At 54.0% G+C, this 70,008-nt stretch overlaps 1 protein-coding gene across 1 annotated transcript; it reads right to left on the bottom strand.

The window, feature by feature from the left end:
* Window positions 1–42,528: 42,528 nt before the first annotated feature.
* Window positions 42,529–66,068, bottom strand: TMEM132E (transmembrane protein 132E). The gene is made up of 9 exons (XM_041423037.1): window positions 65,996–66,068; window positions 54,050–54,950; window positions 52,767–52,907; window positions 49,026–49,218; window positions 48,707–48,850; window positions 45,135–45,340; window positions 44,275–44,554; window positions 44,006–44,197; window positions 42,529–43,557 (listed from the first exon to the last, which is right to left on the bottom strand). Exons 1-9 carry the CDS (start codon window positions 66,066–66,068, stop codon window positions 42,529–42,531), a joined length of 3,159 nt encoding a protein of 1,052 aa, XP_041278971.1.
* Between the last annotated feature and the right edge of the window lie 3,940 nt (window positions 66,069–70,008).

Below are 70,008 nucleotides of genomic sequence, written 5' to 3'. Positions count from 1 at the left end.
AAATTGTGGCAGCTTTAAAATGAAAGTCAGAGTTTCCAAAAGTGCTTTTAACCAGCACTTATTTCTGCAGCAATATAACTGTCAGCAAGGGCTTAATTCATTAGCACCAGAACAAAATGAAGACCCTGTAAATTTGAAGTCCAATTTAATTTCTCACAGAAAGAGCCTTTTTTTAATCTTCCTTTCCCTTTGCTCTCTCTCCCTGCCCAACGAAGGAGGATTTCCATCACTTAGAGTTGCTCTGGGCCTCCTACAAATGGGATTTTCTCAGCCTGGTGGGCTGTGGAGAGGAGGTAGCCCTGAGGAAGGCCAGCACTGCTTGGAGAGTTCAGGATGCAAATCCACTGGGATCAGCTGGATGGGGAGGGACACAAAGGCTCAGAGGGGACACACACCTTGCCCCGGGTTGGGTTCATGGCAAGGACCTGAGTGCTCAAACCCTCACCTCTGCCCAGCCCCAGGGCCATCAGTGATGTCCCAAAAGAGTTTGTAGGGCCTGTTGGTCACAGCTGAGTTAAAATCCCCCGGGTTTGGGGCTCTGCTGCTGGAAGATCACGGCTCGAGAGTGAGGGAGAGGACTCCCGGGAAAGCAGGTCCTGGCAGGGAGATGGAGGTGGCCACAGGTGGAGCTGGGGCTCCTGGGGACCGCCACCTTTGGGGTCTCTGCCTATAAACCATCCCCTGAGTTCCCTGTCCCCTCTCTCTGCCACCTGCTGCCCCTCACTTTGTCACCAAGGAGAGGGAGCAGTGGCACAGCCCAGCCCTGGTGCCACCCAGGTGGCTGCACAGGAGCTTGGGGCATATGTGTGTGTGTGTGTGTGTGTGTGTATGTGCCTCTCCCAGAGCTACAGAAACCCAGCAACAGCATCTTCCTGCCCTAAAATATGAGATAGAGAAATGGGGGAAGGGACCTGATGCAGCTGGAGGAGCCAAAACCCGTGGTCTCCATGGAGTCTTTGTTTATACTCCTCTCATTTCCCTGTCTTCATTATTTTCCCTTTTTACTTTTTGTAATTTTTGTGTGTGTGTGTGTGTGTGTGTGTGTGTGTCTGTGGGGGTTTTTTTGTGGCTTTTTTTTTTGTGTGTGTATGTGGTTTTGTTGTTGGTTTTTTGTTTGTTTTTGTTTTTTGGTTTTTTGGTTTTTTTTTTTGAAAGAGTATTTTTAGCACAGAGGGAAGAGAGCAGTGCTGGTTCTCTGGATGCAGTGTGCTCAGGAGCAGAGGGTGCAGGTGCTTCTCACACTGTGCTCCCTGGAAAAACACCTCTGTACCTCTGTCTGGAGTCCTGTCCTGGGCTTTCCATCCTCCTCCTCCTCCACAGCCCAGACCCCACCCTGGCTCTCCAGCCCCATCCTCAACTCCTGGCACCGCTCTCAGCAGTGAGCGGTGGAGGATGAGCCCTTGTCTAGGTGGGTCAGGAGCTAAAGGAAGCACTGATGTGCAGTGGATGTGTCACCACCCTCCCCTGGCTTTTCTGTCCCCTCCCTGTGCTCAGGAATTTCATTAATTACACCAGGACACCCTGCAAATCACTCTGGGCATCACCTCAAAATCTCCTCACTCCTTCCCCAAAATCCCGGGAGCAAAGGGAACCCCTCCAGAGCAGCATTCCCAGCTCAGGTGCTCCTACACCATTCCCACATTTAATTAAAGACCCCAAACTCCTGCCAGGAATGACTCGCAGGGAGCTCCCGGAGTTCATCTGGAACACTGAATTGCCGGCTGCTGTGACCTGCGGGTAATTAACGGGCGGCGCGTAATTAGCAGCGACAATTGGAGCGCTCCCCATGGAGCCTTGGGGACGTTGTGTCGTGGAGGGGACAGGTGCGCAGGGCTTGTGGGATGGCCCAGGGAGCTCCCACCTGCTTTTTTTCCAGCCCTCTGCATGGAAATGTGGGAAAAATGTGAGGGGCTGCACTTTCTGATTGTGTTTGCTGGGATCTGCCCAGCCCAGCCAAAACATCCCCTTCCACCTCCAGCTCTTCCACCCCGGCAGTCAAACATTCACTAGAATATTTAGGTGTAATTAAGAAATGTAATTTCAGCTTTTATATTCTAGTGAAATATTCATTTTCAGATAGCATAAAGGTTGAGACTACATCCATCAAGAATTAAGGGGGTGAAAAAAAGGATAAAGCCTGAAATAAAGTGTTTCCTCCCCTGTACGACTCTGGGTGGGGGGGAGGTGAAAGGAGGGATTTGTCACAGGGGAGGGAGGACTCTTGGGAAGCACCTGGGTATTCCCAGTGCCAGGAGAGAATGGGAACTCACTGGAGAGCTCCTTTTCCTTAAGCACAAAAAACTCGTGGGCAGGGGGAGCCAGAGCCAAACAGGCTCTTCCAAAATAAACCAAGCTTCAAACAACACCCCTTGCAAACAGTCTGGAGGAGAAATTCCTCGTATTTCAGGACCTCGAGGCAGGGAAGTCCTCTGGCTGGATTTTGGGGTCCTCCTGGAGGAAGCAGAGTTCCCCAAGAGTCTGGGTCTGAGAAGAAAGGTTTGGTCTCCTTCCCATGCAGCAGAGCCAGGGATGTTTGAGCCCAGATTTCTCCCACTTGCCAGGGGTTGGCTGCAATCTGGGATACAGAATGTCCAGGAAAAGGCCACCCTGGATCTCTGCTTGGAACACGCCACTGTTTCTCTTCCCCACCTCCAGCATGCCCAGTGCCACACTGGGGGTTACTGGGAGCGCCTGGCCCATGGTCAGTGCAGGCTCCCAGGGGCTGGAGTGACCCCCAGACGTGTCCTGGAGCTGCCTCAGTGACCAGCCCCAGCTTGAACAGTGTTGTGGGTGAGCTGGGGACCAGGGCCACCCTCTGGCCCTCGTGGAAGATTTTCATGAAGCAGCATTCTCCAAAAATCACCTGGTGGAGAGCAGTGGAGAGGGAAGAGCAATGATTGCAGCCCTTAGGGCAATGCAGGACATCTCTGGGATGAACCTGGGACAGTGAATTCCTCCAAGATGGGCTTAGTGGATTGTTGGGGATTTGGGTGTGGAATAGAATCAAAAGCTGAATGTTTGAGTGTTGTTCTAATTACAGCCAGGCTCCTTTGAAGGAACAGAGAGGCCTCAGCCATCAATAACATCGCTGGAGGAGAAAATTGAAGGGATATCTGCCCAATTAAATAACCTACGGGGCTGGAATTGAGAATCAATGTGCCATGAACCATGAGGGATGGGCTGCAGAAGCCGAGCACTCCGTCCACCTCTGCAGCCTCAGATCTCACCAAGGACAGGACGGGAATTCTGCCACTGTTGCTTGTCCAGGAGATGGACAGAGAAGGGCTTGGCACTGTCCTGTGGGGTCTGGATCTTCAGAGCCTTGGGCTGCTCAGGTGGGGGACATGGGCACAAGTGGAGCAGGGATGGATCCGTGTTCCCAGGGAGCACCCAGGAGCTGCCTGTGGGTGCCAAACTCCTGGTGGTTTTCTGGATGTCTTCCCTTTTTGGGAGGCCTGGAGAAGTGGAAGGGAATTTGCTGAGTATTTGAAGGGCTGGGCTTGTTGAACATGAGAGGGATGGGGATGCGGTGGCTGCTGGGGACACAGGGCTGCAGCTGGAGAACATCAGATTTGTCATAAAAGGGTGGGGAATTGGAGCAGGATTTTGGGGGAAGAACTGTGGATCTATTTTTCCCTCCTTGAAGAAAACCAAGGCTTGATCTCTGATGTTTGCGTGGGTTTTGCAGGACCCAAGGCAGAGGAGGCCCTCTGTCTCTGCGGAAGTCTTTTTCCATCATCTGGGCACGTTTCCAGCTGGGATTAAGGGTAGGAGACATCTGCTCTGTGTTTCTCCTTCCTCCTCCTCCTCCCACCTTGCCCAAGGTGAGCCCCACTGTGGCACAGGGGCCACAAAGCCAAGCCCACCCTGTGCTGGGATAGTAGGAGCTGGGCATGGCCAAATCCTGCTCTGCCACTTTAAATTTTTATAAAGGAGAAATTAATTTTGTCTTTGCCTAAGTACCTGTCACGTTCAATTACTGAGGCTGATAGTGAAAATGACGAAGCAGCCAGGTCATTAGGCAAATTTTAATTAGAGACTCAGCTGCCCTTTACTAATAAGATGCTGCAACTCTTTCCTGGTGTTCCCGCTTTCCATCCATGGGGTCTTTCCAAGCCTACACAAGGATGTTGTTCCTCTTCTCAGCACCCTTGGGGGTTCCCACATTGAGGAAGAGCTTGGGATGAGATGAGGGATGCAGGGGATGGTGGCCAATGGCTCAGTGTCCAGGTGGAGATTGGTGACAACCCAGACGTCTGGGCTGGGACAAGTAATGTGTGGTGTCCTCACCAGTGTCACAGATGGATTGAGGGCACCCTCAGCAGGTTTGGAGCTGACACCAGGCCAAGCAGAGCATTCCACATGCCTCAGGGGTGGGGACATTCCACAGGGACCTGGACTAGCCCAAAAAATGGGTCCTCATGAGGTCCAACAAGGCCAAGAGAGGAAAAATCCAGGAGCAGCCCTTGGAGAGGGGGAAAACAAGATGGAGGAGGAGAAGAACAGGCTCTTTCTTCCTCTCCTGGCTGATGACAGGATCAAACCTCCTCATGATGTCCCCAAGCCTCTGTGCCCTGCAGGAACCAGGTTTTGTGGGGGCAATCTCACCAGGGATCCACCATCGAGCTGCCCATCCCAGTCACTCCACCGCTGCCAAAGATCCCACAAATGCCATCCTGACCCATTTCTATTTGTTCTCCCTGTCCATGGGATGTGGCTGGAGCTAGGCAGGGATGCAGGAAGGGAATCTGTGCCTGGATCCTGTTTTTGGGGGGGTTGGGGACAGAATCCTGTGGTCCAGACTGTGATAGATGAGAAATGTGATGGTTGACTCCCACAATTAAAAGGCAAATATCATGTATATATGTTAAGAGACGTTTTATAGGTTTATAGTTATGTTTTACCCCCCTTGTGTTGTTATTATGGGGTGGCCTGGGTTTGGGACATTTGGGAGGGTCAGCTGGTTACTATGGCAGTAGTAACTGACCTCCAATCAAGATTTAAGGAAGTGATTTCCTCCACTGGACAGTGAAGAAGGAGTTGATGGACAGAACTTTGGGAGGGGCTAAAGGGTTAAAAGTGAAACCTCCATTGTGTGGGTGAGCACATAGTGGGAAAAATCCTCTGCTCCCAGCACCATAATATTTTCTCTATCCACTCTTCTGTTGTATTTTTTATAAGATTTTAATAAACCTCTTAAATTTTTTTGTACGTGAATATCATTTCTCTCAAGCCTAAACTTTCTCTGTGGTGCCTTCACCACGCTGATTTTATCATTCCCATCACTTGCCCATCCCCATGGATCTCCACACTGCTCGGGAATCCCCAGCAGGAGCAGCTTTATTGACAGGAAAGGCGGTTTTCTCATCATGAAAACTTCCTGCAGGAAAGTGGTGCCTTCAATCAAATCCCGCGCAGGAGGGTGAAGGGAAGGGAAAATTCTGTCACGGAGCTTTTTGGCAAAGTGAAAACATCCCTGTTTCCACACATCTGGAAGGGAAAGCTTCAATTTTGCACCACAAAGTGATTTTCACGCTGACATTTCTTTTATTCCATATAATCAGGCAGGTCTAAATATTAGAGTTTCGCTGCCAGAAGGAAACATTTTGAGTGGCATTTCCCTGCCTTTCCCACCTTCCCTTTTCCTTGCTTTTCCTCCCTTTAGGTGTTTGGGAAGAGTGAAGTTTTTCTCAGGCACTAAAAATTTTGCTGCCTCTTTGCCTGGGAGAATTTTAAGCCTCTTTGCCCCCCAAAAAGCTACAAAATCTCATCTTTGCCTGATTCTTCCCATCTTTCTGCACTCCACAGCTGGAATTTCTCCAGCTTTTCCCTCTTTGGATGTTCAGCCTAAAACTCGGTGGTTTCGACCAGCAACCAGGAGAGAAGAGATTTAGAAAGAAGATTATGCAAAGAAGTAGTAGCCCTTTTTTTTTCCCCCCTTTCTCCTCATCTTGTGCAAATTACCCTATTATTCTGCTCCCTTAGGATGCCTGAGTGTCCTTATTTCTTCTTTTGAGCTAAAGTCATCCATGCATTAAATTAGTTCTCTGCCTAGAAATAGCTTGATTACTTTCTCCAAGCCACACTTAATGGGAGGCTCCTGGAGAGTTTTAAAAATAAAAACCGGGCAAAAAAAAAAGGGTAAAAGGGAAGGAAAAGGAAGAGCAGGGGTAGGATGCAGCCTCCTGGAGCAAATAGAGGAGAGATTTGCCTTGAGTGGGAGGTGTCCTGGAGGGATCCATCTCCATCCTGGTGCTCATGGAATGGCTGGGGCTGAATTTGGAGCTTAGTAAAGTCCTGGCTGTTGTCCCTCCCACAGCTGTGGGTGAATAATAGGAGTTTCTCTCATGGTTTGCTTGAATTTTGATTTCTGATTTTTGATTTCTGATGTGGTTGCTGTGATGGAAGGGAAAGAAGGGAGAGCTTGGTGGGACACCCCATCCCAGAGCTGAGCGTGGGACAACTGCAAACACTGGCAGAGCTTGGGAAGGGCCAGGATCCCTCAGGATCCCTGGTTTTCTTCCCTACAATCAGCCTGCCCCCCATGCAAGGCTACCAAGGTGCAGAAAGGAGCAGATTTGGATAATAAACCTCAATTCTCCCAATGTTTTTGCTGTAATAACACTACAGGAGCCAGCACAAATTTCATTCTAGGAAGGTCTGGGACCACAAAACTCCCTTCAAGCCTCCCAAATTCCTTGCCTCTTCCTGCAGCCCATTCCCTCCTTGCTGGGGCACCCAAGATCCTCATCCCTGCTCTACCCACAAGTCTCAGCAGATCCCTCACATTCCTCATTTTTCCCTCAGATCTCTCGTTATCTCCCTCATACCCCTCATTATCTACTTCATACCCCTCATTTTTCCCTCACATCCCTCTTTATTTCCCTCAGATCTCTCATTGTCTCCCTCATACCCCTCATTGTTTCCCTCACACCCCTCCTTATCTTGTTCCCATCCCTCTTTTTTTCCCTCACATCCCTCATTTTTTCCCTCAGATCCCTCATTTTCCCCTCATACCCCTTATTACCTCCCTCACACCCCTCATTATCTACTTCATACCCATCATTATCTCCCTTATACCCCTCACTTTTTCCCTCACATCCCTCCTTATTTCCCTCAGACTCCTCACTTTTCCCCTCACATCCCTCACTTTTCCCCTCACATCCCTCATTATTTCCCTCACATCCCTCTCTATTTCCCTCATACCCCTCATTATTTCCCTCACATCCCTCATTATTTCCCTCAGATTTCTCCTTATCTCCCTCACACCCCTCCTTATCTCACTCCCGTCGCTCGGTTCACCCCGGGACGAGCAGGAACGGTGAAGCTCAAGGTGAAGCCCACCGTCCTGGGAGCCTCCAGCTCAATTCCAGCGGCTCTCCCTCTCTCCAGGCTCCCCGCTGGCCATCGGCACCATCCCTGACTTTCTCTCCCCGCAGGAACTCTCCCTTTAACCGCGGCTTGCCTCAGCCTCCCTTCCTGGGGCTCTTTTCCAAGCAGGCCGAGCCCATCTCCTGAGGGGGCCGCCAATATCAGACAATGCCTCAGAAATGTCCTGCGCCCATTCCTTTGTGCGGCCCTGACATTTGCGCTGCATTTGGGAGGGGGCTTGCTTATTTTCCCCCCTTAATTCCCTGCCCTGACATTTGCGCTGCCTTTGGGAGTGGGGTTGCTTTTCTCCCCCCTTAATTCCCTGCCTGTCGGGCAAGGTGGCTGTTCCCAGCTGTTTGCAGGAGTGCTGGGAGCTGTTCCTGCTCACTCAGGGCCAATTATCCCTCCTTTCCCGCTGCGTTTTGCTGTATCCGTCCCAGAACCACATCTTTCCTCTCCTTCCCAGCTTTTCTTCCCACTGGCTCCTCCAAAATCCCTCTCACCAAGTGCTGGAAGGAATTTGAGGAGCACCAGCAGATCTACAGGGAAGGTGTTAGGCTGCTGCCCTCTCCCAAGACATTCCCTGCATCCCAGTGTTATAGATATATATTATAATATTGGCTTTTCGCAAATATTAAAATAAATGCTATATGTATGATGTTAAATTAACTTTACTCTATAAAAAGATCGTTTTTATTTCTGTTGTTAATTAAACCTAGATGTAGTAGTAAAATAGTTGATACAGATATACTTTTGTTAAAATACTTAGTTGAAATAATATCCAAAAAACATATACTAAAAGACCCTTACTACTGTTATATCAACACTTACCATTAGTAGAAAATATAGACCAAAGCCCATAACTAGAAGTGATGATAAGAATGGACTAAGACCACAACCAAAGAATATGCACACCCTAAAAAACCCAAAGAAGAGCCATACTAAACAGTTCTTAGAAGATGTAAACTAGTTTAAAGAATAGTTTAAATATGCAACAAGCTAATGCAATAAAAAGAGTATATAAAGAGTGGTTTCAAAATACTTGGCTGAGTACCAAGGTGCACCCAGCTGTATATCTTTATTGTCTTTGTCTCCTATTGTCCTTTATTAAACTTTTTAAGTTTTTACAAGAAAGTAAACCATGTTTTTCACAGCAGTGATGCTCCTACTCCTCTCTGGGATCAAACTAGTTGTCCCAGTAGCTGGAGCCATCCCTCCTTCCCACTGAGAGAATAATTTGTGATTTGAATCATACAAGCAATCAATTCCTGTTCTGGAGATTCCTTTCCCTGCTCCCACCATGACAAATGGAACAGAGGCTGCCATGGAATTATTATTCCAGAGGAATGGGAGGGGAGGTTTTTCCACTGGGCAGGACAGGGAGAGGGTCCTCACTGTATCCACAGGGGATCCTGGGGGAGATGGAGCAGCAATGGATGATTTGGGTGTCCCCAAAACCAGAAAAAGTGTCCCCAGCCAGCAGTGGGGACAAAACAGGAGTCTTGCTCTCCCTCCACTTCCAGGCTCTCCCTGCCTTTTCCAGGCCAGTGGGAAATGAAATTTCCCCCTCTGTGAAGCTTTCCAGATGTTTAGAAGGGACCAGCTGAGCTTGAGGCCTTTTCCATGGGCTCCGTGGGAGAAGAGCCACATCTGGAGGGGGTTTTGCATCATCCAGGCTGCTTTTCCATGGGAATTCCCATTCTGAGCATCCCTCCTGGAGTTAAAGTTCCCCAGATCACTTTTTCCAAGGGGCAGAGGAGCTCTTGGCCATGGGTGGGGAGGTGGCAGGGTGACATCTCCAACATGGGAAACACCAGCAGGGAAAATGTCCTCAGGCCCTTCCCAGCCCCTTCCCTGATTGCTGGAGGAGAGACAAAAATGCTCCAGGAAAATCCTGTCCGTGCTGAGAGAGGCTTTTCTTCTTTTAATTAAACAGAAAATGTCTCCCTCCAAAGTCATTAATTACTAATGACACAATTAGAGCCCTCAGTAGAGAGGGGAAGGAGGGATATCACAAAAAAGAAACAAAAAAGAGACAAAACAAACTCAACACCCCTAAAAAAGCCCACTGGCAATCAGAGACGTTTGAAGCTTGGGAGAAATTAAGGAAATTGTTTGATTTGAAGTTACTTCTCATTCCTGCTGGGCCCACACAGAATGGGATGGAAACCACTTTCCCACTGCTTCCCAGAGCAGGGAGAGAGGTCTCTGTCTCATGGAATGTGATTTTCCTGCTTGGAGCAGATCCTGAGGCATGTCAGGGTCCTGAAAACCTGGATTTAACTCCATAATCCAAATATTCACCCTTTTCCACACCTCCCTTGCCATCTCTCACAGCCTCAGCCCTGCTTTTCTCTCCCCAGCCATCCCATATTCCCAGCCAAGGAATCAGCTCTTCCCTCCTGCCCCATCCCAAGCTCTGCTGGTCCCAGGGATGGAGCAGAGCTGAGGACAAGCAGGGACAACTCATTCCTGAATTTGAATCTCCTTGGCTTCCAAAGGCCAACTTCAACTGCTTGAGGACTCTCTGAAAAACAGATTAAGGGTGTGGGAAGGTGGGAGGGGCCAGCAGAGCTTCTTATTCCTGCCAGCTTTAACTCCAGAATCTCACACTGGAATGGCTTTGGGAGCAGAGGGAGAAGAGGCTGGATTAGGCAAAAAGAGCAAATTCCAGCCTCTGTTTTGGGGGTGAAATCAATCTTTGAGCTTGAGGTGGGGTGGGAACAGCTCTGGAAGTGGCAGAGGAACGGGTGAAGAACACCTTGTGGGGGATCTCCAGGTTTTCTCCCTTCTTTTCCATGCTGGACATCCCTTGGGAAGTGACGGTCCCAAAGCTGGGCTTTGTATGTCTGGAAGGGATGAGGACCTCGGCTGTCCCTCTCCTCTGGGGCCCACAAGGTTTCTGTAGGTCCTGCTTTAATTCCCCTGGCACTGATGATTTCACTGTATCCTAAAAGTGAGGTTTTCCAGAGGGATGGCTCCCACCCCCACAATGGCTCTGTCTCACCCCTCTCCCACCCCAAAACTTCCCAGCCCCAAGATCAGAAAATAAGGAAGGAGGAAGGTCCATCCTTGCTGTTACTGCCCTTCAGGCCACCAGACCCTGCTGGGCACCACTCTCCTTCCATCAGGAGGCTGTAAAGTTCTTGCAGAATTCCCAGCGCAAAGCCAAGGCCTTTTCCCTGTGCCACAGCACCCTCAGGCAGCAGAATTTTCTCAGCATCAGTCGTGGATGGGCCAGTGAAGGTCTCTGAGTCCTGTCTTCTACTGGGATATCCTCTCACATCAATTTCCACCTACTTTTTATCAGGGATGTGCAAAAAAAAGCAAGGAAAGGCAAAAAATGGGAAGAAAAATCCAAGATTTTTGACTATTCAGTCCCCAGGGGAGTGGAGAGGGAGAAAAGCTCTTAATCCGTGGTTTTGTCTTCGAGCAATTATGTGCAAATGAGTTAATCACAGGGTCACAGGAGCCAGAACCATTAATTAATCCCCAGCATGAGCTGGAAAGATGAATTCTTTGCTGCAGTAAACAAATGTGAGGAACGTGGTGAGGAATCAGCTCCCACTGGATGATCCCAGAGCTCCCTGGAATGCTTGGTTTGCCTCCCCCGCCAGGCCACAGAGCAGCCCTTTGCATCCCTGCTAAATGTCAGGAACAGCTTTCCTGGAAAATCCCTGTGTTTGGGAAAGGGGAGCAAGGGAATCAGCACAAATCCAGATGTTCAGTCACCCCTGGAAGAGGTCTGAGTGCTGCTTCCTCCTGGTGTTCCCAACGTTTGGAGCAGGGATAGGACACTGAATACCATAAAATCACAGATCAATCCAGCACGTCTCCAATAAAAGGGCTCTGAAACCAGCATAGAAAAAGGAAACTTTATTGTAAATCCTAGAAAAATACAATATTTTCTATTTTTTAATCTTTTTTTCCTTTTTTTTTTTTTTTTTTTTTTTTTTGGTACTTCCTCTCATTTCCCCACATTTTTAGCAGTTGGAAAGGGTAAGAAACCTCCTGAAATTCTTGAGGTAAATTCTTCCTCTAAACCCAAACCACCCCAATTAAAAAAAAAAAAAATCTGATTTGCTTTAGGCTGTGTAAGCTGTCTGCAGACAATGAAATGAGTTTAAACCCTCTATTTATTCAGCTAAATGGAATAGGAATAATGGAAACTATCCCAAATTCCTCCTGGACTGGGCAAGGCAGGATGAAACTCCCCTGGCTGGGTCTCAGCACCTCCCTGCTCTGCATCCCTTTATCACTCTCTTGTTCTCCCTGGATCTGTGGGCTCATCCCAAGGGAGAGACCCCCAGCTCCTCATGGAGATGCTCAGCATGGGGACTACGATCCCAAAAAGCAATTGAGGGAACCTGGGAAGGACATTCCCTTCCAAATCAGTGAGGAAAGGGAGGGGTTTTACACACTTTCCCCAAAACCCCATAATTTTAGGGCTCATCCACCCTATTTTTTTTTTCATCTCAGACAATTAAAACAAATAAATCCATTTAAAAGGAACTCAAAATTCTCACTTCAAAGCAATCCAAAGGGAGCTGAGTGTCCTGAAGTGAAACTTATTTGTTTGAAAGCAAGAGAATGAAACATCCCAGCTCCTTTCAGACACATTCCTGGGCTGTCCCTTCGCTGGGTGTCACCAGTGATGGGGTCTGATATTGGAATAAGGGACTCTGACACGGGTTAATTCCACAATTCCAAGTTGTTGCTGCCGTTGCTGCTGCTGCTTGCATCCAGGATAAACAACCCAGTGATAAATGTGGAGCCCAAAAACCACCCTGGGTGTTGCCCCAGGAGCTCAAGGCGTGACACTTAAATCCCCACCCACATCTTCATCTTCAACCCAAATAAATTCCTTGGAGCAGCAAAAATCTTTTTTAGGGATAGGGAGCAAAAATTAACTCCAGACACCAACCAGTGATGAGAGATGCATCCATTCATGTGCTCAACCCATTTCCTGGAGAGCAGGGGCGTTTTCCTGGGATTTCTCCTCTCATTTCTGGGATCCCTGACCTTTACAGACTTGGCCAAGTCTCCCAAGGCCCAGCATTGTTTGTTCTCCCACTCCTGCCTCCCTGCTCCTACTGATCCCTCTCTTCCCAGCCCTGATAACCTTTGTGAAGAATACTTTGGGAGCTTTGTCAACCACAGGGAAAGGTGTCCCATGGCCCTGGAGGTGAAGGGAGGGATCAGGATGAGGAATCTCCCTGTGAAATTGGATATTTTGCATCAGAACCGGCTGTGCTGGAGGATCAGATGGGAAGAGCTGGGCTGGGAGAAGCAGGGAAGTGTGAGCTGGGAAGAAGCTGCTGGTGACATTTTGGGACAAGTGAATCGTGGCCCCAGTCCCAGTGGTCAGAGAGCAAAAGCTGCTGGTGCCACTGGGAACAAAATTACTGCTTTGCTTAGGTGAGGATGCGAATGCTGAAATGCAGGGATGGAGACGTCTCTTCCCCAGGACTCTTGGAGTGGTACCTGGAATCCAGCCCTGATTCACCCCAGCAAAATCCTAAAAACCCCACAGAGGCTCATGGATGTTCTGGGGCTGAAGCACCCAGGAACAGCAGTATGGAAAATTCCTTGGACCACTGGGAGACTGTGGGTCTGTGGGGAAATCAGCCAAACAAGCTGCCCACCCTGCACTGAGCCATAATCCCCTGCTGGAAAAGGGGAAAAAAGGTTGGGATATCTAAACCCTGCCAGCGGCAGAGCAGGAGGGAGGCCAGGCAGCTCCCTGTGTTAAAGGAGAGAGAGAAAATGAGTCCTTTTTGGTCTCCTCACCCATTTACACACATCAAACTTCCCAAATGCTAAGCCAAATAAAGTCTTCTTATCGGTGTATTACCACTTAAGGCTCTTTCAGGCAGATTTAGGATGAATTAGTGCTTTTTTTAACCACAAAAAAAAAGAGCAAAGTGAAATTTCTCACTCCATCAGCCCATGCAGCCTCTACTTTAACCATTGGAGGGGAAAGTGGGGTCAAGGCTGGGCCAAGGTCTGTCCTGGTGCCAAGTTTTGGTGTGGAAAGTGCTTCTTCCTGTGGATCCTGGAGACTCTGGGTGAGGTTTTGGATTGGCTCCAGAGCATCCTGATATTCCCCTTGTTACAGTGAGTTATGCAGCTTTTGGGAGCACAGGGAGTGCTCCAAAGTCCCACCTCAGCTCCAGGAGTGGGGAAAAAGCCATTGTGGCTCATTAGGAAGGTAAATTGGCCACTTGGGATCCACAACAGATCCAGGTCTTTTCCTCCTTTCCACCCAAGCTGGATTTGGGACACAGCAGGACAAGCACTGTTGTCTTCATGTGTGCATGGAGGCAAAATTTATGAGGAACTTGAGCACAGAACCTTTCTCAGCTAGGAAAATGGGAATAGGGAGCCTGGAAGTGCTGGCTGATGCATCCCTCTCCCAGTGCCCTGGTCACAGGGGAATATTTTCAGCTCCATGCCCAGGAGCACAAAAGATTCACTTGATGTGAGTTCACAGGGGTGGAATTGTCCTCCCAGAGGAGCCACCAAACCCATCAGAGAGCCACCACTCGTTAGCAATTAACTGCTTGACTTAATTGCTCTCTGTGCCTCCCACTGTTCGCTGTTTCAGGAATGCTGATGCCTTCCAAAGCTTTTTTTTTTTCTTTTTTTCTGTGTGTGTGTTTAGCAGGGAGCAGCCTTTGGAGGCTTTGTGGCTAAAATTATTTCTGGGGATGAATGGCTGTGGCTTCTGGAGCCTCCAGGAATGGAGTCACCATCTGCTCTTGCTTCTCAGGGAGGCACATCTTCAGCACACACCCACTCCCATACAGCTCTGCTCCTCCTGGGCAGCCACAGAGGGCCCAGCCTGGCTGGGAAAATATTCCAGGGGGGAAAGCAGCTCCAGAGGGGACCACAGCACTTGGGAAGCTGCCAGAAGGATACGGGCTCTCCAAAGATGCTCCAGCTGCTGTGGGTCCAACCTGACCAAGGCTGGTGGTCTCTGCTCTGGAGAGTGTTTGAGGAGGGGTGGATGAGTCCCATCCACCATCCCGTCCTTCTCCATCCACCATCCCTTCTCCATCCATCATCCCTTCTCCAGCCACCATCCCTTCTTCTCCAGCCACCATCCCTTCCTTCTCCAGCCACCATCCCTTCCTTCTCCAGCCACCATCCCTTCCTTCTCCAGCCTCAGGAATGTGCTCCTACTCATGTTCCAAAAAAACCTCCCCTGTGTCCCCAAAATTCCAGGCTGAACTGCCAGTGCTGGAGATGCTGCACAAACCACCCCTTGGGAATAAAGCTGGGGTTTTTAAGACTTGGCAATGTTTCTCCCTGTCCTCAGCTGCTCCAGGGCCGAGCCAGGATGGGAACTGGTCACTCCAGGGTGGCTTCCAACACCTCCTTCCCAATATTCATGGGGCTGCCACGGGCACAGCACTTTGGGCTTTTCAGTTGGGATCTTCCAGGGTCAGCCACAATCCAGAGCTTTGGGAATGGGGCTTTTGGCCACTCTGTGGTGATTCCTCTCTGCTCCATCCTGGACACAGCTCCCTTTGGGACCCAGCACCAGGAATCGTAATTCCCCATCATCCAGAAGAAGAAGCTGCTGAGATGTTGCTCCTCTTGGAGACCAGCTTTCTGCAGGATGCCCCAGGCCCTGGAGGGGGCCGGCACCCAGGATATGGAGACCCAAAAAACCTTGGGAATGACCCAACCAGTGGCCACCAACCCCCACGAAGCCCCCCAGGCCATCCCTGGCAGTGTGGAGCTGATCTGGGCCTTTTGTGGAGGTGAAGACCCAGAGCCAAACCTTGGCAGGTTTGTCTTCAAGAGGGACAGCCCTGGTGCCCTTCCCACGTCCTGCTATGGATTAGGAGCCATCAGCAGAGCTGGGAAAAGCCTCCCAGGACCCAGCCTGGCAGAGCCAGATGGTGCAGGAGGGATGGTGGAGGAGCTCCATCAGCATCTCCTAGTGTGGGAGGCACCTCCTGCCACATGCCGGGGCTGGATGGTGCCAGGAGCAGCTCCAGGTGCTCCCTTTCCTCGTGTCACTCCTGGAAGTCTCCGTGCCCTGGGCTGGGGCCACGAGGCTCTGCCACACATGGCTGCTCTGGTGGCTCGTGGGAAGTTGGCCAGGAAATGATCTGGGGTTTTCTGGTCATGCCTGGGCTCAGTGGTGCTCCCCCCACTCTCCAGCAGACTCCAGTTCCCAGCTCTGGCTGGAAAGAGAGTTTTCCCCTCAGTGAGGGATCAGCTCCTCTCTGATTCTTTTTCAGGGCCTGACAGGATGAGAGGAAAAATCAAAATATGCTAAAGCTCCAGCTGGATCTGAGAGACCCTCCTCGACCTTCTCCGCAGTCTGTTAGCACCAACTCCACTCTTATTCTCACTGATTTTTGAGAGCTCCTGGGCCATCCTACTGAATTCTGAAGCTGTCCAGGACTCTTTTTTTTAATTTTCTTTTTTTAAAAAAGAAAAGAACACTTTCTTCCCAAGGCAAAAGCCAACTCTTTGTGTCCTTTTCACATGAGGCAAGTGGAGCTCACTTTGAAAAAAACACCACAAAGGCAGGAGCGATCCCACATCCCCCCATCCCAGCTCTCCTCCATTGCACCAAAGCAAATTAAAAGGGAATTTTCAAGTCCTCAGTCACAATGGGGAAAGTGCAAGGGCTGAGTTTGGATTCAGGTGGGAGGAAGTGACGCCTTGATCCCTTCCTACAGCTGCTCCCAGCCTGCCCATCCTAATATTAGATTAGATGTGGTTGTGGAGAACTGCCCCCAAAAAGGTCCACCTTCTCCCAGGAAAAACAAACTCCAAAAGAAAACTTTATGCAAAGCAAGGATCCTTTCTCCCCCTCCCAGCTGCAGCCACAAAATTGTCATTTATCGGTGAATTTAGAGAGGCTTTTTTGGGGAAAAGATGTGCTTGGAGACCTTTGTTTGCCTCCCACTTCCAGCCCTGTTTTTCTGACTTTGGAAAAGAAAAAAATCTGGTCTCCATGAAAACCTCACATTGCTGCTGTGGGAAAATCCAGGGGGTTGTTTTGTTTTGCCCTGGGATGGCTTTGTGGGGGCAGTGTGGTGAGCAACAGGAGGCTCCTGGAAAATGAGGGGTGGAAGATGGAAAACTGACAAATATCCAACACCACTGAGTCCCTCCACTGCAGCTTGGATCTTCTCAGGGGGCAGCAAGACTTCAAAATGGGGCTTGAGCTGCCTTCCCAAGAGCTGGAAAACCCTGGATTGTGCAAATTAAGGGCATAATTAGGTGCATCAGTTGTTAATGCAACCCACAGTGACACACGGCTGCTCCCCCCATGGATGTGGGACATGGCTTTGTTCATTTTCCCCCAAATTCCTGAGATCACTGAAGTCTGGGGAATGGATCCAGCTCCCAGATCTCAACACCCCAGCCCATCTGCAGGGCCCAGATCGCAGTTCTCCTCTGAGCTCCCAGAAAAGCTCTCAGCTAAACTCTCAGCTGCTCCCAGTCCCCCAGCCTGGGGGCACAGTGCTGCAGGGGACAATTCCCACCCTGCAGTGACATTTTCTCTATGGATCACCATCACATTCCCACTCCCCTTCCCACCCCTTCCTGACTCTGAGCCAGCAGAAGCATTTCATGGCATTTCCTTTGCAGACCTGGAAGGCAAAATGGATGAAGAGCCTTGGCTGTGCATCCCAAATGTTTGAGGGAAAAGCACTGGCAGCCTGGAACTGTGAGGGGTGAGAAGCAGGGAAAGAACTGAGTTAATTAATAGGAGCAAAATGAGAATCTGGGGGAGATGATAGACCAAGGACTGCTCACAAACTCTCCAAACACTTCCTATGTGTCACAGGACTGCAGGAAATGTGACTTTATTGTCCAAACCTATGGCAGAGACAGCTTTTCTTGGGAAAAAAAAAAAAAAATCCTTTTTGTGCTGCTCAGAGAAAACAGGAGGTTCACATCTCTCTGACCTCCTGCTTTATTCCCATCTCCACTGTATTATTGCTCCTGAAAAGTCATCATTTTTCCACTTGATCCCCCAAGCTCTTGGGGAGGGAAATGGAACATCCAAGGTCCATTTACAACATTGTTCTGACCCCAGGGCTCCGTTTTTGGGGAGCTTTGGGAAGCTTTCCTGAGCTAAAATCCTGCTCCACTTGGGTGGCTCCTCTCGACAGACACCACTTCCCTTGGTCTCTCCTTCTCACACTTCCAGGGCACTTTCAGCAAGTAAATGCCCAAAGTTTTTCCCTGGGATGAAGCTGGGCACCTCTTCCCTAGAACAAAACCCATACCAATGTGAGAAATGCTACTCACTTCCAAAAAATTTAAAAGGTTTATTAAAACCTTATCAAAAATACAATAGAAGACTGAATAGAGAAAATATTGTGGCGCCTGGAGCAGAGGATTTTTCCCACCATGTGCTCACCCACAGAATGGAGGTTTCACCTTTTAAACTTTTAGCCACTCCCAAAGTTCTGTCCATCAACTCCTTCTTTGCTGCCCAGCGGTGGAAATCACGTCATTAAATCTTGATTTGTGGTCAGATGTTGCCATAGTAATGAGTGACCCTCCCAAATGTCCCAAAACCAGGGCACCCCCTGATAACAACATGAGGGGGTAAAATATGACTATAAATCTATAAAATTTCTACTAACATATATACATGATATTTACCTTTTAATTGGGAGGGTCAACCATCACATTGCTCATCTGTCACACCAGGAGTTGGCTGAACCTCTGCACAGGTGGGGTGGTTGGAAGGGCAGCACGGAGCTGAGTTCTCCAAAGGCACTCGAGGGGATTGGACAGGGAGACTTTGGATAATTCTGATTTATGGTTCTGTTCACCTGTGGAGTTTTCCCTCAGAGCTGCTCCCAGTATCCACATTGCCAGGAGCCAGCCCTGTCTCAGGGCCAGGTTTAAGCAGGAAGCATTTTTGGCTCCTTTGGGTGCCAAACCTTCAGCTCAGCATCTCCAAGTGAAGCTAAAGCAGAACAAATACTCTCCCAGGCCAATCCTGTTGTTGAGTCCTCTCAATTCCAACATTTTTCTTGCAGAGCCCCTTCATTTTTGCTTTTTTTTTAGCTAAATTTGGTCCTGTTCAACTTGAAGAGAAAGTTTTTTCTTCCTGGAGCAGTGGAATTTGGTGCCAGACACCCATCTGACTGCATGGCTCGGGGCCAGCAGCTCCCTGCCTAGCCAAGGATCTGAGGAATTTCAGAATTTCACCCCCAGACTCCGGATCCTGTTTGCTTCCCATAGCAGGGATTGGTGCTGGCACCGAGCTGGAATGGGAACAGCACCCCCGGAGGTTGTTCTGGGAGATGAAAAAGGGTTTTTTTTCCTCTTTGCATCGAGCTTGGAGCTGCAGATGGACCCAGCTCAGAGAAGGGATGGACTCAGCTCTGTGCCAGGACTAACCTGAGCCCAGACATTCCAGAAAATTTCCCTCTCCAAATTTTTGCCTTTCTGGAGCTGACACAACCCAGACTGTCCTTCCTGGGTCACCCTTCATATCTTCCCATGTCCTAATTCTGCACCCTCACATGATGGACAGGTGATCTCTTCCCATATGCAGATCACTGAATCCCTGGGAGCCGGATCCGGTGGGAGATCATTACTTTCCTAGCCAAAACCCCCACCAATCTCATAAATCTTTGCAGGAATGAGCCCCAGTTCACCTCTCGGATGGATTTTCAGGCCTGCCCAGCAGCAGCCTGGGGTCTCAGCTGGAGGCAGAACTCAGAATCCTCCTCTGCTTCCCTCCCATGCCCGTCCTTGGGAAGTGACTTTGCTTTTCCTACCTTGGAACGGGATTGGCAGGAATTGGTTGCTCCAGCTTGGAGCAGCCTCTTGCAGGAGCCTGGGTCAAGGGAACAAGCCCACAGCAGGGGATAGGGTGGGGGAAGGTCCCAGGGTGCATTCAGGAGCTTTTTCTGCCTTTTCTCTCCCTAAACCCAGGCTGGAGCACTGCAGGGTTTATCAGCTGGCTTTTCAGGGCTGAGCAGGTGGGTGGAACTAGAGCAGCTGCTCAGGAGTTGGGGATGTTCCTGTCTCATCCCAGTGGATTGGAGAGCCCTGCAAGAACCCTTTCCCTGATTTATTGCCCTGTTGTCACCTCCTATCCCCACTCCGCAGGGAGGAAATCAAAGCCTGGAGCTGGAGAGCACCAGCTCCTCTCTCAGCAGGGATTCATTTCCCCCAAACAAAGGAGGGTTTCTCCTCTCCCAAACCCGGTCTAAATCCAAGAATATACAATAATTTAAAGCAAAATACAAAACATTTTATTTAAATCGCTGAATTCATGACAAAAAATCGATCCTTTAAGTGCGGGGCTGGGCCAAGCCTCACCTGTGTCCTCCCGGGGAATGGGCTGGGGTGGGATTGGAGCTCTTTGGGATTTGGGGGGAATTTTGGCTGCTGGGTGGTGGCGGCTCCATTTGGCAGTGCAGCAGCAGGGACCTATTTCTGTCGTCCTTCTGGCGCTGGGAGGGCTCAGGCTTTTTTAGGGGCTGCGGGCGCTGCTTGGCTCCCGTTTCCCACGGAGGGGGAGCTGCCAATTGCATGACTCAGGGTGCTTTGAGGAAAAGCGGGATGAAAACACCAGGGCTGCTGGCTCCCACCTCCTGTCTCTCCCACTGCCAGAGTTCATACAGCTGTTTTCTCCAGCTCAAAACCCGCTGCTAAAAATACTTGGGAAATCTCGAGGATGCTGGCATTCCAAATCGCCTTATTCCGAGGTTTTTCCACGTGTTTTTTTTTTCCCTCTTTGTTGCTTTTCCCTGTGCAAAGGAGCTGCCCAGGTGCTTCCTGTGCTGTACCAGGGTTTGGGATGGGTCATGAGCAGGAGGAGGAGGAGGATGGGGCTGTCAGGGACAGTGAGGAGCTGAGCCCAGCTGAGTGAGAGCTGTGAATGTGACCCCTGGGAATGGCCAGATCTACACCAGCCCCAGGCGGATCTTGGTCCAGCAGGGAAATATTCCTGCTCTCCCACTCCTCCCTGCTACCCTGCTGGCTGTGGCGCAGGAGCTCTCCAGCCTGGAGCTGCCCACGAGCAAGATTTGGGCAGGTGGGGCATCCCATATCCCTAAATTCCAGACCCTGGGAACTGGGCAGAGCAGCAGGATGTTTCCATACATCATTTATCCTTTTTGCTGCTGGGCACAGTCACATTTTGCAGAAAGGCTGGATTTGGGGCTGTCCTGGGAGGGTAGTTTTGCTTTGCCAGCCTCTCCAGAGCAACAGGGAAGAAAAGCAGGAATGCAGTGGCCTTTTCTCCACATCATCCTTGAGGGATTGGATTCTGCCCCGTATGATCCTGTCCATCTCCCAGCATCCTGAATTATTTCCTGCTCCCAGCCTGCAAGGAGAGAGTCCAGGCATTGTAATTCCAAGAAAAACCAGGAAAACACACTCTGATTGGTTTTTGCTCTCTTTTTTCCCCCTGCCTCTGGTGTTCCCCATCCCAGAGCCATCCTTGGGCAGGATGCAGCCCAAATCCCTGGCCCTCAGAGCAGCCCCACAACGGGATTGGAATTCCCCTTGGATCCAGGTGCTCTCGGACTCTCTCTGCAATCCCCTCGGGGCCACCGATCCCCAGCCGAGAAGGGAATTACCACAAGGAGCAGTTTCCTTTCAGATATTCAATTTTAACTCCCTCTTCCTTAATTTAATTCCATCGTTCCTCCCTTCCACCCTGGGGGAAGCGATAGCACATCCTGATATCCGGGGAGAATTCGCTTTGCTTGTCTTTCATTTGCCTCCGCTACCAAAAGAGGAGAAAAGAAGAGGCCACAATTTGTCTGAAAGGGATTTTCTGTTTTCCTCTCACCCCGTGCTTCCCAAATCCCTGAATTCGTGCTGGCAGCACCTTTAGGAGCTGCTGGTGCTGTGGCAGGAGGATGCAGCTCTGTCCCAGTCCCTCCCAGGAGCTCCACCAGTTAATCCCTTAATGCTCTCCGGACACGCTCCCATTTCCTGAGTGTTTCTCTTTCCCCCGAGCTATTTTTACGAGGATTTTTGTTACTTCCTAATTGTCCAAACCACTTTTCCACATTTCTCTTGATAAAGGCAGATTTCTGAAAGCAGTTCGGTATCTCAGCCATTTTAGCCTCATCATCTGTCTCATCCCTTTTATTGTTTAGCAAATGCCCTACTTTTGCTGGAGCATTTTTATTCCCCCCCCCCCCCCCCAAGAGAGGGTTTATTCTCCCACCCCCCTTTTTTAACAGCTTTTCCTTTCTCTTAAATAATTCCTCTTACACTGATTCCTCCTGCCTTTATTTCACTATTTTATTCCCAGCCATTCCTCTGCTGTGCCATCCTCCATGGGCTCTCTCAGTGCTTAGACTTGGGTTAATTTATTTTATTCCCTTTCCTCACAAACATTTTGGGTTTTGGGGGGGTTCAGTGCATTTATCAAAGGAGAGGAAGTGCTGGTGCCGGGTTCCACCCATCCACAGTGATGTGCTCAGCCAAACGGAGCAGGTTATTGATGTTTTTGAATTTTCCAGCTTTTTCTTGGCCAAAAAATTTCACACGTCAATGCTTCTCTGGTGCTTCCAGTTGTTAAAGGAAAATCCCAACAGGCCTTTGGTCTCTCACCACAGTAAAGAAGAATTTGGTCCCTAAATGGAGTATTTGGAGCTGCCTGGGGACCACTCGAGCAAATTGTTTCCTCTCAGGGGGAAGGAAATGGAGAGGAGACAAAACATTGCTGCAAAAGAGTATTGTTTGTTTCCAAATACTGGAATACAGGACGTGAAAGGAAAGGAAATCTTGGAGACAAACAAAGCCTTTCCCTCCAGCTGAGGCAGGGGAGAAAAAAATCCCTCAGGGAGAGAATCCTGAATCCCACCCTGGATGGTTTGTGTAGGACTGACTTTGCTCTGAGCTCAACAGAATCAGGAGCTTTTTGCTGTTTAAGTCATTTTTCTTACGTGGGAAAGAAAAGATGTCAAGAAGATTCAAGTCCAGGTTTGAAACAAACCTTTCTATGAGCCCTCCAGAGGATCCAAACTGGTGTTTCCTCGGCTCACAAGGGCCACATTCCGTGGGATTCTGGGGAACAAGTGACATTTTAAGATGAAAGAGATGTAGAGCACATCCCTGTGGCTGAGTGGGAATGGCAGGACAAGCACACGGGGATGGTGTCTGTGCCTGGGAAATTAGGGCAGCACAGCCTGAGGTGCCTTGGTGGAGAGTGAGGGTGGAGGGAAGGATCCAGACTGAGGATTGGGGTGTCCATGGGTTCCTTGGGTCTGGTGAAGCTCCTGCTTCCTGCTGTGAGTGTGGGATAGGGAAGGTGAGGATGGAAGGAAGGATCCAGACTGAGGATTGGGGTGTCCATGGGTTCCTGGGTCTGGTGAAGCTCCTGCTTTCTGCTGTGAGTGTGGGATAGGAGGGGACAGGGAAGGTGAGGATGGAGGGAGGGATCCAGATTATGAGGATTTGGGTATCCATGGGTTCCATGGGTCTGGCTGAAGCTCCTTCTTCCTCCCATGAGTGTGGGACAGGAGGGGACAGGGAAGGAGGGAGGGATCCAGCCACGGAAGATCCATGAATTCCTCAAGTCTGGCTGCAGCTCCTTGTCCCACTCATGCCACAGGAAGGGGACAGGGAGGATGAGGATGGAAGGAAAGATCCAGCCAGGGAGGATCTATTAATTCCTCAGGTCTGGCTGCAGCTCCTTCTTCCCCTTATGCCACAGGAGGGAACAGGGAGAGTGAGGTGGCTGCCAAGCAAAGGGAAAGGGAACTTTTCATCCTGGAGGCAAACAAAGCTTTTCCAAATGCATGGAGCATGCACCAGAGGATCCACACAGGACTGGGGTCTCAAACAGGAAACATCTCCCTGAGCCAGGACTGTCCCACAAACCACCCCAAAGGAGCCACAGCCAGCTGTGGTTTTCTTGCTGGTGCTGGATAATGTTCCAGGAATTTCCCCAGGGACTGCTCCTAATTGCCTGAGAGTCCCTGATGGCTGGTGAAAAAAAGGATGACATTCCCAGCATGGCCCTTTCCCCAGCAGGGCCATTAATTATGTCCTTCACTCCTCTGGCAGGCTGGGGATCCTCACCAAGCCTGTCAGAACATAATTCTCCTCAGATTCCCATTATTGCTGTCAAATCCTGTTCCAATTGCTTCCTAAAGTGGAACATGAGGAGAACAGACACTCCAGCTGCCTCAGGCACAGGGAGGGAGACCCTGTAAGCCTCCTTTCTTCAGGAAATCAGGCTTGCAGAAACCAAAATACTCCTTTTATTTTTTTTTTTCGTTTGTTTCTTTGGAGCTCAGCACATCCATCCTGGCACTGGTCTCCAGCCCTCAGCAGAATGCAGGGATCCCTCCCTCCAGGAATCTTGGGGCACTTCTGGAAAGCTGCCCCAGCAGGAATGACCTGTCCTGGAGTCACAGGAAAAGTTCCTGCAGCAAACCCAGCCCAGGAAGCAGCTGATGAGCACCACCAGTGGGAGAAATCCCTCTGCCTTGGGATTTCACCCTGGGAATTTACATGGGCTTTAGCTATGGGATAATTCCTTTTTTTTCCTTCCCTCTGTGGGGTGCAGAGCTTGGTGCATTCAGGGATTGGGAGCAGCTCTATTTTGAGGGCTCAAAAACCAGTTAATCCCTTCCCTGGGATGCACCAATGTCTCTGCTCATGGACAGTTTGGCACCTGTCATCTTCAGGGAAAAAATCAAATAAAAATGTCTTTACAAGGTGGAATCATGTCCATCCTTTGTCACCATTCTACAGGGAAAGCAGGAGCCAGCTGGAGCTGGAGGAGGGATCCTGAGATCCAGATCGATCTCAGCTCTGGAACAAACTAGAACAGAAAATCAATGTTTTCTCTCCCTTTTTTAGTGTGCCTGATGCCTTTTTTAGGACTCCCATAGGAGGCAGGGAGAGCATAGGGATGTGGGGAGAATAAAGCACTGGCTAAAGGTGGAGGAAAGGAATTCCAGGTGGGAATAACTCCTTGCAGGGGGAGTGACAGGGACAGGGACCTGTGCAGGGTGGGGACATCTGGGCTGGGAGCAAAACACAGCTCAGGAGTTGGAATATAAAAGGTGGGAAGAGAAAATCCAGCAGTGGATGAGGGTTAGGAACAGGACAGGGCAGGACCTTGGGGGCAGTGTCACCTTGGCCAGGCTGTGCTGGGGACAAGGATTTGGGCTGGGGTGTCCTGCAGGTACAGGGCACTCAGTGGGAAGGTGAAGGATCAGGATTGATCTTTCATGTCTGGGAGGAGAATTTTTAGGGGCTGCTCTGGCAGCCCCTTCTTTGTCTTTGTGACAAAGAAGCTGCAAGGAAAACTCTGCCTGAGTGCTTGGGGACTTTGTTCCCTCAGCCCATCTTCGCTGGCTGGGCTGCAAGATGGGATTTGGGAGAAGGGATCTGGTTGGGATGAAGGTGCTGAGCTCCCCTCTGTTGCCTGAGGATCCAGCCCTGAGCTCAGCCTGCAGCTCCCAGAACTCCAGAAGGAGAAACCAGGAGAGTCTCTCCCTTTCCCAGCACTTCACAGCTCACAGAAGTTGTTGGTGCTGCAAAAAGGAGCCCTCGCTTCCTCTGCTGGGAAGGACCCAGGCAAGGGAAGGAAGGAAATGAAATCATCCTCCTTCACAAGGCACCAGAACGCCAAAACCAGCCAGGATCCAGCTCAAAACCACCTGCAGAGTGTTTGGGGGTTTGGTGTCAGGATGTGACAGCGTGGGGGATCTGTGTGACCCGTGCTGGGTGTGCCACCACTGGGGAGTGCTGGCTTTGCCACAGCCCACGGCAAGGCACCTCCCTTCCCTTTGACATCCCAAGGAGCTGGAAATGCTGGAAATGCTGGGAATGCTGGAAATGTGACTGCCAAGGTGCAGATCTCCGTGCCTCTGAGCAGATGTTGCTCCTCCTGCTACACCAGCACTCGTCTGCTTCCCAGATGTCCCTGACTAATGAGCAGATACTTTGTGCTCCTTCCCCCCATTCCAGGGTCATCCCAGGTCTGAGGAATTTAAAAATATCCATGGACACTGCAGCTCAGCACAGCCAGAGTGTTTTGGGAAGTTCTGGTCCAGTGGCTGACCAGGAGGTGGATTTGGAGAACATTTTAAACTCCTTTATAAACCTGGAATGAAGCAGAAGTGTTGATGCACGATACATCCCTCACTTTTCCTCCAGCAAACTCCATGGATGCTGCAGCCACAGCATTCTCCCATCCTGGTGGAGGTGGGCTGAGTTTCTAAACCATCCCATGCAGGAGGGGGATGGAGAATCCTCAACCATCCCATGCACGAGGTGGATGGAGGATCCCAAATCATCCCATGCAGGAGGTGGATGAAGAATCCCAAACCATCCCATGCAGGAGGTGGATGGAGGATCCCAAACCATCCCATGCAGCAGGTGAATGGAGAATCCCAAATCATCCCATGCAGCAGGTGGATGGAGAATCCCCAAACAATCCCATGCAGGAGGTGGATGGAGAATCCCCAAACCGTCTCATGCAGGATGCTCCATCTGGTCTTTTTCTGAGGGATTTTGGAAGGGGATGAGCATCTTGCCCCTGACATCTCCACTGAGCCATATTATTGGGCTGGGATTAAACAAAATCCCCTTTACAGGTGCCAATGCTGTAAAAATAAATCGGTACCTGAGCTGGAGTGGTGAGAAGGAGGCAGGAGCCTGCAGCTCCTGCTGCACTTGTAATCCAGGGGGAATGAGTGTGTGAATAATGAATGGGCACTGGAAAAATAAAACACATTATTGTGGGGAAGATAAGTCTATTAAAGTCTTGCTGCAGAGCCTGCCTGATGGATTATGGAGTTCTCTGCCTCTGGCTGCCGCTCTTCCCTGTGCTGGGCTGGGTGAGATCCACCCAGAGCTTCCCATGGGCTGTCCCTGCATCCCAGCTCACCTGGGTGGACATTCCTGGCCTCTTTTCCTGCTCCCCAGAAGTGCCCTGCAGTGGATTTTAGCAAGCTTAAGGGAATCCCCCATGGGATGGTGGAGCTACCTAAAAACAGAGGCCAGACAGAATTAAGGGAATAAAAAGCAGTTTATTTATATTTATTGAAGGGCCTTGAGGTACATTTAGGGCAGATGAAGTCCCCCAGGGGCTGTGCTCAAAATGGATGTGGGGCCACAGGTTTTTATACTTTTATAATTTTGGTCCATTTTACATATTGGGGGTTAATCTTCCAATTACAGCTTCAGGTAATGAAGTCATTTACCCCAAGTTTGCTCTCCCAACTCACTTTTGTTTACATTTCTCAGGGCCTGAGGCAGTGAGGTGTCCTTGATTCCCAGGCCTGGAGAGGCTTTTTTGTGTCTGCCCAAAAAAGGAGAACAGCAGTGAGCACTGTATATGGAGTTTAGAGTTATGCACTAAAGAACTGCAGGATTACAAATATATGAAAAATATAACAAAAAAATATTTCTGGAGGGAAAAGCCTCCTGCTTGCCAAATCCAGAGTTTCCATGCTCAGCTGCAGGAGGAGATGGGCTACAAAATCTTGGCCACCATCCCAGCATCTCCAGGTGCTGACAATCTCTTCTTCCCTCTCCTTGCACCACCTGAACCATCCTGAGATGGCTGGAACCCAGCAAGAGGTGGTGATGAGGGGTCCTGTGGGGTCTTCAGGCCTTCATCACCCTCCTCTGCCAGCACTGGCCAGGGAATCTCCCACTGCTGTCCCTTGGGATGCCACCTCAGGTGCTGTGTCCTGCTCTCCTCCCAGAGGTGTTGGCCCTGTCCCATCTGGTCCTGCCCCATCACCCCTGGCTGTGCTGGCAAAGGGGGAAAACACCTCTGGCCATCCCTCCTGGTCATGAGTTTTGCTGTCACTGCTCTTCCAGAGGATAAAGGCACCTCTTCACTCACCCATGGGGGCCATCCTTGAGCTCCAAAACAGCCCCACCTGAGCACCTGAGCACATGGGCAGCAAAAGCTGCTTCTCCACTTCAACCCCAAAACAGCAGCAGCCGCCAAGGCCCCCATGTGCCAGGACCTTGTGGACACACATGTGGGCAGGGACAAGATCACACTGCTGTCCCCAAGTTCAGCCCCACAGCACTGAGCCTGGTTGGGCTTCCCTAATTAGAAACACCTAAATTAATCAGTGTATTGCAGCTCTGAGAAGAGCCTGTGTTGTTCTGCACTGACCTGAAAGGATTTGTCAGTGGTCACTGCAGCCGTGGTGGGGGATGGTGTCTGCTCCCATTCCAGCTTTCCCTCTGCTCTGGGCTTGAGTTTCTTGGCTTTTTTCCTTTATTTTCCTCAAAGAAAGAGGGGTTTTCTTTGTGTTTCTCCTTCAGCAGCAGGAAATTTCCAAAGGAACAGTCACTTTCAGCCAGTCTATCCTTCCTGAACAGGCTGGTGAGGCTTGGGGAGGTTTTCCCCATTTCTTTTTGAACTTGTCTGGGATGAGACTTGGGCAAGGTGGAAATGGGGTGTGGGGTCAGCACCCTCAGCTGTGTGCAGGGACAGATGTGAGGGGACAAACTGCTGTGTGATCACTGCCTGGCAGCCAGACTCCTGCCTTGTGACAGATCCAGGGAAGGCTTCAGGATCTTCCTCTCTCCACTTCAGTCTGGAGCCCTGACAGCTCAGGCTGTGCTGAGTTTATCACCCCAAACAGGGCAGGGAGGCTCTTTTTGTTTTCAGCTGACCTCAGTCCTGGCCTTTGATGGGGACACAGGGAGGACAGATGGGGATCAGTCTTTTCTCCCAGGTAACAAGAGGAAATGGCCTCAAGTTGCTCCAGGGGAGGATTAGGTTGGACATTATGGAAAATATCTTCATAAATGGGTTGTCAAGCTCTGGCACCGCTGCCCAGAGCAGTGGTGGAGTCACCATCCCTGCAGGGATTTCAAAGCAGCGTGGATGTGGCACTTGGGGACATGTCAGTGGTGGCCTTGGCAGTGCTAACATTGAACTCAATGACCTTGGAGGGCTTTTCCAACCTAAATGACCCCATAATTCCATGCCGACAGTGCCAATGCTCCCACGAGGAAAAGCACCACAACCCATCCCTGTTTCTGCTTCCTGACCTCCTCCAGAAACACACCAAACCCTCAGTCTATCTGTCACTCCCTGGAAAAGGTGAGCAAGGCACAGATCAGCCCTGAGCACAGGTGGGATCTCAGCTGCAGCCTGGGGTTGTTCCATCCTGCAGTGGGAAATTACCCCACTGTCACTGTCACTGCTGAAAGGCAGAAAAAAAAAGGAGTGATTTACTTTGGGATGATTGTGGAACCTTCAGCCACGGGCAAGGTGGCATTTTGGGGCATGTGAGAGCTGCTGGGCATCATTTCCTCTCTCAGATCTGCACCAAAGGAGCTCAGGGATGTTAATCCAAAGCAGTCTGAGGTGTCACACCACATCCCAGCTTTGCTCCATCCCAAAGCGATGCTCACGGTCTCAAGGGCAAAGCTGCAGCTTCTCCTCCTTCTCCTTCTCCTTCTCCTTCTCCTTCTCCTTCTCCTTCTTCTCCTTCTTTTCCTGCCTGGGCTCCCATCCCTGGGGAAGGTTCCTGCAGCAGAGAGGCAGCCCCAGCCCGGGACTGGTGTTTGAAGAATGAGCTCGATGCCTGTTGTGTGATTTGGGGAATTGCAGGGGGGAGCAGCAGCAGCAGCCGGGAATGTTGGGGGTAAAATAACATCAATAATGGAGAGAGCACGAAGGGAACCAGCCAGGGCTGCCGCCAGCTCACTGATTTAGGATTCACTTTGAAAACAGATTCCCCTTCAGGGGAAACACGTGTGTGCCCCGCTGGCAGGAGGAGAGGGAAGGGAAGGGAAGGGAAGGGAAGGGAGGGAAGGGAAGGGAAGGGAAGGGAAATCCCTTCGGAATAGGAGCTGGGCCAGTAATTCCCACTCGATCAATGGAGTGTGAGTGGCCAGGCTTTGGCTCCAGGAAGGGGAGAGGCTCATCCTCAGCGCAGGAATCCAGGTACATCCCTCTGGGAACAGCTTCAAAGGCTCTCCTGCCTCCAACACCTTTCCTGCTTGTAGCCTCTGCTTTGCCTTTTCATTTTTCAAACACCATCCAATCATGCTAATGAATACATTCTGGGATAATTCTTCCTGGCTTCCATCGAATTGAAATCAGGTTTCATCAGCATTTTGCCGTGGCTGTGTTGGTTGGTCAGGTCCTGGTGCTCCTTCCCCAGCCTCTTTCTCCTCCCCGAAGGTGGCACCATGGGATGATGCTGTTTGGAATTGCCCTTTACAGCCAAAATTGCTCATTGTGCCCTTTGATCCTGCCCTCTTCTTGCCTCCCCTTCCCTTGTGCCAGCAGGAGCAATGAGGGGTGCTGGGGATGGGTCAGGACAAGCACATAGGCGGGTTTTTCTCCCCAAAGCTATCTCCTGGAGCACACAGGAGCTCACACACCCTCCTGCTTCATCCTTGTGGAGGATCGGGGAGAAGGAGGGGCTCAGGTCCATCAGACATGGGATGAGAGGCTGCATCCCTCCCCCTCATCTCTCACAGGGGAGAAGTGTGTGTTTAATCCCAGATTTCTATGGCTGGAGAGCTGAGAAGGTTTGGGGGTTACTACAGGAATCACTCCAGATTTTGGCCCTCATGTTTGGGGTCAAAATCCCCCCTCTGACACCACAGAGAAAGCAGAAGCGGTGTTTGAAGGAAGAGGCTTCAGGACGTTTTTGGCACATTTACTGATATTTCCCGGGGGAAATTCCTGCTGTAGAGCCGAGCCACCCCTCCCTCCCTGCTCTCCCCGCTGTCCCTTCGCTGCTGGCCGCGATCGATCCCCGGTGTCACCCCGGGCCAGGTCAGGGCTCCTCGCCCCCAGCGCCCGCCGGGCTGCGGGGGAAGAGTCACCCACATCAGCGTCACGGTCATTAATCTTAATTAGACGTGCCAGGGCTCGGAGCCCATCAACCCCGGCTCGTCTCGGCTGTCAAACCCAGGTCCCGCCGGGCTGAGCCCCTGCGTGCCCAGGGGAGGGGCAGGAAGGAGGCGGAAAGGATGGAAATTTAGGGAGGGGAGGAGTGCAGACACCTGGTTTTTAAAGAACACAGAAACTGGAGCGTGCCCTTGCTGTCACCCTCTCCCTTCCTGTCCCAATCTCCCCTTTCACAGCCTGATGCAGAAGCCCCCAAAAGGACCAGAAGGCAGCAGCACCACACCAGGATTAACACTATCCCGATTTTTTCCCTTTTCCCAGCAATTGTTTGCATTGAAAATCTCAGAGATTTTTGCCTCTGGCTAACGCAGCCCCTCATATCTGCACTTCTTCTGAAAGCATTCCCAAAATATTCGGGTGGGGGTTTCCCAGCTGTCTGGCCATTTAGAAGGGCAAAAAAAAAAAAGATCAAATTCCAGCAGCTGCTCAGTGCAGGGGACTTTGCTGCTGCATTAGCTGGATCAGCTTGGAAAATGTATCCTTCAATCAGTTTAAGCCCCTAGGCTTGATGCAGTTTTGCTGCTGCCTTCTCTCTGAGGTGCTTTTACGGCTGCTATCTCTGAGTATTTACAGCAAAGTGAGGAGATGCTTGGCTCGGTTTGTCCCCACCACGGGTGGCAGCTCCAGGGTTGGCACAGTGGGGTTTTCCAGGGATTCATCCAGCTCTGACACCAGCAAGGAGCACCAGCAAAACCCCCAGCCTGGGCAGGAACTGGTCCTTAAACCCTCCCATCCCAGGTTTTTCCTCCTGGGAGCTGAATTTGCTGTGGGTGCAGCTCCTCCTGGATCGGCGAGGGTGCTCTCTGATTTTTGCCACCCCTTCCATCCAGGTTTTTAGGAGGAAAAGCCTCCCTGGAGGTGAGGAAAGCTGCAAATCAAGCGGTGATGCTGCACATGCCGAAAACTCCGCGCTTTCCGCCAGCCTGGAACTGAGCTCGGTTTTAAATTAGGCGCAGAACAAGAGCCAGGCTTGGGCGTGAGCTTAATCCCAAATCCGCCTGGCTAAAGGACGCTGTTTAAAGTTCAGCACGAGTTTAAAGCGCTCTGCGAGCGAGGTGGAGCCAAATTCGCCGAATCCAGCCCCGCAGCGAGCGCTTTAAATGGAGCTAATTGCGCATTGTGTGCGATGGGCGAGCCCTGCCTCCAAAATCACCGCCCGTGAATTCTTGGGAAGGCTCCGCAGCAGCTGCAGAACACTGTTTCCATCCCTTTTCCTATCCAGTGAGCAAAATTCCAGCATGCCACGCAAAACCAGCTGGAAGCACCGCTGGTGTCCACAGGGATTTATTAGAGCAGCTCGGGGCTGTGTTTTAGGTACCTGGGACAAATCCGAGTGGGATTTACCAAAACACACAGGGGACCACAGCAGGGAGAGGAGAAATGATGGGAATCCTCACCGTGGCCTGCAGTGCTCCCTGCTTGTCCTGCACCCTGAAAATGGGGAGATTTCTGCATCATTTCTGCTGCCCTGGATCTTCCCTCCATCCAGGGGATCCCTGCTGTCCCTGCTCCTGGCTGAGGCACCATCCTCACTCTCCTCCATCGCTTCTGGTGCTCTGGGGATGCTCAGGGTGGTGGCACCTCCAGTGGTGCCTCATGTCCCAGTGCTGCAGGGTCACCCGGGGGTGCTGGGCAGGAGGGATGTGACAAAACCAAAGTGTCCCCAGCAGGGGCTGCAGTGACAGCCCAGGTTGGGACTCCTGGGGACATTCATCACCACTGAACCCCTTGAAATCTGATCCCAGATCCCAGGGCATTCAACTTCATCCAGCTTCTCTTCCCTCGGGTGAAACCCACCCTAAACCCACTCTGTGCCCATGCAAGACTCTGTAAATGTTTTTTATCCCATCTTGCAGAAAATTCAAATTCACCCACATGGCCCCAGAACTATCACGACCTTCCCCAGCAGCTGCCCATGGTCTTTGACACGTCCCTCCTGCAGTCATTTTGAAATAAAACACCCTGGATGGATGGAAATGCTCCAGATTTGGGTGGCAGGAACAAAAAACTTGTCCTGGTATTTTGCTGCTGCCCTTTCACCTCATCCATGGAAGTCACCACGAGGGATGCACCCCAAACTGATTTTGTTTTCTGGGACAAAGCCCATTTGTCTATCCCTCTGTCCATCCCTCTGTCCCTCACAACTCAATCTATCCAAGGCTGAGCCAGGGCCATTTGCAGCCTGGACCACGCAGATGAAGGTAAAGTTGTTAATGTGGTAAATGAAATTCATTAATCAAGGGGAAGCGAAGATCCTGAAGGGAAGGGCTCTCATCCATCCACTCCCTGCCACCTCTAATGGGGCTTTTGTTCGCCTGCATCTCCATCTCACAGATGCAGAAATTCCAGCACTGAGCCGAGTTGGAAATTCCAGCAGGAGAAAGCCCAAAATCCTTCTCCCCACCTCCCTTTGCATCCTCCAGGCTGGGGAGGTTGCTAAGTGACAGCGTTTCTGCTCTCACTAACTCACGGTGAGAACCTGAGTGTTTAAAAGCAAAAAAAAAAAGGCGATTTAAGGACCTCTGATAATACCTGGGTTTGGGTGGCTTTGTTCTGGGAGGAATGGGGGGAATTCCACGCAGGAATTTGGAGGGGTTGGCTGGGAATTCCACCTTGCCTGCAGAGCTGGAGCTGCCCAGATCCAAGGGCATCCCTGGGGGGGTTTCAGCCCAGTTTGAGCCTGAGGGATGCCGTGCCTCAGTTTCCCCGTCTGTGTGAGGAAACTCAGGTCTGTAGGGACAGCCAGGTGCCACACCTGGATGCCCAGGACCGTGGATCCTGTTGTCAGGGGTGATCCCAATTTTACTGCCTCTGACAAAGGAACCTGCTCCACACTTTGCAGCCTCACCTCTCTTTACCCGGCAAATTCCCGAATGGACTGGGAGGATCCCGAGCCCCTGGAGCCCACCCAGCAGCAGAGCTGGGTGCAATCAGCCCAGCCCTTCCCCTCTCCCGCCTGCCAGGCAGCTCCATTTGTATTTTTTATCCCGCTGTTGTTGGGATTGCTGTTCTGCGATCCCATTTAAAATCATTGATTTACCACTGAGTCCTCAATAAGCAATTTGGAGCAATTGGAGCTGTTATCTCGCTGTAGATCACGTGCTGCTGGCAGGGAGAGGGGGGAAAGGGGGAAAGGAGAGGGAAAAGAAGGAAGAGAAACAGCTGGAGGTCCCCACAGCCAGCCTGGGTCCATCCCTCCCTCCATTGCACATCTCTGGAAGGCTGGAGGGTGTTTGAGCGCTGTGGTGCAGGAGCAGGGAGAGGGTCCTGGCTCCTTTTATTGGATTTATCCTGGATCTGGCAGCACAAAGGGCCTGCAGGACAGGGAAGACCCAAGGAGGGCCCTGAGGGCCAGAATTTGGGAGTAAACTGGATTTTTCCACCCCAGACTGGACACGAGCACAATGACAGCCACGGGCACTTGTGGGAAGTGTGACACAGCCCCAGCAGCAGCGCTGGGAGCTCTTTTGCAGCCTGGCTTCCAAAGTTTCCCCTCTCTCTGCTCAGGTTTGCCACCTTCCCTCCAGGCTGTGTCTTCTGCTCTATCCTTCTAGAAACACCTTTTTGGGGAAGCGGGGGAAAAGGAAAAGGAAATGCCAACCTGCTTAGAGGGAAATCTCTGCATCAGTGAGCTCAGAAACAAAACCTCCCGCAGCTCCATCAGACAAAAAAACAATTTCCAGGATCAAGGGGAAAAATAAAACATCCCAGCAATGTCATTTTTAGCAATACATTTCTGGTACCTTCAGAGCCCGTCTGGAAAAGAGTTCAGGTCGTCAGAGTGCCTCAAAAAGCACAATTCAGGGGGGTTTGGGGGGCATCTGTGTCTTTTCAATCACTAGAATGAAATCATAGAGCCCTGGAATGCTGGGCCAGAGAGGTTTTGCCTCCTTGCTGGTGGGCGGAGAATTCTCTCCTGGCCAAAACCTCCAAGACAAACCCCAAATCCAAAATCTGCTCGTGGAGAGAGTGAGAGGATCTGGTAAATGTGAGCACTGCAGTGACTGAAAACCAATTGTGAACCTTCTTAGAGTGGAGAGGAAATAAATCAGCAATAAAGCAGCTACCTGAGAGCTATAAAAGCACCCTAATGAAGTGATCCAACTGCTTTCCAGAGGGTTTGGGAGCTGCTTTTTGGGATGTGCAGGGGGTGCCTGTGCCCTGCTTGCACTCACAGCGTGCAAAGTGATGCTCTTTGGTGCCAGGGAAGCACCTCAGAAATGAAGGGTTTTGCTGAAATTACACTGAATTTGTTGCTGCTGCTCACAGAAATCCCTGGTTTGTGTTTCTCCCATCTCCAATGCTTTCTGCTGGGATGGAGATCACCCTCAGTGTGTTTTTAATGTGTTCTCACCAGGGTGCCCAGTGTGGTGGTTTAGCATGGGAGGCATTCATGGAAGTGATGCAAAGCTTCCGTGTCATTGACAATTTGTCGAACCACTAAAAAGCTGTACAAGCCTCTGTGAAAAACACACGTTAAACACAGAAAATCCCAGGAAATCCCAAAACCACTACACCTGGTTTGTGTGGGTGTCACACACAGCACCTGGGGTGACCCCAGCCCCTGGAACCAGCAAAAACCACCCAAGAAAACACCTCAGGAAAAAAAAAAAAAAAGAAAAAAAAGAAAAAAAACCCCAAAAACACAACAACAACAAAAAACAAAACAAACCCTTCCAAGTTGTAAAGGTGCCCAATTTCCCAGTTTTTCTGTGGGGCAGAGAAGGTTTTTTTGTGATGAGCTGGAGCAGGAGGCTCTCCACAGGACTCTGAGCTGCCTCCCGCTGAGACCAAATCCTTAAATCCTTATAAGTGCCCCCGAAGGGATAATTTCCATGCTAGAGGGCTCATCCTGGTTCTGGGTGTGCTGGATTCCACCCCTGTGCACCCCACAGCTTCTTTCCAGAGGCATTTTGGCATCTCCAGCTCTTGGCAGAGCAGAGCCAAGGCCATTCCTGCCAGAGACCTCCACAAACTCAATATCTCCTTCCCAGCTACGCCAACAACAGATTTATTTGGGCTTTTTCGTTTTCCTGGTTCCAGAGTAGTTGAGGTAAAAAACACAAATCACTTTCCTGAGACATCATCTGTGCTCTGTCTCCGTTCCAGTCAAAATCAAAAGGGCTTGGGTTGATTTCCAGCTTTTTAAGGTAAAAAATAAATAAATGCAATCAAAGGATGTGTCAGGGGGGAAGAAACTCCAGATCAAAAGATTGAGGCAGCTCACTGTGAGCCAAGGAAACATGTCAAGAGGAAATATTTTTATTTCTGAATGTGGTTTTTTCTGCCTTTTTCCTCTGGGAGTTTTCAGCCACAAACCATCAGGGATAAATCCAACCTGGGATAGTGGGAGGGGTTGAAGGTGTCCAGGAGGAGTAGAAAGAGAAGTTTTTTAAGGTCTCTTCCAACCTAAACCATTCCATGTTCCAGCAGGTCCCTGTGGGGATCTGGGGTGGGGAGAGGGAGCTTGGGGGGATGCAGGGATTCCCCACGGAGCTGCCTCTGGATCTCCTGCTTCCAGAGGGGCTGGGATGGATCCAGAGGGGTCAGGATCACCAGCATGGGGGGTGAGTGGGTGGGCACAGCCCTTTGTAGAAGCTGAGATCAAAGGTGGGACTCAGAGGTGCTCATGGACCTCTCCCAGTGCTTTTCCCAGCTCATGTCCCCTCTCTGCAGCTCCACAGATCCCTGACTGGGTGACACCAACCCCAAAACAGCATTTTTCCCACCTCCACTGTGGATCCGACTCAGAGAATCCTCCCCTGCCTCTAGGTAATCCCATCTGAGCCATCTGAGCAGCAATTTTTCCTCACTTTTTCCCAGTGGTAAAACCAGGAACTCTGGTACCTCCATGTCCCCCTCCCAGCCCCAAACCAGGATGGATTTCTTAATCTGCTCAGTGGGGTCCTGCCAGATAAAATGTGAGGACAGAAAGGGATGAGCTCCCAGGAAGCAGCAGGATCATTTCCATGGCATTGATCAGGGCAGAGCTGCTGCTGGCTCAGCAGTTTGAATCCCTGGATTTCATCAGTGGAGTGCTCAGCCCTCAGCTAATTGGATTTGCATCGTTAGGGTGATCTATGCCTCCTCCAAGTATTCTGGGCACGGGCCTGGCTGGGATTTTAGCAGGGACGGGGAGACAAAAAGGCCTGAACCTGCAAGGTCAGGCAGGCAAAGGCATCCTGGAGTGTTGGGACATCAAATATTGGGACATCAAATGTTGGGACACTATTCCCTGGTAAAGGCAGGGACAGAGCTGGAGCTGGAGTTTGGGCTGAGGAAGGATTTTATCTTTAACTGGCACCTTGTAAAGGACAGAACCAGACCCTGCAAACCCAGGGTCAGAGAGGGTGTAAAAACCAGCTGGGATTAATTACTGAGCAGTGATTCCTGTCACATTAATTAGGCTGCATCCCAGACTGCAGCCCTGAACCTGCCACGGACCAGTGGCAAGGTAAACTGAGGCATGGGTGGGTGAAGTTTTGTCACTGGGCCACCCAGGGGGGCTTTGAGGGGCTCTGCACCTTGTCCCTGTCATGCTGGACCATGACAAAAAAATGCTGTTTCCATCCCCAGTTTGTTTTTTTCCAGATGTGTCTCAGTTTAAGCCACTTTCTCCTCAATCTGGTCTCTCCCCATCCTGTGGAGCAGCTCTGTAGATTTCCAATGAAGACACAGAGCCACAAGCAAAATCAGCTGTAAACTCACCAATTTGCAGGGAATTAAAATCCATGGTTTGTTTTTTTGTTTTTGTTTGTTTGTTTGGTTTGTTTTGATTAATTAGGCTGCATCCCAGACTGCAGCCCTGAACCTGCCACGGACCAGTGGCAAGGTAAACTGAGGCATGGTTTTTTGGTTTTTTGGTTTGTTTGTTTTTTATTTTCCTGGCCAATAGGTTTTGCTTTACCCAGGCTGGCAAAAAAAAAAAAAAAAAAAAAAAGGCAACCAACCACTCAATTTTGGCATTTTGGCTCCAAGCATGAGGAGAGCCCAGGAGATCAGCTGTGTCTCAAAAATCAGATATTTGGGAGGTGTTTGCTCCCATGGGAAGAAGGAAATGTTCCAGCCCTGCCCAGCTCTCTCAGCGTGGTTTTCAATCATGTCTGGATAATTGGGAGCTGTGTCATGGTGGGTCAGACAAGCTGCTCTTCCCTGACCTTTAAATCCAGGAACTCACCAAACTGGGGCTTTTCTGCAGCCAGGCAGCCAGGACAGCATCTGCTGCCTGCCCTGCCTGGCTGTGGATCCAGGAACAACCGAGTTTATCCATGGATCTATCCCAAGCACCCCTCCACATCCACCCCAGAGCAGAGCCGGGAGAAGGGACAGAGAATCCTGGCATGGGACCCCCAGGGACAGCCGGGTGACCCCCGGCAGTGCCGGGATGATCCAGGCAGGGGCAGGAGAGAACTGCGGGAAACGATTCCCGGCCGTGCTGAGTCGGGGGAATGGGAACGAGTCCGCTCCTTGACGGGAATCCACGGGAGCTCATTGAAAATGCAGCCGTGGTTAAAGGATCTGCCTCTCCCAAAGCCATCCTGGTGATGCCTCAGGTTTAGCTTTTACATTTTCCAGGTTCTGTGCTGCTTTAGTGTGCAGTTCTGAGCTTCATATTCGGGGATGGTGAGCTCTCTGCACAGAGCAGGGAGACAAAACAATTCCTGCTCCAGCTGGGCACCAAGGACAAATGATCCAAATCTCAGCCCAAGAGTACAAACAACGTGGGCTGGAGAAAGGAAAACAAGAGGGATGGGCTCTTGTGCTGCCCAAGGTGCATCCATGGAGGAGATCCTTTTAATAAATCCCTGCTTTATTCTGTAACTCGGCCCAGCCTCTGCTCCAGAGCAGCCTTCTCAAGGTATCACTGGTGATGATCCTTTATTGAAACGCTGGAAGGAAAGCCCAGAGGTTTGGAGGAGCAGCCTGTGTCCCAAATCAGAGAATTCCTAATTGATTCAGTTTGGAAAGGACCTTAAAGCCCATTTAAAAGCAAAGACACCTTGTCCCACACCAAAAAACCCAGAAAGGCCCCAGGATTCCTGGCAAGCCCAAAGAGAGTCCTGGAGAGCAGCAAAAGCTCCAAGCAAGCCTGAAAAACATTTCAGAGGGGCTCCAGTCCTGCCATCCTTGGAAAGTGCTGGGGGAGACAAAAAGGAGAGAATTTGAGGAGGCTCCATGGTGCTCTGGGGGATTTGGGAACCTGCAGCCAGGATATTTAGGACATTTAGAAGCATCCTCAGCTGGGAGGAAGGGAACAACTTCCTCGTGCAGAGGAGGAGCCCCAAAATGCCGTGTGTGGTGGGTTTTCCTATTCCTGTTCCCTGGAGCCCCTCAGAAGCCGGTGCTCAGCTCCAGCTGGTGCACAGACAGGAGCATCCCTCCTCTCTCCACAGGGAGGGATCTTCGCTGAGCCAGGCACAAAAACAAACCAGCCGCGAGCCCCCAGAAATAACGGCGCAATTAGCAAAGTAATTAAATCGCGGCTGCCGCGCAAATCCTGCCCCGGTAATGTCAACAGCGGGGAGGGGGGACAGAGCCGGGTCCTGCCTTGATTAAACTTCCCCTGGACAGTCATGGATGGCTTTTCTTACCCTGGGAAATCTCCTCCGCTGTGAGGAATATCCCTCCATCCCCCGGGGTGTGGGGCAGCCCGGGATGCAGCCCCTCCTGCCCCACAGATTTTGGGGTCCCCGTTCCTGGACAAGTCCCACCCTGGGGTACGGCTGAGAGTGGCTGGAGGCATCCCAAGGGGAGCACAAGGGGAGGGATTGGGGAAAAAGGCTCTGAGTGAGGTTAGAGGGTGAGGAAATGATGGAGGGAAAGGGAAGGGGCCGACCTCAGCACTGGATAATCCCTATTTTTCACTCTCCTTTGATCCCTCCTGTCTCTGAGCACGGAGACATTGATGCTCTGTGAGGTTTGTGGGGTTTTGTAAGAGTTTAAAGGGTTTGTAAGGCACGGCTGGGGGCACAAGCATCCCGTGGGGAGGAGGGGGACATCAGGGTGCAAGTCCCCAGCTCTGCCTCCTCCTCACAGGTGTCTCCTGCAGCCTCACAAGGCCAAATTAAAATGCAAATGTGTCCCTGCCTGCTGGGAACAGATAGTGAAACACTGAACAGGGGAAAGGCAGCAGGAATAAACACAGGGAGCACTGAGAGAGCTGCTTTTGCATTACTTTATCCTTTTTTTTTTTTTTTTCTTTTCTTTCTTTCTGTGGCACTTGGCTGTTTGGGAGCACTGAGAGAGCTGCTTTTGCATTTCTTTTTTTTCTTTCTGTGGCACTTGGCTGTTTAGTTGGGGATTATTTAATGGGGTCTGAGGCAATCAAGGGGGAAGGTGCTGGGTTTGGGGTAGCACAGGTGGGTTTGGGGCTTGTCCCCCTGGGTTGCTCAGCTGCAACCTCCATCTCCCCATCTCCAACAGCACCCTGGGGTCTTTTTTTTTTTAATAATTATGTCCCAACAGGATCATTCCTGTGGGAAAAAAATAAACTGGCAGTGGTAGGAGTGAGAGGACCAGACACCATCAGAGCATTCACAGAATTCCCATTTTCCTGGGGTTTGTCCCTGGGTGTTTTGCATTGGCTGATGAACTTCCAGGGCATAAGGACCTTGGAAAAATTGGTGGGGAGCTGCTTTCCTGGTATTCTGAATTCCCAGAGGGACTGGGATGGTGGGTGAGACTCAGGGGAGTGTATTTAGGGGTGTCTGTAAGTGCACCCCTGCCCCTGAGCCAAGCCTTTGTATATTATACAGCATTTATATATATAAATAAATAAATATATATACATTAGAGATTCATATATATGTATGAAATCTAAATACATCCATATGTATGAATTATAAATATCTCCATCTAAAGGTACCACTAAATAGATGGAGCTACACAGAAGGGTTTGCTCTCTTCACCCTGGGCAGGAAAGGCAGCAGGAACAAACACAAAACCCTGAGCAGGGTTTTTTCCCTTGTTCCTCACCCAGGAATGATTGGAAACAGGGATACTGGGAATTGCCTGGAGGAGATGCCAGGGGATGCAGGGATGCTGCAGGACACAAACTGGGGGCACACAGCCCTGAGAGCCTCCGACAAACCCCGTGGGGCTGTGGGTGCTCAGTTCCCAGGGGTTCCTGGATGCTGAGCTGGATCCATCAGCTGGGATGGGAAGTGATGGGCTGGAAAACGTCTGCTGATGCTTGGTGTCAGACCTTGGGCTTGGCTGCAGCTGGGAGAGCAGCCAGGAGAGGTGGGAGAAGCTGGCAGTGGGGACACCCCCTGCCAAGCCTGGCCAAGCTCCCTGATTCCCACAGATCTGTGTCTGTTGTCTCCATCTTCCAGCTCCGCATGGACCAGAGTCAGGCACTGCCAGCTCTTATTACAACTCTAAAATTTTAATCCACCCGTTTCTGACCTTTCCCCTTTTTTTTCCTCTCTTTGTAATTCCCCCCCCCCCCCCCCCAATATCAATTTTTGTTAATTGAACGAGGAGGTTCGGTGGTTCCAGGCAGGGGAGGTGCCTGTGTTAATTTTCCTGCTCAGAGCCACAATCAGCTCCGTGGCTGGTTCAGACAAAACCAACTCCCTGCATGCCCTGCCTGCACTCTGAGCACGTTTCAACCACCTTGTATTTATGTTTATATGTATATATATGTATATAGAAAACCAGCATAGAGCTCTCAGGTAAATTTTAAGGCCACCCAGGGGAGAAATTTTCACAGACCCAAAACTGATAAACATCTTAAAGAGGCTTTTGAAACACCACAAACCACCCCAGACCATGGCTCACCTGCCAGGGAAACTGAGGCACGGGTGGGGCTCCTCTCTGCCCACCCAGCCTGCCCAAGAGGGGCATTTTGGAGGGGGAAACCTTCAAAACCACAGCTTTGACCCCAAAATGCTCAGTCAAAGCTGAGCCATCCCCCAGCAGTCCCCACAGCCACCCCCAAACCCACTGGGAACCCCCACTCTGGGCACCACAGCAGAGACAGGGCCCATGACAGTGCTGCCACTTGCTTTTTGTTTCATTTTTTTTCCTTTTCTGGTCTTTTATTTAAGAAAAAAAAAAAGAAAAAAAAAAAAGAGACACAGTGGTGGGTAACTTTCGATCCAGAAATAATCTGCTGCCAACTCCACCGGGTGATGCTGGGGGGGTCCCTGTTCCCACATGCTCAGTGCCCATGGGGACAATTGCACAGCCCAGGGTACCCTGGTGTCCCTCCAAGGCTGGGGATGCTCCAACTGGGCTGGGAGATGAGGTGGCTCTGGGCTGGGGGAGGCCCCTTGGGTGAGCCAGAGAGGCTGGGAGGTGCCACCAGCACGGGGGGACCGGGAGGCATTAGGTTATGGCAGTCAGAAGGCACCACACAGGCTGAGCCTGGCCCCGGGCATCCCTGCTGGGCTGGCACTGGGGGAGCTGGGCTGGCACTGGGACACACAGGCCAGGTCCCATTGAGGGTGTCCCGGGGGCACTGGGAAGCCCCCGCCCCACATTCCCATCCTGGAGCCACATTCCAGCACTGGGAGAGGGCACAAACCAGTGGCTGCCCCCGGAGGCCCCAGCAGGGCTGTGGGGTGGGGGGGCACAGCACTGGCCCCATGGCTGGGACAGAGGGACAGGCAGGGTGGGCAGCAAATGGCCCAGCTGGTCCCCCCCAAACTGCCCAAGCAGCCAGGGAGGAGGGCAGAGCGGGAATTTGTGGCTGGGACACAGCAGGTGATGGGGACAGCAGTGCCCTGGGCTCGTGGCCATTGTGCCCCCCACTCCTGCCTCCCCCAGCATCACCCAGCGTGGGCCAACACCCCAAAAACCACAGGGTGACCCAGCACTCACCTCCAAAATTGTGCAACTGAGCGCAGCAAAGGCTGGGGGAGGCCCTTGGGGATCCCTCACCCACCACCTTCCTGCTGGGCTCCGGGGGGAAATGGGATCTCTCCCTTTCCCCAGCCCCTTCCCGGCAGGACCCACAGCCTCCTCACGCCCTGAGCTGTGACCCCATCCCCTCATCCCCTCTGCCCCGTGCGCGCCGGCGGCTGGGGGGCCACGCGTGTGCTGCTGCCTGCCCTGGGACACCCGGTGGGGAAAGGGCAAGAACTGAAAAGAGGCCCCCCCGGAGGTGCCTTTGGACGGGGTGAGGACGTGAGATGTGCGGAAGAAGGAGCCGAACGCGGGTGTCCGGCCCTGGGGAAGCGTGGTGGCGTGGCGTGGCACGGCGTGGCGCGGCGTGGCACAGCGTGGCAGCCCCTCCCTCCCGCCCCGTCCCCGCTGCCCCTGCGTTAAGCGATCTCCTTGATCCTGCGGATGTAGTTGTGGAGCTCCTCGGGGTCCTGCAGCCCCATGTCCTGGCACACCCATTCCAAGTCCTCCTCATCGGCGATGGGGATGGAGTTGTAGGCCAGCTCATCTGAGGGCATGGTGGCGAAGGTGGTGAACTTCACCCGCTTCCGTTTGGAGGTGGGTGAGTTGAGCGGGTCCTCGCTCTGGTCCCGCGTGGAGCCCCCCGAGGAGCCGTCCCCACGCCCGTGCACCTGGCTCTGCACGCTGGTCTGCGAGCTCCCGCTGCTGTGGTGGTCCCCGTGGCAGCAGGTCTGCACGTTTTCCAGCGGGTTCCCCGGGCTCTCGGGCTGCGGGGAGAGGTCATTGTGAGCCCGCAAGGGCTGCCCATTGCCCAGGAAGACCCAGTGGTGGGAGTGGTCCATGTTGGTCTGGCCTTCCGGCGGGATGCGCTTGTGCCGGTACTTCAGCACAAAGACGATGCAGTTGATGAGGAAGACCAAGATGGCCAGGCAGAAGACACCCAACAGGGCGTACATCCCGATCTCCAGGTCCGTCAGCCCCCGCGTCACCTGCACGAAGCCGGTGGGGATGGTGGGGAAGTCCTCGGTGGGGTGAGAAGCGCTGGACATCCGGCTGTCCTGGCTCGGGTCCGCTTTCCTGTCCACCTCTGCCCGCAGGGTGGTGCTGGCCCCGGCCTCCCCCAGCCCTGGCCTGCTGGACACGTGGTCGTAGTCGTAGGTGGGGTCCTCCTCGGACCCGAAGTGGACGCGCACGGTGGCCAAGGCCGTGAAGAGGACGCTCTTGCGCTTGGTCTTCTGGCAGCTCTCGCAGATGACCAGCTCTGCCCGCAGCAGCTCCCCCGCGCCCTCGCTCTCCGCCACCACCAAGGGAAACGCCCGGTCCTGCGTCACCGACACCACCTTCTCGTCCAGGCTGCTCACCACCAGGTTGTAGTCCTTGGGGTCGTACAGGGACAGGGGGGCTGTGGTGCCGTCGCTGTAGGAAATCCACAGGCTCAGCAGCGCTTCCTGAGGGACCAACACAGGCACCGGTTGCCCAGCAGGAGGCCAGTCTCACCTGCACCTCTTTGTCCATCCCCCATCCACCTCTGCGCCCAATTCACCCTTTATCCCTCCATAATCTGTCTTGTTCCAACCATCCCCTGTTTTTTCTCCTCAGCCTGTTCTTCTCTCCACATTTCCTGTGCTTGCCCAGGCTCTACCCAAATCCCAAATGTGGCTACCAGAGCTGGGCCAGGAGCTGTACAGGATTCCATCCCTCCTCTTTGTCCCCACAGTTGTGTCCTCTCCCCAGGCTTGGATCACAGGTGTCTGTGAAGGTTTCTGGGGTGTTTTGGGGTCACCAGGGTGTCATGAGGACAGGGGGTGCTGTGAGGGCTGGAGTGTGGGCAGGATTTGGGAGGAGGGGGTTGTACCCCAAGTTCCCCCCCAAGCCTGGTTACCTCCCCGGCCTCACCTGCTTGAAGAAGCTCAGGGTTTGCTGCACGGACGTGCGGGCGATGATGGTGTGGCTGTTGCCAGGGCTGGGGTGGAGGGACAGCGAGAGGCTGGAGACCACCTGGGCCTTCAGGTCTGTGATGCTGACCTTCTCCTCTGCCACTGTCACCAGTGTCTCACCCAGCACCGCCTCCACCAGCGGGGACACCACCTGCAGGGGACGAGGTCCCTGTCACCGCCTGCCAGCCCAGCCAGGCTGGCAGAGGGGGGAAAGGTGGCCAGGGGTACCTTGAAGAGGGTGGTCCCTGGCTCCCGCCCAGCCAGCGTGGAGCTGTCCACCATGTGGGCCACCCGCGGGTCGTCCACGCGCATGAAGTCGCTGACCAGGTCGGTGACCTCCACCAGCCAGTCCGGCCCCAGCATGGTGACCACCTGGCCCGTGCCCTCGGCCGCCGTGGTGTGGAACTGGGTGAAGACCTGCAGCGTGGAGTGCTGGTACTGCAGGGCACAGCCCCGGCTCTGCTTCCGCTCATCCTCGTCCTCCTCGTGCTCGCTGTCCCGCACCGACCTGCGGGACAGACGGATGGACGGACGGATGGATGGATGGATGGATGGACAGGGCAGTGGGTGGGAAGTGTTGTCAAGCTCCCCACACCATGGCTCCTCAGCCCCCCTCAGGAAAGGTGGCCAATAAGGGAAAAACACGATGTCACCAAAAAATGGTGGCTCCTGGGCAAAAGATGCCTGTTGTCCATGAGGGATTCCGGGGATTTAGTAGGATGTGGTAACAGCAGGGTCACCAGCATTCAGCCCACTCAACAAATGAGAGGACAAGGTATCTCTGCTTGGTATGGATACCTGGAGGTCTCTAGACTTCAAAAAAGGGACTTGGGATCTTGGCTGTTTCCAGAGAACATTTGACCACTGCCAAGGAGGGATGTTCTCCACCAGCCTCACTGTGCAATTTATTCCTTCCCCATAACCTGTGTCCATGACTTCTCCCCTTTCCACTGAAGACCCCTAAGATGCCTCTGTCCCCACCACCTTTAAAACCTCCTCATGAAGTAGCTGAGCAAGACAATTAACCCGTGACCACCACCTCCACCATGCCTTCTCCAGGTTGGCCAGTGCAGCTCCTCAGCACCCACCTCCTGTCTGGCAGGATGGGCACCCTCCAGCCCTTGACCTGGCTCAGCCGGGCATCCGAGAGCTCGATGTGCAGGGGCAGTTTGGGCACCCACACCGTCATCTCCAGCGGGGCTGACAGGTGCTCGTAGGTGAAGGTGACCCGGGCGCTCATGGAGCCCCGCGACTCCTTCCCGCTGACGAAGACATAGTCACAGCTGCTGGACACCTGTGGGACAAGAGAGGATGGGAATGGTCCTGTAGGCATGGCAGAGATCCTGGCAGGGGGCTGGAAGAGCAGAATGTCACCCGGCATGAATCCAGTTCATGCCGGTCCCTGGAGCAGGGATGCTCCCTCCTCCTGGAGATCCTGCTCAGAGGGAGGTCCACACCCCATGTCCACCATGCAAAGTGTGCCCTGACTCTCTCACCACACCAAGAACCTCCACTTGGTGCCTCAGCTTCTCTTTGGCCTCCACGCTGAATTGTCCCTGAGCTAGAGGCACCCATGGGTTCTTCCCAGAGGTTGCAAATTGCTCAACCTGGAAATTTGCCCCAAAATCTCCTCCAGAGGAGGCAGCAAGCATAGACCTTTCTCATGCCTGTCCCCACCAGTGCCTTGTTCCCATCCCTCCTGTTCACCCCAGGGCAAGATTCCTGTGGTCTGAATGAATCCTTCTGTTCCTTTTCTCGCTCCTCCTCTATTAATTCCCACTTATTCAAATGCCATTAGTGAAATTCACTGTAAAACAAATCCATCCTGCGGGGGGTCACTCATTATCGCCCGCCTGAGCCAATTAAAGAGCTCAGGGGACACCAGGCCAGCACCTCCCAGGGTTTGAGCTCAGCTCCTTCCCAGCCAGAGTGGCAGAAGACAACCAGAAGGGGTGTCCAACCTCTCATCTACAGCAGCCCCATGGCCCAACCCCGATCCCCTGTCAGGGATTGCATCTGATTTGTTGGATGTTGGAGAAGAACAGAACCCATTTGCTCAGCCAGCAGCACTGAGCACCTCAACAGCACAGAAGAGCTGATTTCCAGCAGTCAGGAATCCCTGGATTTTCTGATGGCTGATAAAGGGCTGAGGCCAGGCTGCAGGTGGCTGACAGTGGAGGTGACAGCATCCCTGTCTATCTCCCAGCCTATTCCAGGAGCACCTCTGGGCAACCAGATGCAGGAACTCTGTATTTCTGAGCCCACAGCAGGGTTTGACTTCTACAACAGCTCCAGGAGCCCGATGCATGGTGCCCGTGGTCCCCTGGGGGTGGTGGAGGAGGCAGAGCCCTGGACCTGGGCTCCTGGGGACACCCCTGAGCACAGGAGGGAAGGGCGATGCAGGAGGGTTTGTTCCTTGCCTTCCTATCAGAGGTACCAGCTCAGCAAGTCTGACAAGACAATCTCATCCGTGGCGAGGCAGTGCCTGAATAAAGATGAGCTCCCAGGTGAATCCTGCAGCAGAGGATCTCCGGATATTGTGCCATTTATCACAATAAACACGATGGGCTCTGCTTGCATTACCTTGGCTAATAAACCCCCCGGCACCTCCTTCTGGGCACCACTAGTTCTGCAGCCGGGAGGGGGTTGAAACTATGACAACAAAAAATCCCTGCACACCAGGCCTGTCCCGAAGATGGAGTGACTGCAGATTAGCTCGGAAATGAAGCTTGTTCAGGGAAACTTCCCGGATTTACGGCGAGGTGTCAGGAACAGAGAGGCTGAGGGCTGCCTGGGCTCCCAGCCAAGGCACTGCTGCCTCCGCTGCTGTGGCCAGGAGTTCCTGGCTTGGCACAGGGACAGGCAGGGGATCAAGGGGACACAGGTTCTCCAGGGCCCCCAGGAGTGGGGAGAGCCACCATGGTCATGGTGGTGGCTGTGGGTGAGCAGGCTCCCTGAGGATTGGTCCTATTGAGCTCCTGGGGGTTGGAGTGTGGGGTTCTCAGAAGGGTCACACACAGGTGAGGTTGAGCATCTCCCACTCCCTGTGTGACCCTCCACAGCCCACAAGATCACCACCTGTTTTAAAAATAGGGGTTGATTTCCATACTACCCTGAGTGATATCGTCCTCCTGTACACCTTTGTCACCCTGTGTCACCACAGAAGGGGTTGAGCATGACAACTCCCACTCATGCTCTCCCACCACATCCTTCAGAGCCGCATCCACACCAAGCCCAGGACAAATTCCACGTTACACAAGAGAGCAACCACCAGGGAGCCACCCCAGAGCGGGGAGAGGCAGCTCCCCAGCCCGCCCTCACGTTAAATTATTTACAGTAACAGATAGCACATCCCACTCCGTAAGCTGTGATTTATGGAGCAGGTTTAGAGCCCTGACACCGCAATCATACTCCCCGATCTCAGCAGGTAACTGAGAGCTCCCTCGGAAATTAAGCTCCAACACAAACACCAAATAACTCAGCAAGAAATTGCGCGGGGCTCCGAGCGGGATGAGAGCCGGGGCCGGAGGGCTGCTCCCTGCATTATTCATTCCAGCTACCGGGCATGTGCCTGCTCCCCCCAGGTCTGGGGACAGAGTGTCAATAGATTTATGAGCAGAAAGGCAGCACATTAAACAGTTTAAGTGTCTTGGAGTCCATCCTGAAGTGTATTATTGCTCCAGTGTTTTATCACGCTGGGGAGGACTGGGGTACATAAATTAGAGCTGGTCCTGTAAATCCCACGGATGTGAATTTTAGTCAAGAACTTGGGTAAGCACTTTGTGGCACTGGATGTCCCCCATGGTGGGTGACACAGCCCCATGGAGAGCGAATCCCAGCAGGGACAGAGCTCTGCCATCACCCCTGTGGCAAAGAGGAGGAGGAGCTACGGCCCCCCGGAGAATCCAGATCCCATTCCTGCCCCTGCCCAACTCAGCAGAACATGGAAAGGGAGAGCTGGCTGGGTGCATGCAGGGAGAGGGGTGGGAGGTATTCAGGAGAAGGGAATGATGTCTGGGGGCGGATGGATGGATGGATGGAAATGGTGGCAGAGTGACACGGGCAGGTGGGCAGATGGATTTATTCAGGGATGGAAAAATGTATATGGATGAACAGGGCTGGTGATGGAAAATTGGAGGGTTCAAGGATCAGGGGTTGCCTCGGGGCTGGGGCAGGGAGACTTTGACATTGGCCCCATCAGCACCTCTCCCACCTGGATCTACCCCCTCAGGTCCCCTTTTCCCTCCATCATTCCCATCTCACCAGTCCCCTGATCCAATCAGGACATCAATGTCACTCAAAGCCCGAGCACGGGTGCTGATGGAGCGTGCAGCACAGCCCACAGTGACAATATTTCCCCTTATCAGCACTAACTGTTGTGATAACCCACAGTTACTGCTGCTGCCTGCTGTCAGTGTGGGAGCATCCCGTGGCCTCTCTGGGGACAGTGACAAAGTGTCTTGTCCTTCTCCTAGCAGACCCCAGGGACAAGTTTGCAGAGACTGGAGCCACCAAGAGGTTGACGCTTGGTTTGGGTGGGGTTGTGAGCCACAACAACTCAGTCACCAGTCCCAGCCCAGGGTGTTGTTTGGGCCAGCACTCCTGGAAGTACCCCAGCCACTCATGAGGGTCACAAGACCCCCCTCCCCCCCACACCCACCTTGATGATGTCCTCGTTGTTGGACTTGCACTCCACCATGGCCGAGACATCCACGATGACGCCGCTCAGCTCGATGGCAATCACCTTCACGGGAATGGCCACCGTGCGCCCCGTCAGGATGGCTGTGTTGATGATCTCTGTGTCCTGGGGGTGGCGAGGAAATAGCACCATCGTGTTAGAGGGCAGAGAAGGACCTGGGTGTGGGTGGGATGAATGGATGGAGGGATGGATGGAGAGGTGCTATAGGGCAGGTGATCAAACCCTCAGGGGGTGCCAACCTCTCAAAGCAAGTAACAACTGAGGGCAGGAACCTGCTCACCATGGCCAGGGGCACAATGGCTCTGATGTCCCTCTGGATGACCGTCAGCTCCGTGACCACCTTCTCCAGGTCGGGCGGGGGGTTGCGGCCCCGGTAGTCAATGTGCCACATGATGCGGCGCGTCACCGACTGGCTCGTGAAGTTCTCCATCTCGAAATCCAGCTGCATGATCTCAGATGAAGAGTCCCCATCCCTGGGCAGGGGGACAGGAGGAGGGGACACAGTGAGGTGGCTGTGCCAGGTCCCACAGACACCCTGGGATAAGCACCAGGCCATCAGAGTCCCCAGCAGGTCTCCTTGGTGTCCTCAGGCTGCCAAGGGGGACTGGCAGTGGGTGCCACCCAAACCCAGCAACCCTGACCCCACCTCTGCAGAGGCTGCTCCTATGGGATCCTGCAGATTCCCATGGGAATCTCCCAGTGCGAGACAGAAATGTTTTTCACCACTGCCCCCAGCAGGACAAAGAACCCTCATCAGCTCTGCCAGGGCTGCTGGGTGACATCACGGGGTGGGCGTGTGGCCATGGCCTCTGGGGACAGTGGGTGGCTGCTGGCCTTGTCTCCCTGACCCCATCTTCCCAGCAGTGTGGATAGATTTACTGCTCCTGCCTGGACACTCATGTCCCGCAGGTCAGATCCCAAGTGTCCCACACCGAGAGCAATCAGGAATGACAAACAAGTGTCAACACAGGAGCTCAGCCCAAGCTGCTGACTTTACAGGCCTTTCCAATGGGATCCCATAGGGAAACTGAGTCACAGGAGAGTTTCAAGCCCAGACTGCAGGTGGGACAGCACTGAGCTGGGACATGGCAGAGCTGTCCCCAGCCTGTGAGGGAGGATGAGCAGGGGACAGGGAAGAACAGCCTGGAACCATCAGCTCAGCAAGCACACACAAATTAATGCCAGGGCTGAGGACAGCAGGACATGGAGCTAAAGGACAGGGTGGACATTATCTCTGTGGTGTCCCCAAGGCAGGACATCGTGGCTTGGACACAACCCCACAGCTGCAGTATAAATTATTCCTACTCCCCATGCCTACAATCAAACCTTGCCAGACCTGATCCTGCCCTCCCAGCTCTGCAAATCCATGGAGTGACTCAGGGTTCGACTCTGTCCCAAGTCAAACTTCACTGCTCCCCAAAATTTGAACACCCCAGAGGAAATCCCAGAGCCCCCACAAACCACAATTGGTGAAAGCCCCCCAGAGCCAACGAGGAGGGGAGGAGAAGTGAAATTCCAGTGGGAGGGAAGCCAGGACTGGCTTCGCTTTCAGCTCAGCGCGGCAGCAATTGAGAAGGTCCCATCGATCTGGGAAAGCAGGGCACAGCCAGGTTTCTCTCTAATCAATATCTAATGAGTGACAGGGAGCAGGGAAAAAGGAGAGCAAGAGCTGCTCCAGGCCACAGCAAGCCCTGATCCCTGCTCTCTTCTCCCTGATCCCACAGCAGCCGTGATAGGCTTTGCAGTGGAGCTGATCCACAGCGGCTGGCGGGGTCTCGCTCTGCCCCAAGGCAAATCTGTGGTTCAAGAGGAATCACCAAAGGCCACAGGGAATGAAAAGCAGATTTGGCAGCTCTTTCAGTGCCAGGAGTATCAAACCCAGCTGGGAAGAGCAGGTCCAAAGGCAAAGCGGAGCCAGAGGTGGTGTGGAAATGGGACTCCTTGATGTGGGGTGCACCGAGGTGTCCCAGGAGCACTGCCAGGCTCAGCCACCATCCTCTGCCCTCCCCAGCTTGACATCCTCAGAACAAACAACAGCCAGGCTGCCAGCATTGGGGAAACAATTAAGGATGCAGCTGCCGGGGTGTAAAACACCTCAAATTGGCCATTCTGAACCCAAAGCTCAGGGCTCACAGATACTACCTGCAGAGCCAGTGCTGCAAAAGACCCCAGAGCCCCAGCACAGCAACTCCTCTGTTTGCACAGGCTGGAGGGCAACACGGTTTAGAGCCATTCATCCTCTCCATTCTGTTAATATTTCATGGAGTTGTTTATCTAAAAGGTGATTGTAATCACTTTAAATTCCTCCCCCGTCTCTAACCTTTGGAGGCTGATTGGAAGCGGTGCTGGCAGCAGGAGAGGGGGAAGGGCAAGAGGAGCCCACTGCTGGCAGCTCTGCACCCTGTGCTGTCAGATGGCTGTGAGAAGGACAGGAGGCTAGAGGACTGGGGACACTGCTAGAGCAGCCATGGGACCGTGGCTGCTTTTCCTGCCTAGGGTAAGGATTAGGGTTACGCCTAGGGTTAGGGTTTGGAAAAGCACAAAGCCCAGGGCTCCAGGCACACTGCAGCTGAAAAGAGCATCCCAAGGGCAAGGCAAAACTGCCAAAACATGCCTTTCCCCATAGCTTTTTCCCTGGAACTACCCCTAGCCCTAGGCAGGAAAAGAAGCCTAGGACTGAGGCTGGGTCCAGGGAAAAAGCTGTGAAGGAAGGCATGTTGTGGCAGTTTTGTGTTCCCCCTGGGATGCCCTTTTCAGCTGCAGTGTGCCTGGAGCCCTGGGCTTTGCGCTTTTCCAAACCCTAACCCTAGGCGTACCCCTAGCCCTAACCCTAGCCCTACCCCTAGCCCTAGGCTGCTTTTCCTGCCTAGGGCTAGGCTTAGGGTTACTGTTTGGGTTTGGAAAACCACAAAGCCTAGGGCTCCAGGCGCACTGCAGCTGCAAAGGGCATCCCAAGGGGAACACAAAACTGCCACAACATGCCTTCCTTCACAGCTTTTTCCCTGGAACCAGCCTCAGTCCTAGGCTTCTTTTCCTGCCTAGGGCTAGGCTTAGGGTTACTGTTTGGGTTTTGAAAACCACAAAGCCCAGGGCATTCTGCAGTTGTTCCTCCACAGCTTTTTCCTTGGAACCAGCGTTAGCTTTTTTTTTATTTTTTATTTTTTGCTGGCTTCTTTTTGGAAGCAGTGGGCTGGTATGATGTAAAATCTGATGTCCTGGTGAGAAATGCATTCTGCAGTTCTTTGGATGTCACACCCAAGCAGGCAGAGCTGAGGTGATCTTATTTTCAAGAGTTTGGCCCCCGAATTTCTTAGTTTTGGTGTAAGGACAGAGATGTGTGGAGATTTCCACAGCAGAGGACAGGAATTGCTTGAGCACATCCAGTTGCTCCCAGGTACTGGAGACACTTGTGTCCCTTTTTCCAAGACACAGTCACAGAAATCACTCGTTTTCCAGCACTTCAGAATCTTTCCTGCTGCAGTTTTTGACCCCATGCCCACCCCCTGCCCTCACATGCCATGTCCTGCCAGTCTCACATCTCCCCTTCCAGCTGAGAACCCTCTGAGGTCTCAACTTGGCATTGTGGGTCCTTTCTCCTTCAGATCATTCTCACTTTCATCGCCAGGGCTCAGCTGCTCTTTCCCAGCCTTTCCCAGAGTCCCAGGAATGTGTGAGCAGGGCAGAACTGCCTGTCTCAGGTGATGACTTGGATCCTGCTCCCCATCCAACACTTACGCATCACTTTAGGGCTCAGATGGGACCTTGCCTTACTCCCCTTCCTTCCCAGTGGAGACATCAGGATAGACAGCAAAGAGCTGCTGCTTCTCACAGCATTAAAACCTAATAAAAAAGTTAAAATTCTTCCACCCCACACTAAGGAATCCTCCATAGCTTCACAACTCAGCCCTGAAATTCTCAGTTTCCCCTGCCAGCGCCCAGGTGGCACTGCAGCCATCCAGGGAGAACTGCTCCAGACCCAAACCCAGCACTCCCCTGGCATTCCCAGAGGTGCAGCTCTTACCTCGGCCCGGCCCCATCCACCTTGGACACGTCGATGGTGGCCGTGGAGTGTTTGCCACCCGTCAGCAGCTCCGAGCTCACCAGCCACTGCCCGCTCCTGGACTTGGTGCTGAGCAGGTTCACACCTTTCTTGGCCTTCACCCTGAAGAGAGCAAGTCAGGGATGGGTCCTCGCCCTCAGGCACTCCTGGGTCCCCTGGGACACCCTGCCATGGCACAGTGGAGTTTTTCCCCTGATCCCTTCAGGCTGTGGGAGGCATCACCCAGGCTGGCAGCAACAGCCCATTCCAGCTCCTCTTTCATGGCATTTTGTCCCTCCAGTCACTGCTCCAGAAGGATTTTGGTGTGGGGGGATAGAATATAAGAAAATAAAGATGGTGCAGAAAGTAATCTCACCCCTAAGGAGTTGCAGATGGGCCAATTACCGAAGATTAGGTCAGGCCTGACTTTAACAGGCCACAGCTATGACCAGTGAGAAGAGTGCTGTAAAAGAGAGGGTTGGCTGGTTGGGAAGGGAACTGGAGCCAGTTGGCTGCTTTGTGAGGAAGAAAGAGTCAGTGATCTGAGGAGCTGCCCACAAGAAAACACCAAGAAGGTATGAAACTTTTGTGATAAGGAGACAACAGTATGGAACTTTTGCAATAAGATGACAACATTTTGGACCCTCAGCCCAAGTGCTGACCCCAGGCATTGGGATCCCTGGGGTGAAGGACAGAGGAGCCTGGAGCACCACATCTCCCATTCCAGGAGCTCCCTGCTGGTCCAGAGGCCACAGGGACACTTGCAAGTGCCCTTTGAAGAGGTGTGGCCAGGGCTTGTATTCCCATCTTTAGGGACACGCTAAAGTGATGGGGGTCCCCCTGCACACCTGCCCACACTGGGGTTCCCAGCATCTCCTGCCCACTGCCCCATTCTGCTCCCATCTGGTTCTGGGGCAGGAGGAGGGGATATGGGAACAGTCCTCACTCCACAGCAGCCCTAGGGTGGTGCCACACCTTGTCTCCAAAGTGGCTGGGAATAAACCCAGAGCTGCTGGCAGGATCCCAGTGCAACTGGGAATGCTGGGAGAGCAAAGGCAGCAGTGCACAGTGGCAGTGCACAGATGTCCTGCGTGGACAGCCCTTCCCTTTCCTGCGGGAAGCTCCCACTGCAAACCCACGTTCCAGATATTCCAGACCTGCTCCAGCCTCCAGCAGATCCTACAAACACCACATCCTCCTTCCCACAGCTGCTTTTCCACACCCACCTCTTGGCAAAAGCAGCGGGAACAGCCCCAGGGCCTCACCTGAGGGTGAAGTGCTCCACCGTGGAGTTGGACATCAGGTAGAGGAGGATGCTCAGCACCTCCCCGGGCTTCAGGGGCTTGTCGGGCAGGCGGATGAAGACGTTTCCATCCAGGTGATGCTCCTGCAGGGCGGGCCCGGGCGGGGGCTGCAGGAGGCTGACGCTGCCGATGCGCAGCAGCGGGTGCTGCGTGGGACCCTCGGTGCGGGCGCCGCCGGCCCCGCGGCGAGCGGCCGCGTCCCCAAGGCACTGTCCGGCTCCGTCGGGCGCGTGCAGGGTGTAGTACAGCTCGGCCTGCTGGCTCTCCCCCGGCACCACCTCCAGGCTCTCGGGGCTCTTCCTCCTGCCCAGCGGCACGGCCGAGGGGCCGAACCAGGCGTGGGGCAGCTCGGCCTGCACCAGGCACATGGCCAGGCTGCCCCGCAGCCGGCACGAGCTCTTCAGCTCGCGGGCGTCGCGGAAGGCATGGAGCCGCACACAGGGCAGCCGGTCCGTCACGTCGAAGTCGTCCCAGTCCCGGCCGGCCACGTAGAAGAGCACTTGGACCACGGGCTGGCTGGCCACCAGCCGGGGCTGGACGATGAAGGCGCGCACCTTCCAGTTGACGGTGAGGCGGTCGGGCACCTCCAGGGTGCTGGAGGGCTGCAGGTGCTCCTTGGGCAGCACCAGCCCCGTGCTGAAGGGCCCCAGGGTGACGTTGAGGACAGGCAGCTCCTTGGTCTGGAAGACGACGAAGGGCTCGGAGCGTTGCAGAGGGGCGCTGCCGTTGCCCGCCGGGCTGGCTCCCAGCTCCTTGAGGAAGAAGGCCAGGCGGGTGTTGGACAGGCGGTAGCTCACGGGCAGCAGGATGGCACCAGGGGGCTCGGAGGGCTCAGGGCTGGGGGCTGGGCCCTTGGCATGGGCTGCAGAGGGGAAGGAGAGTGCAGGTTAGCATGGGCATCCCCTCTGGAACAGCTCCTGAGCAGGGAACGCTGAGCCAGGTGAGAGTGGAGCAAGGAGGAGTTGGAGTTTCAGCCCCCAAACCTCTGAGAAGGGCAGCAAGAGCCTGGCTGGGTTTCTGTCCCACAAACCAAAAATGCAGAAGATCCCAGGAGCTCGAGCAGGATGGTGCCTCCTGACAGGTGGCAGCAGCCTCACCAAAGCCACCCTCATGGGATGGGATGTCCAGGGTGTGCTGAAGCCACATCCAGCCTGGTGTTGTCCCTGGGGAACTTAAAGCACCAGTCACCTACCCCAGCACTGCCTGAACCAGCACAAACCCTTCTACAGAAACGGAGGGCTGCAGGTGCTCCTTGGGCAGCACCAGCCCCGTGCTGAAGGGCCCCAGGGTGACGTTGAGGACAGGCAGCTCCTTGGTCTGGAAGACGACGAAGGGCTCGGGGCGTTGCAGAGGGGGGCTGCCGTTGCCCGCCGGGCTGGCTCCCAGCTCCTTGAGGAAGAAGGCCAGGCGGGTGTTGGACAGGCGGTAGCTCACGGGCAGCAGGATGGCACCAGGGGGCTCGGAGGGCTCAGGGCTGGGGGCTGGGCCCTTGGCATGGGCTGCAGAGGGGAAGGAGAGTGCAGGTTAGCATGGGCATCCCCTCTGGAACAGCTCCTGAGCAGGGAACGCTGAGCCAGGTGAGAGTGGAGCAAGGAGGAGCTGGAGTTTCAGCCCCCAAACCCCTGAGAAGGGCAGCAAGAGCCTGGCTGGGTTTCTGTCCCACAAACCAAAAATGCAGAAGATCCCAGGAGCTCGAGCAGGATGGTGCCTCCTGACAGGTGGCAGCAGCCTCACCAAAGCCACCCTCATGGGATGGGGTGTCCAGGGTGTGCTGAAGCCACATCCAGCCTGGTGTTGTCCCTGGGGAGCCTGAAGCAGCACAAACCCTTCTACAGAAATAGGCTGGCTTCATCCCAGCTCCATCCCTGCTTCCCAAGGCACAGATGCTGAGTTTCTCCAGAAGCTCATGACCAAAAGTTACATCCAGGTTAATTTTTGGCTGGCAGATCCCACCATGTATTTATTATTATTATCAAGGCTTTCCTTCTGCTTCCAGCTCCCAGATCACCCAGGGAAGGTGACTAAACCAGCCCCCAGACCTGCTCTGTCCCCACACCTGCCTTAAGGGTGGTGTCACAGCCAGTCTGTCACCTGCCATCCATCCAGGGGTGTCACCCACACTGTGCTGTCCCCACGTGATAAACCTGTCCCAGACCAAATTTTTCCAGACCTGGTGGAAAGGTGACACAGATGATGTTGGTGCCACTTTGTGAAAACCCCAGCAGCGCCCAGGACCCTTCAAAACTCCCCTTTTCTCCTTCATTTTGATCAATTTTGCCTTAAAAAAATAACTCCAGGGCTGGCAGAGCAGGGAACCCCTGCCAGCCGAGGGGCAGAGCTGCCCGAGCCCCTCGGAAGGATCCGGTTACCGCACTGCAAGCAGAAGGAAAACCCATGGAAATCTTCCCGGGAAAGGCGGCCGGCGCCCGGCACGCGTTTTGCTGGCAGCTGCGGGAGCCTGGAAGACATCTCAAGGTCTTTGCCTTCTCCAGCGGCTGCCAGGAATTCCCAGGAGGGCTGGATCCCCCCCGCTCCCCTCGGCTCCCCGCCAGCCCCCCGCATCCCCCGTTCCCGGCGCTGATTGCAGCCGCTCCCAAGCGGCTCCCGAGCAGCCGAGCCCGAATTACCGGTGTCAAACGGCGAGGAAAGGTGGGATGTGACGGCTCCGCTCCCGGCAATCATTCAGCCCCCTTCCCCACGGGGGCTTTGGAGCGTGCCAGGAGCCGGAGGATTTTTCCAGCCCTAAAAAGTGGCCCCAGCCGCTTTCCTCGGGGCTCAAGGGATGCAGGAACCCCCGGCCCGAGCGGGGAAGTCTCTGCTGCGGGGCACAGGGGAGTTAAACAGCTTAGAGGGTTCATAAAAGGATTAGCACTGGATAGGGGACAGGCAGAATCCGCATCCCGGCATGGAAGCTGTCCCGGAGCCAGGCACAGAATTCCCCGGGGCTGTGGGAATGCTGGGGACGCGCTGCCACAGCTCCAGCCCCTGCCACCCCATCCCGCTTGCTCTGCCTGTTTTCCCATCTCCCGGAGAGGCAGGAGCTGCAGGAGAGGTGCTAAACCCTGGGAAGCACCCCTGGGTGCCCCTCTGCTCAGTGATACCAGCACTGAGGGGCTTTCTGCCCTCGTGATTCATGGAAGTTGTTTTCTGCTGTGAAAGGTGAAGGTTTGCATCCTCCTGCCATCCCCAACAAGTGGAAAAGGGGATTTTTTCCAAGGCATGAGATTATTTGAGGGAGAGGATCCAGCAGCTGGAGCGACATGAGCTGGACACACTTGGGTACAGGGAAAGGGCTTTGCTCAACCCACACTGAAACAGCATCAGACTTCAGACCTCCAAAATCTCCTGGGTTTGGAGCAGCATCAGGACATTTCACAGGGAAAACCCATCCAAATCCCACCCAACTCACTGCCCAGTGCAGCCCCAAGCAAAATCCAGCCTTGAGGTGCTGCAGAATTTCTGGTGTCACCCTTGAGTGGAGGACAGTGAAGCTCTGTGCCCCCCTGGTGAGCACCCAGTGCCTGCAGTGAGGGGCACCCTCTGTCACCCACCCTCTCTCACAGGCCTTGGGTGCGATTTGGCCCCTCCAGCACCCAGCTCCTCCCTCCCTCCGTGGGGATTCTCTGCTGGATAATGAGGGTTGGGTGTAGCAGGACGAGGAAAACTCCTCCCAAACCCGTTTTGGTGCCGCAACGGGGACACGCAGGTGGCCCTGTCACCGAGCCCTGCGCCCCGGCCGTGCCAGCTGGGGCGGGGACAGGGCCAGGCCGGGCTGGGCTGGAGATTAATGCCATGGCCATGATTAGTTGAGCGCCGCAGGATTGGCGGCACCCAGGGAAGCGATTTCCTTCCCAGAGCAAATGCATTTAAATGATGCTCTAATCTGTAGCCGGCAGGGGACGGGAGCGGCGCCTCCCTTCCCTGGCCCTAAACTAATCCCGACAGGAGAGGGTCTAACCCAGGCTGGAATCACAGAGAGCTGTGGGTGAGGGAAAGGGGGAATAGGGATAAATAAAACTGGATGGATGGACGGACGGACAGCAAGAGAACAGCTCCAGGGGAAGGGAAGGGAAGGGAAGGGAAGGGAAGGGAAGGTCCCAACATCTTAAGAGATGGAAGAAGGGTGCCTGGAAGGAGACAGGAAGGGTGGACAGACACCACAGCTCAGGAGGCTGCAGTCCCCACTGTCCCCTGCCCTGCTTCCTTGTCCCCCCTGGGAGGGGAGGTGGCCTCACGTCCCCCCCTGGCCGGGTCTGGGGGACAGAAGGGTTAAGCCCTGCCGGCTGGCTCTGCTCTGCAGCCCTGCTGCCGCTGTGCTGAGCGGGATTTGCAGCACCTGACCTGCATTCCGGGTTTATTGGGCCGGCACTGAGGGGCCCATATGGCCCTTCCAGCCGGAGCACAGCTCTCCGTGCCTGGCCACATCGCCACTGGCCCGGGGGCTTCCCGAGCCCCCCGGGCCGAGGAGCCACCCTCAGCCCCACGGCAGGACGGGGCGGGACTCCCGCGGGTCCCCTCGGGAAGCCGGGGGGACCTGCCCAGATGTAAACACACCTTTGTGTTTGGTGACCCCTTTGTGGAGCCCTGCCAGATGTGCCCAGACACGGGGCCAGATGGGCCGAGCTGCTCTGCCCGCCGGGGAGGGCACGTGGGGACAGTGGCAGCGCCCTCCAGCCCTGCCTTAAATCCCAGACCTGGAAAAAACAGCACCCAAAGCCCCTGCACATCCTCCCAACATCGGGTTTAAGTCATCATCTTCATCATCATCATCCTCACTCCTGATGCAGGGGATGCTGGGCTCGGCCAGCCTGGTGGAGAGGAGGCTGATGGACAGACTGCATGGAGCCACCAGCTCAAACACCTTCCTCTCCTGAATCCCCAGAAAATGGGGCACAGGCAGAGCCTCCCCATCCTGCTGCCTCCATCCCTGCTTCCACCTGCTCTCCCGAGGCTGGACACCCTCCTCCTCCTCCTGTTCCCCTGCTCCAGAAGCAGCAGCTTAGCTCAACCCCAGCTGTCGTCCCTCAGGATCACTGCAGCCACGCTCCAGGGGGGAATCTTGATCCTGGCTTATCCCCTGGGCCACAGCGGGGGCTCCCGGGGCTATATCCCCACTTATGGGGGGAAATCACACAGGGAAAGCCCTGGAGAGGAGGGAGGGCAAGTTTGAGGTCAGCCCTCAAACTGAGGGTTCAAAGCTCTCTGGATGTTAATGGGTGGCACTGGGGGATCGATGGATGAACGCAGCTCCAAGGAATGTGGGACTCCAGGTCCAGTTCTCACAGCTCCTGCCAGGCTCCCGTGGTGTCCCAGCTTGGAACAAGGCAGGAGAGCTGTCCCTAAAGCAGTGACTTGAGCTGCCATAGTGATAAAGCCATCCCCAATGCCCAGGGAGGGATGGAGGGGGTGTCACTGCTGCTGTCAGAGGGCTCCACCCCAGCTCCCAGCCCGGCACGGGGCTCCTGTGGAGGAGGTTTGGTGCCCACCAGTCCCCAGGACCACCAGTGCTCCTTATTCCCAGTCCCAGCGCCATTCCAGGGTGACAAGGTGACAATTTTAGCCCTGAGCAGGGTGATGATGGCAGGACATGTCCAGAGGAGTCGGTGTGGTGATGGATACCCCCAAAACCCCGAGAACCAGGAGCCCCCAAAGAGGACAGCCAGCCTGGCTATTCCCCATGGGACACCAGCATGGAGCTCTCACTTCCCTTTGCTTCCACCCCACTCCCCTGAGCATGCTGTGGATCCCAGGCCCAGCCCCAAAATCTGCTGGTTCAGGCTTTGCCACCCCACCCACTGGGACCAAGCATGAAGGGGAAACAGGGGTGGCAGAGCCCCAAATCCCTGGGATGTGCCACATCTGGAGCTTCTAGAGATGCCCCACAGCTGGAGGTGGTCCCAGGGAAGGGTCAGGCTCAGGCATCTCCCTGCCTCTCCCGGAAATCCCTTCCCTCCTCATCCCACAGCACCAATCCTGCCACCCTGACTCCCACCCCACTGGGGTCAGCACCTCAAACATCCTAAAAACCAACAAAAAGGGAGAAAAGAATCCTCCAGGCCTCCACCCACAACTCAGCCAGCCCCAGTATGTGCCCCTCTCCACTCCACACTCCCAGGGTAAAAAAAAAAACAAAGTAAGAGCCAGGAATTAAACACAAACCAAAACTAGAAAATACAGAGAGACCCTTCATGAAAACCTCCTAAACATTCCCTGCAGGCAGAGCCTTGGAAATTGGTTTTGGTGACATAAATGACAACAAGCTCCCCCTTCCCTCTGATGCATCCAGGGCCTCCATCTCCAGTCCCAGCTAATTGGAACTCAATTAAGTGAATAATTGTTACAAATGTGGAATCACCTTCCCCTGGCACACAGCGGGGAGAGCGTGGGAAGAGCAGGATGCAGGGATGCTCCTGGACCTGTCCAGGAGCCATGGCAGGGATGAGCTGGGAATTCCCATGGCTCTGAGGCTAAACTGCTTCCCAAAATCAGCCTGGGGTAGGAACTGAGTGGAAGCTGGATGGGATTGGAGTCCTGGGAGCAGCAGGAATGGATTCTCTAACACAGGGTTGTGCCTGGTGAGCTTTTCTTGTAGATCACCAAGATTTCTCCCTCTCCCAAAAGTCCAACCTGGCTTTTCCATCAGCAGGAGCGATAAAATCCAGTAACAGTGGTAGAACATATCCTGGAATTTTTTTGGGGGGGAGAAGCAGCATGGAGCAAAAGGGAACCATTCCAGCAGTGCCCAGGGCTGTGCTTCCCCCAGGAAATTAATAAGAGGGAATAAACAAAACAGGGGAAAAAAACCCCAAACAAACAAACCAGAGACCTAAAGGAATAAATAAATATGGCTTAAATGGGATGTGCCGTGCAGAGGCACAGGCTGCCATAAATTCCTGGAGCCAGCAAGGCTTTTACACAGCAGCTACTTTAGAGCAATTTCCACAAATCACGCAAGGGACAGGCTGGGGGACAGGGAGGAGAAGGCCTTTCCAGGGGAGGGAGAAAAAAGAAGAAATTAATTAAAATGGGGGGATAAAAAAAGACAGGGAAGTGGCTGATTATGAATGTCCAAAAAGGAATAGGAGGGGACAAACGGGACAGCCCCTGAATGTTCTGTGGGGCTGCTGGGCTGGGGGAGCCCCACGCTGGGAGCAGCCCAGGTGACTTCTCCTAAAATCCCCCCTGGGGAGCCAGAGATGGGAATCAGGGACAGCAGCTCCTGAGGGACAAACCCCCCAGACCCCAGTGTGGGGACAGAGGCAATGCAGGGACACCCCCAAGGCCACGTGCCCTGCTCGGATCATCCCATCCCCTCTCCGTCCCTTGCCAGCAGGGCCAGGAGCAGGAACATCCCCCCAGCACCCTCTGAGCACTGAAGGTGCCCCCCAGGCTGCCCTGCCCAGCACCCCAGGCTGTGCCCAGCAGCACCTTCCAGAAGGATTCGGTGCCAGCTCATTCCTTTCCCTCTGCTGGCGCGTGGTGGAGCCGGATCCGATTCCAGAGGCACCCAAGGGAAATCCAGCCCCAGATCTCAGCTTTGGGGTCCAACATCAGCCCCAGACCCCCAAAAGCAGGGCTGGGAACTGGTGCCAGCTCAAACACAGCTGGAATTCATCCCCTTGCCTCGCTCCAGGAGAGGAGCTGATCCCGCAGCCGCACCGAGCCGGCAGCAGCAGGGATTGCATTTCCAACCTGATTTATCCTCCAGAGCAAAACCACAGCTTTTCCTTAAAGGAAAATAAATGAAAAATTAATTCATTCTCATGTTTTGCCAGTCCTGGGGAAGAGCTCAGAGCAAACCCAAACTCCTGCAGGGGACGGGAGGTGACAGCACCACGTGAGGTGGCAAAGCCACCCCAGCAGCACCTGCTTGGGCTTTAGGGAAAATCAGGATGACAAATATTATGCAGGTAGTGGGAAAATGCTCACCAGAAGGTGACAGTTGCTTCATCAGAAGATTGAATTTGCCTTGCTGGTGGTGTCTGCCCCAAGACCACAGCAGAGGTGAGGGGGAACGAGGGACATGGGACAGGTCAGCAACAGGTCAGGGAACAGCTCAAGGAAAAGGGAGAGGCACATCCTGAGGATCAACCTCTCTGTGCCAGCCCTGGGGTGCTGGTGGCACAGGTGACAGCCCAGAAATCCCCCAGCCCAGCTGGTGCCTCCCCAGCATGGGGATGTCTGGGACACCCCCGAACGTGGCTGGAGGAGGCGAGAGCTCCCAAATTCCTGTTAGGGCAGCTCCAGCCTCCTTTTCCCTGGGAAATGGGCAGCAGGACTGCCTCACTCCACCCCACTGAACAATTTCTCTATCTCCCACCACAACTCCCAGGGGAGATTCATCCCCAGAGCCACCCCTGGTGCCCCCAGCCCCATCCCAGCGTGTCCCACCCCAGGAGCAGCCACTGCCCTGCCTCCCTGCCCAGGGGGCTGCTCGTTAGCAGAGCCACATATTTAATAATAAAAGATTCTGATTAGATTAGCAAGAGTGACCTTTTCCAGATGGATGGGACGCTCCTGTGGTGGCAGTGACAGGCGCCACGCGGGAGGGGACACCCCAGCAGCTCCCACACACCCAGCACTGGTTTGGCCAGGCAATGCAGGAGCCAAAAAAAAATCAGGTTGTGCTGTCCAAGCAGCCCTTCCCTCACCCACCATCCCCCAGGGTGATGCCACATCCCCCTGACTCCCTCCACAAGAGGGTCTGGAGCTGGGATGTGCTGATGGAATGTTGGGGATGCTCTGCAGGGATCCTCAGTTTTCCCTTTTTTGTCTTTATTAGGATGCAGAGGAGCTGGGAGAGGGACCTCAGCAGCTGGAGTGGTTTAAATAGTAGCATTAAAAAAAAATTCTCAAGGAAATAGCCAGGTTTCTAAAAATTCCTGAGCAATCCCCAGCCAGGGGGTGCTGCCACCCCATCCCCTGCCTCAGTTTTCCCCAAAAGTACAGGTCTGGATGAGGACCAAACCCTGTGGCTGGTTCTCCCCAAAATCATTGCTCAGAGGATCTCCTTCAGCCTTTTCCCTTCCCTCAAAAACACCAAGAGGGCAAAAGGGGAGAAAAAAAGAATTTCCCAGGGGGGTGCCCAACTTCACAGCCCTAAATCCCAGCATCGGGCTGGGATTTCAGTTATTGGGGTTTGCAGGAGCTGGAGTGGGCTTTGGGATCACACACGGACACTCCAGAGCCAAAATCCAAAAGGAATATCCCTGCACATCTCCCTTTTCTGTGCACCAAAAGCAAAACTTGTGCCAGCTTTAACTCAGGCCGGGTCCTCTCCCCTCACCCATCTACCAAAAATCCTATTGCCCCTTCCCTGCTCCTGGGGATGCTCAGCTGCTCCGAGCCCATCCCAAAAGCCGGCCTGGGGGCTGCTAACCCCGGGAGGGGTTCCCGGGGCACATTCCCGGTGTTCCGTCAGCAAAGGCTGGTGTAGGTTCCCGCTTCCCGGCAAGTTATGGCACATCTCCACCTGCTGGTGTGAAAACCCCGGAGCTGGAGCCGCTCACAGGGACGGGCGTGGGGCTTGGGGTGTGTCCCCCGCTGGGTTTGGGGTGTCCAGGCTGGAAACCCCGGCAGGAATGGAGCCCTGGAGCGCCATCCTCCTGCCCCAGGCCCGCCGGCCTGGGCTGTGGGGGGAGGCAGGGATGGGACACACGGGGAGGGCAGCACAGCCCAGCAGTGGGGTGGGATGGGATGGGATGGGACATGGGATCCAGCACAGGACCCCAAACCTGCCCGGAATGCTGGGACAGGATCACCCAGCAGAGTCTCCGGGCTTTTTTGGGAGCAGGGAAACTGAGGCACGCTGCAGGGAGCTGAGGGAAGGTGCAGAGTCCAGGTTCAACCCTACAGACAGCTGAAATCATCCCATAAACCCATAAATCCCCCGTGCTGCATCCCAACAGGTCCCAACACAACTGCACCGAGCAGACACCACCAGCATCCATGCTCCACGTGTCCATCTGTCTATCTGTCCATCCTGGGGCCATCCCACCCCAGAGATGCCAAAAAAAACCCAAAAATCCCATTTCTGGAAGCAGCTGAGCTGGGGCCTCAGCCAAGCAGCTCCCGGGGAGCACAGCAGGAGTGAGGCTGGCACGGAGGGCTGCTCTTAAATAAAAAACAAGGGAAAAGGGAAAAAGGGATGAAATCCTGCAAGCAGGAGAGCAGGGCACTGCTTCACCACGGGCTGACCCCGCTGCCAGCCCGAGCCATTCGGAAGCAGAATCAGGAGCTCTCCGCGGCTTTTTCCGCTCCCTCTGAGACCTTTATTTGTCCACGAAAGGCCAGAGAGGGCAGCTGAGCGTCCTGGAAGGGGAATAAAAACTCCTGGCAGAGGTTTCCCTTCCCGTGGGCACAGGCAGCATGGCCAGCCCTGACACAGGCCACCCTCTCCCACCTCTTGGTGGCATGGGGGACCTCCCAGTGACAGGGACATCATATCCCCCTGTCCAGGGGACAGATCCAGGCCTGACCCAGCAAGTTTGTGGGGTCCCAGCAACAATGGGGGATCAGAAATGCCCAGGAGGGGATGGGGAGCAGGGGGCACATCCAGCCCCTGCAGCAGAGGCCGTTCCCCATGGATCACATTCCCACAGCCCAGCCAGACAGCTGGATGTGATCCAGGGAGATGGGGCAGGGAGAGATCCTGCTTCCCTCCAGGCTGCCAGACCCCCGAGCTGGTGCTCCCAACGAGCTCTGCCAGCAAAGCCTGCCTGGGGAGCGCCCCAGGAACAGTCTGGGGTGGGAACAGGGAGCTCTGCCACCCCTGAGGATGCTACGGAAAGTTGTGGCTCCACAGCCTGGAGCATCCCTGCTCCTCCACTCGGCTCTGAATTTCCAGGGTGGAAAACACCTTCCAGCCCCCACCAATGCTCCCAATATCCCCCTCCTCCTTTTTTCACTCCTCCTCAAGCTCCTCCAAGAGCCTCGTGTGCTGCAGATGCCGGGAGAGCCCAAAGTGCCTTGGCCGTGGGCTGTTGGTGTGGCACAGAGCCGGGCACGGTCCAGGGATCCCTGCAGCTCCTGGAGGGATCACTTGAGCTGGGCAGTGTCCCCAGGACACCCCAAGCCCGAGGCCAGAGCCAGGTGCCCCCCCAGACTGCAAACAGCCCCTGCTCTCTGCTTGGCCGGGCCAGGGAAAGCAGCTGTGGCCAGGGCTCGATTTTAAATGGAAAGCATCCACAAAAATCATTCCTGGAAACCAGCCCCGTGTCCCCCGGGGTGCGTGACCCCTCGCTGGCCTCGCTGGCCCATGACAGCCCCCAGCAGCAGGTGCTGTCACCGGGGCAGGCCGGGATGTCACCGCAGCCCGGCGGTGGCACGGCAGCGGTCGGGATGCGACTCAGAACAAGGGGGTGCAGGGCCCCCAAACCCCACGGCTGGGAGAAGGAGAGGGGGGGGATGCCAGGGGCTGCACCCCCACTCCAAAATGCTGCCACCTGGGCAGAGCTTGCCCAGCAACTCGGCGCAGACCGGGGAAGTGTCTGGGTGGGGGTCTGGGGGATCAGCGAGTGGATAATAGCGGATAAACCCCTGATCCTGCCGCTCAAGCAGCTCTGCATTAAGGAGACAAGAGTCGGGGGGGCCGGGGGACACCCCCTCGCCTCGTGTGTCCCCCTGCCACCCTGCTCGCAGGCCAGGCTCAGCCCAGCCCGCTGCCAGCACTCACAAACACAAGCTGTCATTTTATTAAGCCAGCAATAAACTCTAATCTTCACCCATTTGGCTTTGGGGGGGCACGGAGAGAGCCAGGGAGGGGGTGGCCGTGGGAGGGGGGACCCGGAGGGGCAGGGGGTGCCCCGGAGGGGCAGATGGTGCAAAGCCCCGTATTGCAGGCGTATATAATATAGAGATGTATTTATAAATATTGCCCCCCCCATCTCCCCCGGTGCCAGCACTTACCGGGGAGCAGCAGGGAGCAGAGGCAGCAGAGCAGCGCGGCCGGTCCGGGCAGCATCTTCTCCGGAGAGGCCATTGCAAGGTGGGGGACAGCCAGGAAAAGCGGGGGGAGAAAAAAAAAACCCGAGGCACCCCAGCGGCGGAAAAAAAAAAAAAAAAAAAAAAAAAAAAAAAAAAAAAAAAAAAAAGGAATCCAAACCAAGCACCAAAAAACCCGCAGAAATCCCCCTAAATCCAACCACGTGCGAGCCGGGAGCAGCAGCCAACGGCGGAATTTGGGGAGGGGGGGGGAACCGGGTCAGGTTAGGGGGGGCTCGGCTTTGCCCCCCCCAGCTCAGCGAGCAGAGAACCCCATCTCCGGTCCCCCACCCCGCACCCCAAAGCTGCCGCAACCCCCCCCCAGTGCCTGCAGGGCGGCCGGGGGAGCGCCCAGCCGGCGGGGGAGGGTCCCCCTCCTCTTCCTCCTCCTCCTCTTCCTCCTCAGGAGCAGCGAGCGGGGGGAGCAGAGCACGTGGAACCCCCTCCCGGAGGCAAAAGCAGCCCCGATGTGCGGATGGAGGATGATGCTGCAGGGTGCGGGTCGCCAGCCCCCCCTGCACGGAAAGAAAAATCAGAATTCCAAGCGCTGTTCTTCCAAAGCGGAAAAAAAAAAAAAAATTAAAAAAAAAAAAAACCAAGAAAACAAGAAGAACGTAACACAAAAACCACAACCCAGAGCCGGGTGAATAATTAATCCCAGGCAGATGCGATTAATCGGCGGCAGGAGCAGCTCGGCGGCGGAGTCTCCGCATGCGAAGGCAAAGTTTGGGGGGGGGACACCCCGGGGCTCAGCCTGGCAGCGGGGGGACCCCGCCAGGAGCGGTCCAAGGAGGGGGTCCCCGCCTCCCCCGCGTTAAAGACGGGGTGTCCCTCCTGCTGCTGGCAGATGGAGGCAGACAGGGGGTGCCGGGGGCTCGGGCAGTGGAGGGGGGCTCTGCCGCGTGCCCCCCCGCCTGTGCCGGGCCGGGCTGGGCGCTCCGGTGCCCGCTCGCCCGGCCCGAGCCGCATCGGGCTCCGCTGGGTGCCAGCGAGGGGAGGGCGGCAGGGGGAGGCGCCTTCCTCCTCCTCCTCCTCCTCCTCCTCCTCCTCCTTCTCCTCGCAGCCCCCACCTCCGGCTCCCCGAGCCCCCCCAGCCGCCCCCACCCCGAACACCCCCGGGGATGCCCGGCCCTGCCCCCGGGGTGGTGAAAATTGGGGGGTTCCGAGCCCTCCTGGGCAGCCGGGTTTGGCCACCTGTGGCCACCACGGAGGTCCCTGTGCCGCACCTGCAGCGTGTCCCCTCCGTGCCACCCCGGGGGGCTCAGCCCTGTCACCCCCTCCTGGCTGAGCACACAGGCCGCGGGTATTGGGGACCCCCTGTGCCCCCCTGGGGTGGGGGATCTGTCACCCCGTCCCTCCCTGGTGCCTTCCACACCTCGGCACATCCCGGGATCGTCTCCTACAGGGCCTGGAGATGCTCCCTGCACGGCTGGGGAGGGATTCCTTTATCCCGGCTTGCTGGAGCCATGGGAGAGTTGGGTTTTTGGGGATACCGCATTCCCCTCAACTGCCCAGCGGGAATGTAAGAGCATTTGGGGGCTGAGACCCCATTCCCAGCCATTCCCACCAGGGCTGGCTGCGTTTTCCTGCCCACACCAAGCCCGGCTGCCTCCCCTCTCCCTGCTCTGCTTCCATCCATTCCCCCATCTCCCTTTCCCAGGAAACCTCGGCCAGCACGTTCCTCCTGGCAGCCTCATTCGCAGTGGAAGTGCACAAGACATCTCCATTAACGCCAAAATAATTCACGGCAATTAATGGGACTGACCTTGAGCAGTGACAGGAGCTGAAGATGCCCCCGGGAAGAGGCGGCCCCGCAGCGCTGAGGAGGAGGATGGATCCCCCCGAAGGTGCCCAGCACCTTTGGGTGCCGCTGGGAGAGCTCTGGGGACAACACCAGGGTGAGGAGGAGGAGGGACATGGGATGCGCCTCAATCCCCGCCACCTGGAATTCCGCAGGAACGGCCGAGAGTTGTTTTGGAACGGCCCCGCCGCCTCCCAGGCGCTCGCTGCTCGTTTCCATAAAAATCCCATGATTTATAAACCAATCTCCCAATTGCTTCGGGAGGGGAGGGCTGAGTCCCGGGCTGAGCCCCCGGGATGGCAGCGCCCAGCCCCTGATCTGCTCCCCAGCCTGCCCAGGTGGGACAAAGCCTCAGTTTCCCCACTCCAGAACGAGCCCTGGAAACCTGGGGATGATGCCCAGAACGAGCCCTGGGAGCCTGGGGATGATGCCCTGTCCTTCCCGGCCTCGGGATCCTTTTCCCACTGATGGATGAGGCTTTTAAAGAGGGATGTTTGGGTGCAATCCCTCCCGCGTTCCCGCGGCGCCTCTGGCAGGTTCTTGGCAGCACCGCTGGGAGATTTTTTTTTTTTTCAGCCGTTCCAGAAAGGAGTATTTTTACCCCGGCTGGATTTTATTTATGACTCCGGCGCTGGCGGGCGGAGGGGGCTGGAGTGGGCTGGGATCTCTCCCGAGTGAGGAGCAAAGCCAGGGGGAGATGCCGCAGATAAATCCCCTGATTTCAGCAGGAGCTGAGGCAGGGAAGGGCAAAATGTAACCCCAGAACAATTTCCCACGTGTCCTTGTGGCGACCCACCCGAGCAACTCCTGGATGGATTTTCCAAGGAGTTATCCCCAAAAAAAAAAAAAAAACCCAAAAAAAAAACCACTGAGGGATGTCCAGGCAGGATTGGGTCTGGACAAATTCCCAAATGATGATTCCCAAATCACCACCGGGCACCTCGGGGACAGCATCTCCGTCCCTCTCACCCCATGGCCTCCACTCCCCAAAACACCACAAACACCCCACGGCCACCGAGCAGGACGGGACGGGCTGGAAGCACTTCCCACGTGGATCAATCCCGGCCGTGGGAGGCAGTCCCGCGGATTCGGTGCCAGGTCGGGCAGAGAGCATCTCCCGGTAATCCCTGGCCGGCGTTCCACCTGCCCTAATCCCGGGCAGCACTAATCGCTGGGATAACAGGGCTCTAATCAGCCCAGCCAGCCCTAATCCCTGTGGGAGCCGCTCTGGAGGTGTCGCTGCTGCCAGGGGACCCCCGAGGGTGGCACCGGGAGGAGCCACTTCCCCTTTTCCTGGGGAAACTGAGGCACACGCGGCCTCTCTCCAGCTCTGCTCATTCCAAGGCTTTGCTGAGATGAATCCATGAAGAGCAAGGAGAGCTCCTGGCGTGCAAACCCCTCCTCTGGATGCATGAAAACACATCCCAAACCCCATTTTTGGGGGGCTTTACTGAAAAGCCAAGAACCAGTGCTGAGCTTTGCACATGGAGTTGTTCTTTTTCACCCCCAGGACCCTCCAAAGAAGATAAATCCTCCATAAACCAGAAAGAATTAATCCAAACCAGCCCTGGGGACACATCAGGAGAGAGAAAGCCTCACTCCAAGCCTCTGTTTTTCCCATTATTTTCCAATAATGCACACAGAGAAGTTCCTTGGTAGTGGCAGGAGCATCCCAGCCCTGCCCCAGAGCTAATCCTGGGTGGGAGCTGAGTGGCTGATCCTGAAACGTGATTAAAAATACATCTCAATTCCCTCCCTTCCAGAAATCCATTTGTATCCTCAGCCCTTCCTTCTATAGTTCTGATAATGACAGAAATAGAGAAATCCCGTAATTGCCATAAATTCATTTTATGTGATTATTTCTAAGGAGATGGGGGGTGGGAAAAAGAGCCTTTTATTGGAATTAATTGTCCAGCTGGATTCATGGTTTATTCTGTGGATCCATGGCTCTGTCACTGGTCCCAGAGGCCATCCCAAGGTTCTCCATCCTCCCGGAAAAACGGGTGGGAAAAGCAAAAAAAAAGGGCTGAAATATTTCACTCCCGAGCTGCTGCAGGTCCTGAGCACATCCCAGCAAATTGTTCTGACTTTTGGGTGCCCCAAAGAGTGCAAAGGCACATTAGGTATTGAATGCAAT

Source organism: Onychostruthus taczanowskii, unplaced genomic scaffold (genome assembly GCF_017590055.1).
Source record: "Onychostruthus taczanowskii isolate IOZ18803 unplaced genomic scaffold, ASM1759005v1 scaffold75, whole genome shotgun sequence".
NCBI lineage: Eukaryota > Metazoa > Chordata > Aves > Passeriformes > Passeridae > Onychostruthus > Onychostruthus taczanowskii.
This window is presented reverse-complemented; position numbering and strand designations above follow the sequence as displayed.

Coding starts and splice junctions, on each gene's coding strand:
- TMEM132E (XM_041423037.1), bottom strand. CDS start 66,068: ATGGCCTCTCCGGAGAAGATGCTGCCCGGACCGGCCGCGCTGCTCTGC. Junction 49,219..52,766: donor GTGGATGGGGCCGGGCCGAG/GTAAGAGCTGCA, acceptor CCCCCTGCCCAG/GGATGGGGACTCTTCATCTG. Junction 44,198..44,274: donor CAGGGACCACCCTCTTCAAG/GTACCCCTGGCC, acceptor CGTCCCCTGCAG/GTGGTGTCCCCGCTGGTGGA.